General features: G+C 32.6%; 1 protein-coding gene across 1 annotated transcript; it reads left to right on the top strand.

The window, feature by feature from the left end:
* The first annotated feature begins 43,211 nt into the window (after nt 1-43,211).
* Nucleotides 43,212-49,172, top strand: LOC127846712 (uncharacterized). The gene is made up of 3 exons (XM_052378216.1): nt 43,212-43,306; nt 46,881-47,018; nt 48,781-49,172. The coding sequence occupies exons 1-3, from the start codon at nt 43,255-43,257 to the stop codon at nt 49,008-49,010; spliced, it is 420 nt and encodes a 139-aa protein (XP_052234176.1). The 5' UTR covers nt 43,212-43,254; the 3' UTR covers nt 49,011-49,172.
* Nucleotides 49,173-72,089: the final 22,917 nt, after the last annotated feature.

Here is a 72,089-nt window from a genome sequence, read left to right as displayed (position 1 = left end):
CTTATATAGTCTCAGGGGAGAAATAATCATTTACAGTTCATTTAAATTATTGCATTTTAGCATCTTTAGAAATTGCAGCGTCGACAATAAATATTCAGTAGAGCATCATAGTCGAATAATGGAATCCATCACACACGAGATGCAATAATGGAATCCATCACACACGAGATGCAATAATGGAATCCATCACTCACGAGATGCAATTTTTGTATTTCAAATTTATACTTATACAATTACGAAATCGTCGGTTTCAAATACAATATTTATAAGAAACAACAAATATGCAAAAACATATAGATGTAATAAACAATGATGTTTGTTTAACGTAAATCTTATAAGTTTAAATACAAGACATGAGTTTCGAATTGGGAAAGGTTTGAAAATGTGTCTTCTCAAAACTTTGAATTACATGTTTGCGTCAAAAGAATGGGTTATTTGTGAAATTCTCAGAAACACTATTTTTAAAATTTAGTCTTCTATATCATAATTTTTATGATAAATAAACATCAAATTTAATTTAAAAATGTGAAATGTTAGTATTATTTCAATAGGCCAACGTACATGTACGTGTAAAAAGTACCATAACATTAATTGTGTAATGTCATCTGTGCTGTTAAGATTCATTTCACCAAATATAAAGGGTATGTCTGAATAATATTTAGCTGCAAAAAATGCCATAAGTATTGGATATTCGAACGAAACCCTAGGCAGTCTACTATTTGTTTGTCTGGCTTCAAAGTGAGGAAGTCATTTGCGCGTAATTGCTTACCTAGACCTATAATTGTAATCTATTGGTAAAATATTGCTAAACAAAATATGTTTGAAGCGGTCAACATTAGAATGAAAAAAAAACATAAGCAAGTGCTAATCAAGTATAGTAACGAAAAGATCAAGAAAACTATATTCATTGTTAAATATTCATGCTCACTATGCCATTCAAAATATTTGCATATCACATATTGTGTGTATAAACTTTAAGGATTAAGTATCATCTTTATTGTCATTTATTCGCTCCTATTATAGATTTAGTAATAATTTAGTTCTGGATAACTAATTTGAACAACAATACACCTTAACGTAATGTGTGTGCTAATTGTTTAAGCATTGTTAAATATAAAGTTAACTAGCTCATGTTTTTGTATGAAGCTACCAAGTTTGAATAAAAAGACCTTTTCAAAAGTGAGCATTACCCAAACAATATCAAATCAATTTTACAAAAAATGTACAAGGTATGCAGTTATTTTAATTAATTTCCTTTTTCCATTGTTTGAAAACGGTATGTGTAACTTTTTTTAATTAACGTAAACTATGTGTCATTGTAGGAGCAATTTAGATTTGTTGAGGAAGATGAGTTTCCACAAATGTTCGAATATTTACAAAAAGGGTCCACACTTTTTAGAAATATAAATGTTAAACGTACATAAATATTAATTAAAAAATGAAATATATATATCAACCCTGTAAGACATAGAACATGTAGTCGGTAGATGAGTTACAATCCAATAAACTGTCTTAAAAAATAAAGCTCATTTGGTAGAGATATGTTTAACGTACCTACACGTTTAATCCATTTATGCTTAGCGTCTAGAAAAAAGGCCTTGGCAAAAATGTAACTTCCTGAATATTAGCTTTAACCCATTTATGCCTTGTGGACTCTCCCATCCTTCTTAATTGGATCAATTTATTTCCAAAATTAGGGATGTCTAGTACATTTATTTATATATTTAGAATAGTTCTTGCAGAAATTCCTTTAAGCAAACAGCGCAGACCCTGAAGAGACCCCGCATCATGCGGCGTCTCATCTTTGTCTACGCTGTTTGCAAATGCCTTTTTTTCTAGACGCTAGGCATAAATGGGTTAAGTCTTCACAGGAAAAAGACATAAAAAGAATTTACAGTTTTCGTTGGATTTCTGTCACTTCGTAGATTTTGGTAAGAACTCGCGTGGAGAACATTTCTCAATTAATAAATACTATTTTTGGTTGCATTTATCGCTGATTAGAATGTTAATATTCCGTTCTGCTTTTCAACCAACCACTTAGTAATACACTGATATTCAAATTAAAATGGTTTCTCTTTTTTTAGATTCTATATAAATTGCTTCGCTAGGTTTTCAGATACTTAAAAGTGGTTAAACCCTCCTCTATCCCAACCTGTTTTGCTTTGACTTTTCCAAGACGGTGATCCATTTCATTCATTTATGTCTTTGTTTTGTACTTGTATGTCGTGTCTTGAACATACATCTTGTACCTCACGGTTTGGCAATGTGCTCTTTGACTTCAATACATTATCGCCTGGTATTATAAGGTTTCTCTTCTATCGGTGCGTTCAGCTGACGTCTCGCCTTGTTTTCCAGAAGCAAATTGTGTTGGTGCGACTGCGATATATTCATCACTGAAAGATCATATAATGTATCTGAAAGCAAACGAATCTGAATTGATTGTAATAATTACATGCACAAGGTCCGAGAATAAGTTTGCAGCATTTATACCGTCTCCTGGCGACATCGCCAGAAAATACATTTGCATTATTGACATTGACGTATCATATCAAAACGCAGTATGACAAATATTCAGACAAACGCCTATATGAGATGCACTTTGGTGTTGCATTTCGTCGTCTAATGAAAATAAATTCCACACGTCTCATTCGATGATAAAAATAATTGCTTTAAAAGTGGTCATTTAGTGAATATGTTCTATATATCATATATAACTTTTCTTGATTAAATGAGCAAGATGGCAGTTACAAATAAGATGTATATAAACTAATCATTGACCAACTAAACTTACACATATAAGTGTACTTGTTGTTTTGTAATCCATTTCTGTATTAAGTGCCAGCAGGAATTGACTTAGAGACATCTATGCTTAGTAACATATTTTCTGCTAAAGTTGTTATTCCGAACCTATTAATCACTTATGTTTCGCTAATTAATATGTTGTTCAAATAAAATTGAGTTAAACGCATGGGGTTTTGTATCGTCAGTCAATTAAAATGGCATTATATTTCTTGTCAATATGATAGTATTATTGTGGAAAAAGTATTTGTTTATATATTGAAATTGTGGTATAGCCTTAAATATGCTGGTCAATGTGATCTGATAACGCCTACATATTCCGGATTTGTTTGTGAAAAAGCTCTACTGCATGTCCACGATAACCCTGAGTTGTAAAACAAAAGAGTACCACTACATAAGTTCCCTTTCGCAAGTTCAGTTGTGTCTGATCCAACCAGATGATCAGATTGAGAACCATCCTATGAAGCATGCATGGAGGTACTGTTAGGGTGCTTTATAGAAGAAGTACGGAATGGAGGTACTGTATGGTTGCTTTTTAGAAGAAGTGAGGAATCATCCTTGCATCAGGACTTCAAGTGTGTGGGCGACAGAGAAGTAAAACAAGTAATAGTGTACCTATGCCATGGTCAATGTATGATCTGCGTGTGTTGTATTTTCTGAAACTTGACATTGTCTCCTGACATTGCACAATGGAAGTTATTGTTTTATTTATTGAAAAATCATCCCAATTAGAAGTTGGTTTCTGTTTCTGTATCAGCGTTTTACCAGATAGATGTAGTAATTAACCTTACTGCCGACGTGGAAATTTGCTATACAATGCGTTTATGGCTTGTGAATCAGGAGAAAGATATGTAAGTAAATTATGCCACCTTTATGCTTAAACATTGCTTAAATATTGAAGAATATATTAAAAGATTGTTTTCCACGGGATGTGGAGCTACAGATTACTACACATTATCATTCGTTTTGTTCAGCAAATACTCGAGCTTATAATAATTAACAAATCACGTTCTGTTACAAAACATCTCTGTTACTATTTGGTGGCATCTTTTTACTTTTGCATTTCATAAACCATTAGCCAATGTGACACATTACCACCACACACCACCATTAAATAATATGTTTATTTGCATTATACATTAAGTCTTTTTGCGGATATAGAAACCTTTCATCTTACATTAGAAATAATAAAATGGAGATTAAATTCGATGTGTAAAAAGCATGGGATAAAAACATTTAGCCCCATGGGGAGCGTTTGTCAAAGGATGGATGTTTGTCATGGGACCTGTTCCGATATGGCCGGCTCGTAAGCCGCGAGCGTTAAACATGGATGGTTACCGACTTCTATCCGCCTGGCGCCTGGCATAGCGTCAGGAGTTGGAAGGTACATGGTATACACGCAAAGGTGTCTCATAAGCCAAATTGGCTGGCCCTTCAATAGGGGTAACACTATAATAAAAAAGACCTTTACCTTTACCTTTTATAGTTGTGTAGATTAGTGTCACATGTAAAAAGCGATATTCAAAAATGACGCCCGGTGTTTCAGTTACATAATTAAAGTTTATACCAGCATATAAGTATGGTCTCATATGTTCGCCTAATCGGTCTGATAGTTTGGTAGGTTGAAGAGCGACTGCAGGCCATAACTACGTTACATGTAGCTAGTAACATAGATTTAACGAAATACGAAATGCTCGTTTTCATTTTTGTTTGCGACAATATATCCCATGTTAATTTCCCCCACTAATGCTTACGAAGTTTCCAGAAGCCAACTTTGCATTCGTTCGAAAATGTTTGGATATCGTAGCCGGAATTTCACATGTAATATCTTGTGACACAAAAATAAAAAATAAAGCATTACGGATCGCGTTAAATCTATTTCCAGACCACATCTAGCGTTGACATTTTGGCTAGTGCTATAAGGAACATTGATTTTCTAAGTGTAAACTGTATTTTTCGAAATATTTTACGAATATTAGATAATTTGAGTGCTAATGGGCTTTTATACATTTTAAACACCTGAATATGGAAAGGCAACTCTAATTTAGAACGCCAGTCATTGTTTGCAGACCATTTTCACATTATGTGACAGAAAAGAAAACAGCTAAAATAACGAAGGAAGGTTTATTCAAGAACGATATTTGTCTGTTAAACGACTTGCAAGCTAATAACGTAAAACACTATTTTTGTTTCCGTTTGTTAAGTTGTATCGTATCTTGTGATATAACTGGCACACCACATGATTTATATCTGTGTATGTATGTAATATATTATATATAGCCACACAGTCTCTTTTCACTGCTCTCAATGCCTCAATTCGTACATATGAAAAGTGCGCACAGCTTCATAAGAACACAATATCTCTTGGCGACATAGCCATTCAAAAGATTCACATTATTTTATTGACGTACTCTTTGTGTTTGTATCATGAAATATATTCAGATATTCAGACGCACATAATGATCAAGCAATTTGCTAATGCATCTTTGTCATTAAATAAGAATAAATCTCTTAAGTCGCATTCACTAAAAGAAGACTCATTGATTGCGTTCAAGATGTAATAACATCGACAATGTATCATAAACCTTCTTGCACTTTTTACGTCTCAATAATGTATCAACTGAGTCAGATCAGTAGCAGGCTATAACGTCATAATTATGAACAGTTGTTATTACCAAAAATGGAATAATAAAAATACATAATGTTTCCCTACAAATACACTCACGTTTTTATGTTTCTGTTTAACAAAAAGTGTGTTTTTATAATACATTTTTCCAAGTTTAAATGGAATGTAGTTGTTACTTAAGAGATATTCGTCTAGTCTTCATGCACCATATTTTAAAAAGGTTGAAAATCTAACTTTTTAGATGATTAATATATAATTGCTTATATAAAACAGTTATTATCAACAAAAGACACATATACAAATAAACAAATATTTATTAGATGCGAAGAAGGTAAACATATTCGGTTTATAAGGCATCATCATGAGTCATGTCTCTGACAATGTCTACTGTAACAGACATCAATTCAAAACGCTGTTGAATACGTCGATAATATATTTATTTATGTGCGACTTTGTTTAAACAACATTTTAACAAAACTTAAGTCGCGATAAAATTATGTCAGCGGATTCTACAAGTTGTACGCATATTATTTAAAATAAGCATAAATGCACATATTGTTAAGAAATTCGTTTCTTTTGTTTCATAAATATCGATTCAAATTGATTTCGGTGCGTAATACATTGTGTACATATACTTTAACATGTTCAGACTTCCGATTAAATCAATTATTTTATTTCTCGAACATGTAAAACAAAATAGTTTTCTTTTGTGAGGTTTCTTAATTGTTATTATAAGCAAAATTTTTGTTTATTCAGCGAAAATATCCATTTTTAATGAAAAGCGTGTGTTTTAAGTTTATTTAGTTAACTACCTCTGATAACATATTTATTCGATAACATATTTAGTTGAATAGCGGGTGTTATATGTTGATGGTCAGGTATGACTCATATATCATTAATAAAAATCATCGAGTCGAGGTATCTCCGCTTTTCTACGATTCCGATCTCTTGAGGGCGAGCATTTTTTATTTTCTTTATCATGTTTTTAAGTTCATGGATATTTTCCCCAAAACAAATCCACGCTGGAAATAAGCCAATGTACCATGACTGCATACTACGTCAAATGTAAACGGATGATTTATATGCCAGTGATCGGGGCGGGGTTAAAGGGAAAGTCGGTGAAGATGAGCCTAATATCAAATCAGACAATAAATGCATGACTCTTTCTGTTACCCTTACATTTTTTTCGACATTTGTTTGAAAAATAAATCTCTTTAGATAAATTGGAAATATAGAACTCTGATATACTTTCTCCAATCAACACCTAAAATCAATTCTGCTGTAGGCTCCATTCCGCCAAAGGTTTCTAACCACTATGACTTTCTTGACAAGATGATGCGAAAAGAACATGTCTTTTTGAGAAAATCACTTAAACGTTTTGTGTAATAGTACGCATCTTCTGGAAATTCGGCAACGCAGTGCGTTTTATTATTCCCTAGATGTACTCAGATAATGACTTGCCATTCATGGTTGAGTAATTAACCACCAAGGTCTCATAGTATGTGTTAAGCGTGAAGAATTATAGTGTTATTATATGAGTTCATATGAGGACAACCTATTTCTCTTAAAATAGGCAAACCAATTCCTCATAGAAACATTGAGAGTCCAGAGTCCAAACTAGTGTAAATAACAGTCGGATGATTTTTCTTTTCAACCAACACCTTTGGTTTCATTTTTTTTATAATAACGTTTTCTTTTATGTCTTGTCGGCGGGATGAAATAAAGCAATTGTTTATTTCTGATACAATTTCTTGGGATATTGCTCTTTCTTTATATTGTTATACAAACATTACAACCTATGCAAATACGAATCCATTAGCAAATAACGTGTATTATATATATATATATATATATATATATATATATATATATATATATATATATAATATATATATATATATATATATATATATATATATATATATATATATATATATACTTGGATCGTGATACATATATATATATATATATATATATATATATATATATATATATATATATATATATATATATATATATATATATATATATATATATATATATATATATATATATATATATATATGTTTGTTACCACAATCCAAGTATATTACATATTATTGATTGTTCCTCGGCTATACGTGTCCTTTGTCTCTATGACCGGATAATGTCTGTAATACGGTAAAGCGATAACCAAAGCCATATGGATTGGAACTTTATATACATACATACCGCTAGAACTAAATATGGACGGATAGCGCTGATTCTGACGAATGACGTCACCGGCGTAATAATGCATAGGTAGATTAATCTAACTGAGGTGTGGTGGAGGATTGGAGGGCAGAATAGCAATAACTCTTTAAGTTAGTACCGACCAATTTAAAAAAAACAACAAGACATGTGTTTGTCGGAAACACAATACCCCCTATTGCGCCGCTTTGAAATAAAATTTAATTTTATCATTTGGCAGGTTTAGACATAATTTCCCTTTTAAACCGTATAACTTCCCTTGGATTATATTTTTTTATTTTTGCCCTTGAAGGATGACCTTGACCTTGACATTTCACCACTCAAAATGTGCAGCTCCATGAGATACGTATGCATGCCAAATATCAAGTTGCTTACTTCAATATTGCAAAGTCTGAAGTTTTCGGACGGACGGACGGACTGACGGACGGACAGACAGTTCAAATGCTATATGCAACTCTACCGGGGGCATAAAAATAAGATGTTTAAACGTGAAACTTCATAGGTTAAGAGGTAAGTCAGGTACAATGACAGTACTGGTATAATAATAATGTTTATTCGCTCAATAATAAACTGTCTTATTCAACGCAAACGCTATTTTCCTAAGGGATCGCCGACACCCAAACCCCATCCTACCCCGTCTACTGTAACACATATACTCGTCCACTAAGTACAAAACCACTGCCCGTGCAAATTGTCGGTCTTTTACTAGCTCGTCGCATCACAGGGTAGGTCGCGCTATGGTTTACAAGTTTACATTTTAAACCACGTGGTTTCATAAATTTGTCTTTAACTCTGTCTTTTAAAAGGAGGACCTATTTAATTATAGACAATTGTATCTTGTAAGGCGTATTTACATTTAGGATAAAACATTCAGTATATATTTTGGGGAAGATATTAAATATTTTGCATTTTTAGAATTCGGTTACACCGACCACGTGGTTTCATAAATTTAAATGGAGAACTTGTATAATAATGAGCAGTTGTATCACTTTAGTGATTTAGTGAAATGTATATGTATAACATAAAAATCATTATAAATTCTGGGAAAAGATATTGCATTAGTGTTTTTTTGCTGTTGTTGTATTTTTTTTTATAATTTAGAAAGACATGTGATGGTATACTTCTCAAAATTGTGCTTGTAAATTTTAATATTAAGTTATCGTGAATTATTAGACAAAGCTTTATTCTTAGATATTTTATGTTTGCATTAAATTGAGGTTATTGTCTAATCATTGTTCTCTATCCGATTGTATTAACACAACTATTTCTATTGTTTTATATTGCCACCACGGGTCGAAAGATGTCTTTTGAAGGAAGCGTTGTCGTCTAAAGCCATGGGCACGGAGAATAGACTTTAAACCGAACCGGAGGTAACGGCGTCGGTTATATAAAACGAAACGTGGAATGGTCTGAGCGGATTTTATGGTCGGTTAAACATGTTGTTTTATTTATCATTACAGACAAGACAAACATTTCAAACGGAGAATTTGTTTCCTAGGTGTCTCTTTAACAAAAATGCCTAAAAATAACACAGCAAATAGTCTGCAATTTAAGAGAAATTATTGGGTGCGCTTCCGGCGTCATTTAAAACATTGAACGTGTAGACGTTTGGTTTAACGTGTTAATGATTTATATGGCGATACAACGTACAACTTATGGAAGTAGAAACAATAATTTTATCTTTATTTTGTTTATTGGCAGTCACGCTAAGAAATAACAAGAAATATCTTCACAAAGATCAACGGAATATGACGTTGGTTTGTTTTGGTGAAAGATGATCATTTAAAACAAATTCGCATTACCCTTTCTATATGCGCAATTCCTAAATGCATCACGAAGAATGAAAATTGTGTAATGCTAAAATCACAAATAGTTGGTCAATTTAATTACCTGTTTACAATCGAATCGGCTGACAAGGTCGCGTCATCCTCGTGGAAAGCGTGGTTTTTAATACTTGATTGCTGTATAAAAACTCCGAAGTGCAGAGAACGTTGAGATCTTGAGTTTAAATATACAAAGGGCGCCGCGCGCCATTCCGCAATAGTGTCAACACATTAATTCTGTAATAAATTAATTACGGACTAGCTGAAAGAGCGCATATCAGCGTGCATAAAAAATGTTTGAGGCGTTCTTTCAAATCACGAATACGATTCCCGAATATATTATTTTATTCAATATCAGTCAATAAGATTTCCGAATATATTGCTTTTATAATCCGTCAATACGCTCATCCAACAGTAGGGCAACACAAAATAAACAACTGCCATTGCTATACGCGAACATGCATAGTGCGTACAATTTGTTAAGCAAAATTGCTTATTATACCTTGGTAAAAACGCATTTCCCGGGTCTCTATTGCAACGAAGACTAAATCAACAAACAACAAATATAATCGCAGCCTTAATTAAATCAAAGTACTGAAAGTACTGGTTTGACGATGCTTTTGAAGAGGATGGATATATAAAGGATATTTGTTGGATTCGGTGGAATATCGATTTTCCCAGAAAAACAGCGAAAAATATCGATATTTTCACTGTTATTTTTCACTGTTTAAAACAGTGAAATACCAGTTTATTTCACTGATATTTCTGTATAAATCACCGGAGAGCATAAAATAAATAAGCATCTATTTTAGTTAATCTACATCACCGCAATTGTGTAATTTTTATTGCTTGTCATTTATCCGCAGGTCAATAGTTAATGGTTGTGGTGCAATCGTTTTCGTTCTTGGACATTGCACTCCCTTCAATGAGATTTATTTACCTAAATATATATGATATTTGAACTTACAATTCTTTTGGGAGTAATGGTCCAGACAACTGGATAAAACAGCAACAATATGCTAACCCATTATTTTTCGAGGAACATAATTGAGAATTCCTAGGCTAGCCCCCAATCACAGTATGTTGGTGTATAATAATAGTCAAATTTTGTTTTTTCTTCTCAAAAGATTGTCGTAGATTATAATGTGAGGAATATATCATCCAAGACTACAACTTTTAGAAAGCCATTTTTTTCATTTATTTTTATTGATAAACAAGGTTTTGTAACAATATATACTATACATAGATAGCTTTAACAGCACAATGTGGCTCACCTGAAACTGATTGTTTCCTAGTGGTGTTAACTAATTTTTCATGAAGATCTAGAAAAAAAAGGCATTGTGAGTATGAACAAACTATTTGCGTCTATCAGATCTAGTTGAGCCTTGTTACCGAGTTCCTAATTATATTTATTTGAACATTCTGATCAACTGCCATGAAGATCAGGTAAAAAATGTAAGTGTTAACATAGATTTTAATGATTTTAGTTATTGATCAAATGCTTGGAAGCATATGACCCTCTTTGGAACGTGACCTGTTAATCACTGAGACTAGACCTTGTGACCTAAATGTTGAATATGCAACTTTCAAGCTTGACTTTAAATTCATTTAAAATAATGTTCTAACCAATTTACAAGTAGATCAGAGAGAGAATGTGACCACTAAAGTATTAACAGACCTTTTCTTATATTTGACCTAGTGCCCTAATTTTTGATAGAATATGAAACCCAAAATGACATAGAGGTGACTATTTTCATAAGAATCTGGCAAAGAGGTGACACCCAAATTTAAACATTGTTAAAATATATCTTATGTGTTCACAATAAACTTTGGATAAAATACAACAGAAAAGAGTGATAATGTGACCTTTGGAGTGTTCACTAACCTTTTCTGTGATTTGGTTTGTTGACCTAGTTTGGACCACATATGACCTACTTTCAAACTTAACCTAGAATTGACCGAGATGAACATTTACCAAAATAAGACAAACACGGGCTGTTTGTTAAACATGCATGCTCCCCATATGGGCTGTCAGTTGTAGTGGTAGCCATTGTGTGAATACAATTTTTGTCACTTCGACCTTGACCTTTGACCTAGTGACCTGAAAATCAATAGGGATCATCTGCCAGTCATGATCAATGTACCTATGAAGTTTAATGGTCCTAGGCGTAAGCATTTTTGAGTTAGCATCCGGATACTATTTTACTGTTTTTAGTCACTCTGACCTTGTCCTTTGACCTAGTGACCTCAACATCAATAGGGGTAATCTGCAAGTCATGATCAATGTACCTATGAAGTTTCATGATCCTAGACGTAAGCATTCTTGAGTTATCATCCGGAAATCATTAAACTGTTTTGACTCACTGTGACCTTGACCTTTGACCTAATGACCTGAACATCAATAGGGGTCATATGCCAGTCATGATCAATGTACCTATGTAGTTTCATGATCCTAGGTCTAAGCATTCTAGTCACTGTGACCTTACCCTTTTATCTAGTGACCTGAAAATCAATAGGGTTCATCTGCCATTCATGATCAATGTACCTATGAAGTTTCATGATCCTAGGCCTAAGCGTTCTTGAGTTATCATCCGGAAACCATCTGGTGGACGGACCGACTGACGAACTGACCGACATGTGCTAAACAATATACCCCGAACAAGCCACATAAGAAATGCAGCATAATACATTCTAAAAGTAAAAGACATCTGTGCAATGATATCTTTTCTACAAATGGTAAGCTGAACAAACAAGAGGGCCTTAAAGGCCTAAAGTCGTTCACCTGAGATAACAAGATATTATTGGGACAAATAGTGTGACCATAATTCATGAAGATCGGAAAATAAATGTGACCTCTCGAGTGTGAACAATGTTTTACTATAGCAATATAAGGAAAAATGCCCCACCCCCTGGCAGCCATGTTTTTCAACCAATTGTAACCCTTTTCGAACTTATCCAAGATATCATTGAGAGTTATATTCTGGCCAAATTTTATGAAGATTGGAATATAAACGTGGCATCCACAGAGTTAACAAGGCAAATGTTGACGGCTCACGACGGCCATAAAGCGATCACAAAAGCTAACCATGAGCACGTTGTGTGATTACACTCAATGCGTTAAAAATTTTCTCACAGGATTTGCCATTGACCTTTATAGTATGGATGGCATTGTTATTATTTATTGCTATCATGTACCTGCAATATTGTGTGTATGTTTAAAATACACAAAGCATATGACATAAATAGACTAATTGAGCTTAAAATAATCTGAGTACTATAGCCAGGTCAATTAAGGACTTAATAAACATTTTTGTTGTCCTGATTTCATGAAGACTTGAGATATTTATGCACATAGAGTTTCAAGATATGGGATTATCCACAAATAAAAAGTATTTTTGATCTGTGTTGTGCGGGCTCTTTTTCCATGACTGTCAAAGTGAAATTTCCATGTGAAAAGGATGTCATTTTTTTCATTCAACCATTGTGTATAAAGAACGGTTCTGCATATAATTTGCCATTTTGATAGGAGATGACCAGGGTGACAGAGAAAAGGGATATACATTTGAGATCTGGTCAGGACTCCATATAAAAGTGGTTATATTTAAAAATGTTTAATTACCACATGGCCACGGACTCTATCTCTGTGACATGACTTAGGTTCTAAATTAATCTAGTATGAACATTTGAACTTTATCTTTTTAAAACAATTACAAAATAATATTTGATGTACAAAGTTAATCTACCAATGTGTACAGATTCTACTTAATATATATTTGACTGTATTGAATGTAGGAACTAGTTAAAATATCCATTACAAAAAGAGATCAGGATATGAAATATTTATTGCCTGAAGCAAAGACCATGGAGCTATGTTTATATAACTTTAAACACACTGATTAAAGAAGTAAAACAATACATTGATACAACAGAGGTAAAACCATCCTCTCTGAACAATATGATACATAATTATGTATCATATCTTTTTATCTGGATCTGGATAGGTACACAGCAGGATGTTTAGGTGTGCGCGCTGCGGAGAGAGGAGTTACTTATATTTTGGATGTAATTTAATTCACTTAAATTCATCACTGAAGTTACAGTATGATCTCATTTGATTTAGATGTACATGATTGTATCAAGCAAAATACATAAAATTATTTTCAGTATTAATTCACTGTCATGATTTCAGTATCATTAAAATGATTTCAGTAAAGTCTATCATTCATATGCATCAATTTTGTAAATATCAATATAAGTATATTACATGAAAACATTTTTGAAACAAGGGTTGTTTGTAAAACATGCATGCCCCCCATATGGGCTGTCAGTTGTAGTGGCAGCCATTGTGTGAATACGTTTTTGGCACCGAGGCCTTGACCTTTGACCTAGTGACCTGAAAATCAATAGGGGTCATCTGCGAGTCATGATCAATCTACCTATGAAGTTCCATGATCATAGGCGTAAGCTTTCTTGTGTTATCATCTGGAAACGATTTTTCTGTGTCAAGTCACCGTGACCTTGACCTTTGACCTAGTGATCTTATAGTCAATAGGGGTCATCTGCGAGTCATGATCAATGTACCTAAGAAGTTTCATGATCATAGGCGTAAGCATTCTTAAGTTATCATACGGAAACCATTTTTCAAAGTTGATTCACTGTGACCTTGACCTTTGACCTAGTGACCTTAAAATCATTAGGGGTCATCTGTGAGTCATGATCAATGTACACATGAAGTTTCATGATCCTAGGCATAAGCGTTCTTGAGTTATCATCAGGAAACCATTTTACTATTTCGGGTCACCGTGACCTTGCTCTTTGACCTAGTGACCTCAAAATCAATGAAGTTTCATGATCCTAGGCATAAACGTTGTTGAGTTATCATCCGGAAACCATTTTACTATTTCGGGTCACGGTGACCTTTGACCTATTGACTTGAAATTCAATAGAAATCATCTGCGAGTCATGATCAATGTATCTATGAAGTTTCATGATCCTAGGCATAAGCGTTCTTGAGTTATCATCCGGAAACCATTAAACTATTTCGGGTCAACTTTTACCTTTGACCTAGTGACCTTAAAAGGGGTCATCTGCGAGTCATGATCAATGTATCTATGAAGTTTCATGATCCTAGGCATAAGCGTTCTTGAGATATCATCCAGAAACCATTTTACATTTTCGGGTCACCGTGACCTTGACCTCTGACCTAGTGACCTGAAAATCAATAGGGTTCATATGCGAGTCATGATCAATACCCCTATGAAGTTTCATGATCCTAGGCATAATCGTTCTTGAGTTATCATCCGGAAACCGTTTTACTATTTCGGGTCACCGTGACCTTACTCTTTGACCTAGTGACCTCAAAATCAAAAGTGGTCATCTGCGAGTCATGATCAATGTACACATGAAGTTTCATGATCCTAGGCATAAGCGTTCTTGAGTTATCATCAGGAAACCATTTTACTATTTCGGGTCACCGTGACCTTGCTCTTTGACCTAGTGACCTCAAAATCAATATGGGTCATCTGCGAGTCATGATCAATGTATCTATGAAGTTTCATGATCCTAGGCATAAGCATTCTTGAGTTATCATCCGAAAACCATCTGGTGGACGGGCATACGGACATACGGACCGACATGTGCAAAACAATATACCCTCTCTTCTTCGAAGGGGGGCATAATAATACAGTAGCATGAACCAACAAGGGAGGCAACTTGTTATGTCACATTTTGGCAGTGTATAAAAAGGGGTACTTAATTATCTCGCTAAACATGGGTCTAAATTACGTTTAAAAGCTATTTTCTGATTGGATGAAACAGTCCGAAATCATCCAATAAATAAAGTCGAGATATGTATCTTGCGGAACATGCAATGCCATGCCGCATGCAAGATATTTATAAAGTAAATATCGTAAATTAAAAAGTTTGTTATGTTGTTTTTTTTCGCGGTCATAGACAGTTTTCCTGGCTGAAAACGATGCAATATTACTTTTAAATCATTCATGCATTAGTTTTTAGCAAGAAAGAGGTAGAATATTAGTGTAAAACTTTTTTTTTATTTAAACTTGTGTCTGCTACAATTTAACGAGTGGTTACGGAAATTACCGATTGTACAGATGTATCGACAGACATATGCAAAACGAAAGAATAGCTTGCATATTTCAAGTTTATCAGCCTTGAAATTACCTATTAATCAAATGAGAATTGAAATAATTAAAATATAAACCAGTAATGTTCATTAACACCAAAATCTTTGGGCACAACTATCATATTTTTGGAAACCGTGACGTATTGTTTTTCGGAAACCGACGATCGGTAATTTCCATAACCATATGGAAAATTTTATCACTGACAAGTTTCGTTTCTAATGTTTTTCTCAAATATTCTACCACAAAATTATTGTATACCATTACACAAATCAATGACAAGTAATAATTCCTTGATTTTGGGGAAAGACACTGTCTATAAATGCTTATTAAAATGCATTAAGGCTAAACATAAGTGCATAAAATATTGAAAAATAAATCATAATTCAAATGTAGACAAGTGTTCGTTTTATCCGATATATTCATTCATCCACATTGCTCAGACACTCAATTATATTGGAAATTATTACGAATATCTGATAAAACTTGCATTATAAATTTTAATCTTTAAACTTCCATTTCATAAAAAAAAAATTATAAACGTCGTCAATTATTAATTGTATATAGATTTCTCTATAGTTTGAAAAACATTTAGGCAAATATTTCTCATGTAAGATAAAATGCAAATAATTAATAAAATATTCCCTTTTAATCAGTATGTTGGTTTATCGGTCAATAACAATATCACTTTGAACATTGAATTATTTAAAAGTTATAACAAACATTAAATGTTCTCCAAACACATGATTCATAACACATATAACAGATTGATAGGAAGATATGAACAAATCAAGGTTGCTAGGTTGCCCGCCTAGAATGGTCCTGTTAGTATGGAAGTACTTGATATATAAATGTATTAGCCTGTCGGTGTTGTAAAGACATATAATATTTTATGAATGTCTCAAAGTGTAGAATTATTTTGCATTTAGTAAAAAAGGCATATATATAACCCTTAAGTGGCTGACAAGAACTTGTGGCTGAATACAACTAAAAAGAGGCATTATGCTTCTTGAAAATAAAAGTAAACATCATTATATATGAATTTTCTGATCAAAAGTGTTATTTTTAGTGAATAGGGGAAATACATTTTTAAAAATAAACAATATAATTATAAATGTTTTGGCGAAGTGCATCATAGTATTATCATAGTACCAGTTTTGGTCTAAAAATCCAGTAACATTTTTTAAATTTCATAACCCCTTGTTGCAAAAAAAAATCATGAAAAATAGAATTTTCAGAGTAACCTATTAAAATAAAATAAAAAATACTTTATTAAACCCTAGATATATTAATTTTGCAATCATTTTTCATCAATTACAAATGTTTTAAAAATTTATTGTTTCATGCTACTCATGGTTCCAGTTTTTTGTCAGAAAATGTATTACATTTTTTAAAAATGGGTTACCCCTTGTTGCCAAAAAATTCATAAAAAATATAATTTTCAAAGATATCCTTTAAAACAAAAAGAAAATGCCTTCTTAAACCCTAAATATTATTCCTTCAAGCATTTTACATCAATTATTTATGTTTGAAAAAATCATTGGTTCATGCTAAATACTGTTTGATATACTGTAAATAATGTAACTACACATCAAAGTAGTGAGTCCATCAAACAATTGCAACCGAAACACCTGGTGTGCCAAGGCACCAGCCGAAGTCAAATGCCTTCTGACTTAGTACATTTTACTATTTATATTTTTTATGCATTTATATGTGTTTGAAAAAATGTATAATCTTAAATGACATCTTCTGACAATGCATGTCCTAGATTTCAAAATCCAGGCCCTGGTCTGACACATTGTTAACATTAACGTTAAACTGTTACCAGGCTTCTGAATTTAATTAGCCAGGTCACAGGAAAAGGGCAATCTAATCAGTATCTAATTAAACTATTTGTCTTTGTCAGAAAACGGCTCTTAAGCAAACAGCTTTCAAGCAACTGCAGGCTGAACTGGATCTTTTACTGGGATACAGTTCATTTAACTTTAAAGGGATCTTTTCACGTTTTGGTAAATTGACCAAAATTTTAAAAAGTTGTATCGGATTCGCAAATTTTCGTTTTAGTTATGTTATTTTTAGGAAACAGTATAAATATGCATTTAACATGGTCTAATATAGCCATTATATGCATCTTTTAACGATTTAAAAATTATAAAGCGTTGCAACGCGAAACGATGGAATATTTTGGAGAGTTATGTTGTTGTTGTTTAATTGTGTGAAACTACGAAGATTGCTTATATTAGGTATAAAATACGTCAACCATTTATACTTTGCAGAATAGTCGAGCAGGCTAATGCGTTTTTACTCCAGGACTAAGTGGGTCACTGGTTCGAGCCCTGCTGCGGACTACTTTTTTTTAAGAATTTTATTCTGGATTTTTAACTGGAGCTTTTAAGATCCAATGTTTACATTTATCAATATAAAGCATTTAATACCTAACTTCAAAACATGCCAAAATCTGTGAAAAGGCCCCTTTAACATAATATCTACTCCTATAAATATGAGGTCGATATACATGAACTAAACGGTAAATTACGTCTAATTATTTGGACTATATTGATATCAACTACTTAAATAGAGAGAAGAAAGAATTCATACAAACCAGTAATTTGAGTAAAGAGTTTGTAATCAATGTTGTATTTCAGGACAGCTTGGTGATATGCAAATCCCATATGACATGTTGATATCGGGTATCATAGCCATTCAATAAGTCGCAAAATGCTCGAACACAATTTATAAAGCAAAATGTTACTTAAATTGATAACAAAAAATACCAGTATCATCAGTATGCCAGTTTTGCATTGTCAAGCTGTCGAGATCCAGAAAGTGCTTCATTCACATTGAATATATCCTTCGAATTTCATTTATTGTTACATTACTAAATAGCGAAACAAGCCGATTTAAGCTGTAAGAAAGTTTTGACACGAGTGTTATCAATTCTCTCATGGGCGAAGCCATTGTTGTAGAAAGTGATCCATTCACATCGAATATATCCTTCGAATTCCATCCATTGTTATCATTAGCGGAGATTTAGTGAATAAATAATTCATATATCATAAATGACAGCTTCTAAATAGCGAAACAAGCCAATTTATGCAGTAAGAAAGTTTTAACTCGAGACTCTCATGGGGGCGGCCATTGTTGAATGTTGAAACACGAACGACAACTCTGCTAGGAGAATGTTATCAATGAAAATTAACAAGGCCGAGGTATTTCGATTAGAAAAATCGAGTTATCTCAATCGGACTGGCTCGGTCTTTTACATAGGTCGCCATTGTGAAGAATTTTTTATGGTCATGATATCTTAGACGATGCTGTTCCAGCAACGTCAAAAATCCCAGCAATCAATTGTATCTGCATACTATATTAATTGATGTGCGTTGGTGCGTATCTTGCAGCACTTGTAATATAATCCATGTAACAAAATTAATAATAATAATAAATACATATAAAAATGATAATAATAACAAAATTTAACACATCAATAACATTATATATATATATATATATATATATATATATATATATATATATATATATATATATGCGGTAATACAAATTCATATACATTCGTTTGAGGTACCCTAAATGTACGTCTTCATGAATTTTTGAACTTGCTTAAATGATAACCGATGGGCTTATGTTTAAAAGACACGCAAACAAATTTGATTCTAAGTAAAAAATAGAATGGGGCTTAGTCCTCTGAGATCAAACAATCTGGTTATATTGGTATAGGTTCGGTATATGTTTGGTTGATGGTTCGCTAAAAGCGCTTCTGTATTTTCAAAATTATTGTGATTAAACGATTGCCAATAGGCTTATGATGATCAACGTTGGCTATAAATAAACAAATATCAGGTTGTTGGTAAATAAGCAGTTCCAGTGCCTCTACTAAAACCGGGACTTAATCCCAAAAGAAAAACAATGTGGTTTATATATACAATGGTATATGGTTGGTTGGTGGTGCACTAAAATGTGCTTATGTATTTTCAAAATTATGGTGTTGAAACGATCGCCCAAATTGGCTTATGGTGAAAAGCTCGGTGATCACTTTTGGCTATAAGTAAATATTAAATAAATATCAAGTTCTTGGTAGATAACGCCGTTCCATGGTCTCTACTGGAACCGGGACTTAATCCCGGAAGAACATTGTGGTGGTTATATGTAATGGTACATGGTTGGTTGGTGGTGCACTAAAATGTGCTGATGTATTTTCAAAATTATGGTGTTGAAACGATCGCTCAAATTGGCTTATGGTGAAAAGCTCGGTGATCATTTTTGGCTATAAGTAAATATTAAATAAATATCAAGTTCTTGGTAGATAACGCCGTTCCCGGGTCTCTACCGGAACCGGGATTTAATCCCGGAAGAACTTTGTGGTGGTTATATATAATGGTACATGGTTGGTCGATGGTGCACAAAATGTGCTTATTCAATTTCAAAATCATGGTGTTGAAACGATCGCCAAATTGGCTTATGGTTAAAAGTCCGGTGATCACTTTTGGCTATAAGTAAATATTAAATAAAATATCAATATTAAGTAGTTCTTGGTAGATAACGCCGTTTCCCGGGTCTCTACTTTAACCGGGACTTAATCCCGGAAGAGCTTTGTGGTGGTTATATATAATGGTACATGGTTGGTAAATGAAGCGATGAATGGGCTTCTATATTTCCGAAATTACGGAGAATACATGATTGCCAATTGGCTTATGGTAAAATGCTTGTTGATCATCTTTGTCTGTACATAAATAAATATCCGGTTCTTGGTAGATACGCATTTCCAGTTTTCAATTTGTGGTAAAACGATCGCCATTTGGCTTATGGTGAAAAACCTGGTGATGAATTTAATGTATTAAACAAATCAATAGGTTATTCATAGATCTCTACTGAACTGGGACTTGCTCCCGGAAGAAAAAAGGTCGTTATTTAATGCTATATAGTGCTAGCAGTGTCGTTTTGTTTACATATACTTGTTTATCAAATAAATTAAATAAAAGTGGTGTATAGTAACCAAGTGGTCTACGTTGGAAAGCCCGACTTAAAATGTTTGTTTTTATCGATTCATGTACAAGTTACTTAAAAAACACGTACTTACAACCGTAACATATATATGACTCACTGTTTTGTTATACATGGTGGTCTGAACATGTATATTAATCGGGTATTTAAATGTCACGTAAGGAACGTATGAATAATCGGATAATCGATGATACAGAATTTTATATTTAAAACGAAAATGTGTTTGCACTTTTTATTTAAGTCACATTGCTTTGAACGAAAAATAATCACAACGATGTCTTTGTTCATAAATTCAATGTTATGATAAAGCTTCACGTGGGTTAAACACATGCTGTTCTAATTGAGAAGACAGGCCTCAGCATATCATAACTCAAGTGTGATTATGACATTGTTCGTTATTTCTTAACATCTGTAAGCGACGTTTCCAAAGATTTTCGTATTTTGGAAAATCTCATGTACTTAAATTACTTCTACGACTATAATGTTTGGAATAATTGTATATGCTGATGATAAAAAGGGACACCATATAACTGAGGTTACAGGTATACCCATTATCACTAGAATGCCAAATTAATATGCTAATGGCCACCAATGATCAATAATGAATATGTTGTATCAATTGACATGTAACGGAAAGCTGACAATTTCCCCCAAAAGACAATTAGATAATTGTGCATCGTTGGGCTTTCATATGGTTATGGCGTGTTTAGTGGTCTTTTTTTAATGTTCATCCATTTAGTGATATCAAATTTGTTTGGATATTTGAAAATCGGCAAAACAAATAAATATATGAAATCCGTTGACATTAATCAGATAGCAGGCACCCTCACAACATAGGGCATTAGCTCATTTATGCACTGTAGGGGTCCATTTGGTTGTAACGTTTGATATTTGTGTTGTATCTACAACAAATGCAAACACTGTAACGTCCTTGAGGATGAATTTCATTTTTTACTTGAATGCCCTACATTTATTAATTTACGTAAGAAATACATAAATAAATACTATTGGAAGAATACAAACATGATAAAGTTTATCGAACTCTTACAGACTGACAATGAAAAAAAAAGTGTACGAAATCTATCCATTTTTGTTTTTAAAGCATTTAAATTGAGAGCTGACTTATATTATCAGTAGTTTCTCTCTAAGTACCTTCATTTATTTATCTAATTTATATGTAAAAAAATACAATATACGATAAAGTGTACATGAATTTGTTGTATTAAGCACTTGATCTACGTTATGTTAACAATTCTGTACGCCATCGACCATTTGTGAATATATTGTGTTGTAATATGTGTTTACTCATGGGCTTAAACTAAAGCCTAATGTATGTTGAATAAACTCTATCTACGTGGTCGAATTCGAAAAATCGGACCAATAATAAGGTGAATAGAAAAAAAGGAATTCAACACACACGAATAACTGAACCAATAGTATACATCAAGCGCTTGTCATGGTATCGATTAAGCTTAAAATTTTGTTGACAAATGAAAGGTGAGTAATTGTAAAATAATATTTAACATTTCAAATTTCATGTGCCCACTTCTCTGGTAAAGCATACTTTCCGTTACCTGTGTTCGATCAGATTAGCGTCATGATGTGTTTATATACACCATCCGTTTGAATTTGGTTGTACTTAAGTTGAACTCATCGAATAAATAATATAAAAAAAGAAAGAACCAATTGTGGGGAACGCCCGCGAAAATGTACAACAAACCTAGAAGTAGGATATATAGCACGAACCGTTTAGAGCACAATTAAGCAGTACGCTTACCTGTGAACAAATCTAAACCGAGCGTGTCTAAAAAAACGTCTATAACCAACAAAACACAAATCCAACCAAAGAGAACGACCACAGACAAGCTTATGCATCACACAGCGTGACACAGTTAATAACAACATGCGTTAAAATGGCACAAGCACGAACGATGGAAAACGCAAGAAACCGAACATCAGTGAACTACCACAGAGGTGAATCCCAAACAAATGACACGACTAAAAATAGCTCAGGGGCATCGGCTTAAGAGAAGATCTAAATACCGGTCAATAAATAGGAAATTAATATAATGAGACGAAAAAGTTTCATTAAGTGTTTTTGCCGCTATGGGGCACTATTGAAGCATATGGATATTGATGCATGGTTGAGCAATCGTCAGATTTTGTCATTCAGCCTTTGCAACTTGCAGGGTGTCCATGCTTTATTATAGTCATTTGTGAATATATTATTTTTTGTAAATGATATGTGGAATGAAATAGTTGATACATGTATCTTACTAAATTGGCATATTATGATACTGTATGATTACTTAGGGAAGATTTTATTGTCATACGCGCTACAATGTGATGCATATTTGACGTGTTGATAATTTTTTAAATAACATACGAAAAGCTGTTATTTGCGTCCAAGCGGCTAGTACCAATTACCAGATTTGTGTTTGTTTGTTTAGTTATAAAGGCAAAGGAGGGATGAACGGGAACAGGGACTTATCTGATAACGTAATAGCAAATTATTATGGTGTGAAATGAAAAAATTATTTGCTGAAAACGAAAACATTGTCTTCTTCTTGGCATACTTTCATTTACAGAAAAACATGGTCTGGTTCTTTGTATAACTATGATGTCGAAGGTTTCCATCACAATATTCTAAGTAGAACTATACATGTTAAAGGAACTTAGCGAGCTAATGGTGGGATAATGATTTATATTGTCGATCGCTTAAAAACAGTATTGATTTTTTGAAGGGTAAACAGGATTGTAGTATGTTGATTAAACTTAACTGTCAGTTGTTTGAAAACGGGATGGATGTTTTACTTTGTTTGGCGTATAATGTGTCACATGAAAGCAGTAGGTAAATGTTTATAAATTAAAGTTTATTTGATTATATTTTTAACGATTTGATGTAGTTTGAAATACTTATAAAATAACTGCAGTTTTATAGTTTGTGGAGATTTAAATTCTATTATTGGTGTCAAGGCCTATATTGTTGAAAAAAAATATTTACAACGATTAAATGTATTTACCAGAAGAGCATACCTCATATAGTTTTTTACCAAGATCAAGTCAAGATAAAGTTGTTAATCGGCACGGTTATTGTCTAATTGAGTTTTGCAAATGGCTGGGTTAAATGTGTTAAAAGTGTTGGTAGAGTAGGTGTAGATAGTACAATTGGAAAATTCGCTTGGGTAACCAATTAATGGTCTAGCACCTTATATTCTACTTTGTAAGATATTTTTATTGATCATTGATCCAAACTCACACCTCTACCAACCCAGATGAAGACAACGTTTTATTCTAATAAGCGATATTTGAATGACGAATTACGCGTAATGTTTGAATAGTTAAATAATGAGATTACACGTAAAGACATTTTTGAAAGCATGCATATTTTTAAACCTGCTTAGTCGGCCGGTCCAGATTATGTAATTAATAAGTTTTTTAAACATGGTGTTTTCGAAAATAATTTCTTGGAGGTTTTGTTTGTATTTTTCGATAAAATGCTTAACTAAAGTTATTTTCAGATCTCTGTGGCAAAGAGTGCATTGTCCCTATCAATAAGTATGAAGTAAGAGTGCATTGTCCCTATCAATAAGTAAAGCGATTCAGAGGATACCGCAAATTACAAAGTACATTGTCAAGCACTATAGGACAATTATATATTAACATTATAAACATTTTATCACATTTCTTTGGGAAAAAGATATCAAGTTCACAAAGAAGACTAAGTCGGATTTCGGAAAAGCATGGGAACAGTTGATAATATATTCGTCTTGCAAAGTTAAATTATTCATATTATAAATCAAAATAAGAAACTGTATACGACAGTAATTTATTTTACAAAGGTACCCGGTATTTGATGTTTTGGGAAGGATATTAACACTAGGCATAAGAGGTTTAATTTTTAATATAGTAAGACCAAGAGCAGTAATGACTTTGTTTATGCAAACGTTTATATCAAATATGCATAGTTTTACAATGATGAACGAAAACAGTAATGCATCGTTAATGGCCCTATTACACTACGAAACAAGCCCACGATTCGCTACGATTTCTCACATTTATTGAATCGGGAAGAATCGGGACAGTCTGCGATTCAGTTACGACAGTGGTACGATTGAGTTACGACGAATCGTGGAGTTCGGTTGACGTCTTGCGAATAGGGTCGCGACTTCACTACGATGTGTAAGAATCTACTGCGATTGTACTACGAACGATGCAGATCGTTCACGACTAAGCTAGGACCTCACCGAACGCACCCATGAATTCGGCGCCAATATCTACTGATATTGATTCTAACACGGCACGCTTGTTTCTATAGACAAAGAAGGAAATAAAGTGTGGGTTATTCTGCAATAAATTATGGGCGGAGCTTAATGTTTCGAAAATAGTTCCGAATAAATAAAGACAATATTGCAGTAAAATGCACGTGCTTAAATCCCGCTCTTAAAGAAATGTAAACAATGTAGCACGTATATAAATGTAATGAAACAACAAATTCTATATTTGGTGATAAGTGGCATGACCACGCCTGCTAAGAATTTGTTTGTTAAGAAACGTAATTAAGAAAACATTTATAGCATGTCAGCTTTTCAGAAGAATTAACACATGTGATGTCATTTAGTTTCTATGAGTGTTGTTCTCAATGAAAGTGACGTTATTTGCAAAATATTTATCAATAAAAACGACGTCAAATGTTTGTACAATTCAAAGACGTCACTAAATAGTGAACTTTGTACTAAAAAGGGCGGAGTATTGAAAAATATAGTTAACGTCCAAAAGCTTGAAGCAAATAAATCAGAATCGTGTAAGAATAGAAATAATATTTTTCTATGATGGCTTGTTGTCGAATAACCCACAGTAAGGAGTATAGATTCGTGTTATCAAAGCACTCGTGCTCCGCATTCGTGATTTAATTCCTACGCATCTATACTCCTTACTGTGGGTTATTCGACAACAAAACATGATGGAAAAATATTATTTCTTTATCATTTTTTACAAAATCGTAACTGTTTCGCAACTAAATCGCGAGAATCTTAGCGGGCTCACAACTCAATCGGGGTGAACTCTTGAGAGTCTTGACAAAGTCGTAAATGATTCGTAGACATATTACGTGATCATCGATTCCCCGATTGAGTCACGAATTACCTAAGATTCCTTTACGACGCCCAAGAACGCACTACGACACTGTTACGAGTCAACTGCGATTAAAGTCAGTCTTGGAGGTCTTGGTCAAATTTTAAACACATTTAAAAACTGGCCGCGATTTTTTGGAAGCTCACGACTCGCCCGCAACTAGCTACGAATGAGTTAGGACCTTCGCCGATTGAGTTACGAATGTCCCCGACCTCAAAATATTGGAAATCGGGACAAATCGTGGGGAATCGGGTCGTAGTGGAATACCCCTATTACATGCTAGTTAGGGGGTAAGGCAATGTGAATTATAATCGCATTTTATTTTCAATGTATCTAAACGACATCGAGGAAAACTGTATTCTAAACATATTTGAAGGCGGCGTCGATATTTGCATGTTAACATTATTTTTATTCTTGTATTCTGACGACATTGTTCGCTTTGCTTAATCGGAAGTTAGTTTTCAAAATAGATTAGATTTGTTAGATGAGTATTGAGCGAATTGGAACTATGTATGTGTAAATATCAATACAACATAATTATTCTTCAAGCTTATGAAAAACAAAATAAGTTATGCCTGGGCAGTTTGGGAATTAAACAATAGCATAAAAAATGAAAGAACACACCTACATAATTGTAAACAGGTGCTCGGTGTCCGATTTCAATTACAAAAGTATTTAATTCATGGAAAACTTGGGCGTAAACCCCTTAAAAAACGGATTTTTTATGTTCTAAAATATTGGTAAAAATGTTACAATCTAATGATGCTTAATATATTAACATTGTTTATAATATGTTATTACATGATCTTTAATATTTTTATCCCAAAAACGATTTTCGGGTACAATCTGTTAAACATGCGTAAAAAAAATACTCTAGGTATCGGCGAGGCATATTTTTCAGGAAGTAAGAGAGGTCATTTGTTTTAAATCCATTGTAAAACAACCAATATCCGATATAAACGTTTGATAACCGAGTAACAACAGGCTACAAGGGGTAAAAGATACTGCATTTACAGAAAGTTTAGATTTCAGCCTTATCTCAATGTGAAAATCTTTCAAAATTAAATGGGAATAAATATCTTGCTCCGCATTCACTAAAAGAAGACTCGTTGCGTTAAATGAGGTTAACTTTTCGACAACTTTGCATAAAGCTTCTTGAACTCTTTACGTCAAAAAATGTATCAACAAACTCAGGTGAATAGCAGGAAATACAAATCAAATACTTCGATTTTTGTAATGGAATTTCATTTTTTATCTCAAATATGGAATAAAAAATAGATTATGTTACTCTACAAATACATTAATAAAAATTGATCATTCAATATACGTTTTTTTTCATAAATGAATGGGATGTAGTTGTTGCATAAAAGATTTTCTTCTAGACTTCATGCACCATAATAATAAAAGTTGGATGCAAAAAAGAGAGTACTATATAATTTTACTTGTACCGTTGAATAGCACGCATACTTAATGAACAAAATATGTGTGTTGTATTGACGTAGTGATTGTTTTACTTTGCTTTCAATACACGTAGGTTGCTTTAAATACACGTGAGTTGCTTTAAATACACGTGGGTTGCTTAAAATACACGTGGGTATGACTCTAAAAAGAGTATCATGGAAAGGATGCAAATCGGATGTAGTTCGCTTGGAATGTACACTTGGATTACAGATAATTATACATACGTATTTACTTATTATAATAATTCAGTGTCAAAAGCATGCTTAAATACTATTAGATCCTGTATTTAAAATTGCTTTATAAAGTAGTTTCACAGGGGTGTCAAAGAAAATCCTCAATAAGTTTGGGTTGTATCCTGTACACTTTCAAAGGGGTCATATTATTTGTTTTAGCCATTTAAGGTAAGTCTGACATTCAATTATTTCTTCATTGAATCTTTACTAATATCGTGTATTCAATTCGAATAAATACCCTATCGCCTATTCAAGATGAATTGAAGATAGCATGGAGACAAAATTAAAAGAACAGAATTGTGTTTTATAAAATGTTGACTTTGGAAAATATTATGAGTATGTATGCATTGTTAAAGCCATCACGAACATAGATGAACATGAATAATCGGTACACTTTGTACTACAAAGTCGTCAACCATACGTATCATAAGAAGTTTTGTGTATTCATATTGTCTACCAAATCTTAAAATAATTCAAAGGTGTTTAAGCAGCATGTAGTCAATGTAGTTATACATACATTTATTATCAATCAAATAATACATATGGTTCGATGAGGAGTGTTTAAATCGGTCAAAAGCTAAGGTTCGCCTCTTTACAGGCAACTCTACCGAGACGTGATTTGCCTCAAGGGCTGCCGCGAATATCTAGCCGTTTTGCATGATTGTGTGGGGAACAAAAATGATGTCAATCTAACTTTTAGACTTATTCACTCCCATTGATCCGTTCGGCTAAACAGAGTAGGGGCAGCAAATTTTATACCATCCGTATCAATCTTACTACTGAACTTCCAAACATGGACAAGTACAAGAAACAACATAAAGGCACTGTCTGAAAATAAAATGAAGTTGCCGGATTTGAGAATTTCGAATATCATATGCCTGCAGCAAAAGTTTAGTAGCCGATTTGATAGGGAGGTGCCATTTAGCACATACAAACTTAACCAAATATCTTCTATGTTTCATTTATTACGAAATTTAAGTTAATTTTTAGATGATACAGACAGATGATACTTGTTTATATTAAACAAGAAATTATCAACATTAGAAACATGTATTGTATACAAAGAACGAATATTTATAAGACGCGAAAAACGTAAACATATTCGGTTTATAAGACATCATCATGTGTCATGTCCATGACAATGTCTACATACATCGATTCAAAACGCTGATGTAAATATCGATAATATAATAAATATGTTTTACAGTCTCGATATAAGCAGATTCTTCAAACAAAAAAATGCACATATTGTTAAGATCTTTGTTTCTTTTATGCCATATATATATATCGATTAAAAATACTTGCTTTATGTAGGTACTACATAATATACACATACGCTGATATATGCTGATTTCCGATGAAATCAATTATTGTATTTCTCCAACATGTTGTACAAAATAGCTATATGTTGTTATGTTTTTGAATTGTTATAATGAGCTTTATTACTCTTTATTCAGCACAATTATATATTTTTATGAAACGAATGTAATTTAAACACCTCTGATCATATGTGTAATTATGTACTCCTTGATAACATTTTTAGTTGATTAAGCTTGTGTTATAAATTTATTGTCAGACATCAATTATATATCACTAATAACAACATCAGGTCAAGATATCGCTTTCTAACGATTCAGTACCCATGATGTCGTGCATATATATTTATTTTAATGTGTTTTAAAGTTAATGGACATTTTCTTTAAAAAGCACGCCTTTTTCTCTCAACGCCGAGAGTATAAATGGGTACATGTGATAGAAATAAGCCAATTTGTCGTGGCTGCATTCTGCGTCAATTGAAAACGGATGACTTATAAGGCAGTGATCGGGGTTGGGGGATAGAGAGGGATGGGCGGTATTAATGTAAATGTCGGCTGAAGATGAGCCATATATCAAATCAGAGAATAAACACATGACTTGATATTTTACCCTTACATTTTCTTTCAGCATGACATTGAAAAATAAATCTCAAGACAATGTCACGGCGGAATGGGAAATATAGGTACTTTCTCGTATCAAAACCCAAATTCAATTCCGCTTTGGCTTCATTTCGACAAAGGTTACTAACCGCTATTACTTTTCTGAGTAGATGATGCGAAAAGAAAATGTCTTTTTGAGGAAATCGCTTTAAATTGTGGGTAATTGCACGCATCTTCTGAAAATTAGGAATCTTAATGCGTTTTTTCTATTCCCTAGTTGTAGTCAGTTTATAATTTGTCATTCATTGTTGAGTATTAACCATCAAGGGATCATAGTAAGTGTTAACCGTGTAGAATTACAGTGTAATTATATGTGTTCATATGAGGATACTTATATATTGCGTTTTGTGTTATGTCTTATCGGCGGTATGACAATAACACAACTGTTTATTCTGATACAATTTCTGGGATATGTATCTTAATATTGTTATACAAACAGTACTAACTATTCAAATACGAATCCATTAGAAAATAACGTGCATTCTATAAATATGTTATCAGCATCAAAGTATATTATATGTAATTGAATGTTCCTCACCTATACGTTCCCTTTATTTATATGACCAGATCAGGTCTGCAATATGGTAAAGCTGTAATCAAAGCTATATGGATGGTCACATTATATATACAGACCGCACGCGCTAAATATGGACGGCTCGCGCTGATTCTGGCGAACGACGTCAGCGACGTAATACTGCATAGGTGGATAGATCCAACTGATGTGTGGTGGACGATTGGAGGGCATAAAAGCCAAAGCTCTTAAAGTTAGTATCGACCAATCTAAAAAACTGTTAGAAGTATAATTGTGGAACTCCATAGGTAAAGAGGTGAACGAAAATGGCAGTACTGGTTTAATAATATTTAAAACTTTAGTCATAAGTGGTCATTGAATGAGACAAATTATATCCAAATATTTAAAATGAATACATTTATAAAGACCAGTGAAAGGTCGACCTTTTTTGCTTACTATGTGTACCGATAAGTTGCACGAAATTATCGATTTCAACGAGCAGAACAGTAAGACAAAATATATGTAATATATATGGCGAACTAATTCTTTGCTACAAATGTAAACACTTTTATCCCAATGTCACAAGCTTTTGATTAAGATCTTAAGCATTTCCAAAATGCAACCTGGATCTTTTTATCGAAACTCATTTTCCACTTTTGACTAAATTCACATTGCTTTGAAAAAAAAGCAGTTCTTCGGGAATGCAATATTTAGTGGATTGTTGTGTGTGTGTTTTTTTCAACACATTTTATTTTAAGATTTCAAACAAGTACGTATAAATTATTAATTATAACAATAATGGTTTGCAATCAAACACAAGCAAACGTCAACAGAAAACGTGCTATGCATCCATCCAACAAATGTCTGAAGTTATATATAACGACAGACAAAGCATACAAGTTAGTGATGTATCTTGTAAACTTGACAACTTCATGTAGTTTCATAAACGATATACATAAGACAGAAAAAACCTCTCCTAGTTCGTATTTACCACAAAGCATGTTTGCATAGAACTATCAGTTGAAAAGTCATAGAAAAGCAATAGAAGATGCATATAATTATATTTTATAACACATATGTCATTTGGTTATGTATGAGTAACGGTACGTTTTAGTACTTGTAACACATACTAAAACTAAAAAAAATCATCATAAATCATCAAATTTGAATTATATGTGTATGAAACAACAACATTAAACTATTCCTATTTACTGTCAAAGGATTGTAAATTATCTTTTTAAATTGACGTTTTTCTCACGTTATTATAGTCCTACTTAGTGTATTTATTTCTGAAATCTTCACGGATTAATGGGCAACTTCCCTACAAAGTTCATGTACCTCGATACCATAATTCAATAAAACGTATGAAAAAAAACATTATTACCGTTCTTGTCGTTACATTATGCATCAAGACTAACTGTCCAGCGCCGTTTGAAACTTTTGTTTACATACATTTCAACTAACTGACATTTTAAACACACGAGTGATTTCATTGGTCCAATGCGGAGGTGTGTCTTTACAACTGGAGATTTCATTCATAAAGACTGCATGATCATTGTCAACTGGGTCATGCGAGTTGTGTATCGTGTTATTTCTTTAAAGTTGACCCAGCATTTGTAAAAATATTGCAAGACATATACATTTCCAGAAAGGAAATTCATTTCTGCGTTGAATAAGACCGAGATCGTGAAAATCGCTGCACAATTGATGAAGATATGGCTGTTTAAAGCGATGCACCCCGTTTTGGGGTGATTTTGAGTTGCATACCTTGTTATATATATATATTTGATAGTGAATTTTCTTTTTCAGAAAAGTTAAGTTTTCGTTATAATATGATTATTTATCATTCAAAATGATGTTTTCACTAATTAATATCATAGCCACACGCTAACCACCTGTGCTTCATTATATTCCTTTAATATTGTCGAAAACTTTATTTAACTTTACCCGTCCCAAATAAAACTCGGAATAGAAAATACTTTATCAAGTATAAAATGGTATCGAAAGGGTTAGGCAATAACATGAAAAAGTGATTGAGTAATGACACAATAAGTGTGTTCACATTCTTCTTTTCAAGTTTTTAAAATTATTGTCCGTTTTGACAATTTATTTCATGATAATTTATTTTAATCATTTTAGACAGGTCAACATGGAAATTTATTCCATGCAAAGTAAAGCTGTGTTGCATCCAGTTTAGCTTCCATTTTGATTGTATGGTATAACAACTATATTTGTGCCTGTCAATCCATACAACATTCGTTATATCAAAATTAACATTAGGAGCTGACATATTTGAAAAAGCCTGCATAACAGAAAGAGTTTTATCTAAAGATTGTTTAGTGCCGTCTTATAAAATTTATTATCGTTTGAAAACTGGGACAGTTTATATTCATTTCCATAAATGGTTACACTTTTAATATTATTGTTGTCCCTCAATACAATGGACAGGGTGAAAATATAACATTAGAGAGGATCTCATTGTCTACAGGCCCTTTCGATATGGAAAAGTTAGGAATGCAATGTTATTAAACAGCTTCAGGTGGGTTATACGCATTCCATGCTAATTGAGAAGACATGCCACAAAACACCATTCCCCAAGTGTACTTGTGGCAATTTTTGTTATTCCTTAACATCTTAAAGGGACGTGTCAAAAGATTTTCTTATTTTGGGGAAATCACATTTCATTAAAGTACTAATACGAGTTAAATGTTTGGAATAATTTTACATGATTATTATGAAACGGACATCCGATTTCGAGAGTTCACAATAACTTAATTTACCGGTAGACTCATTAACACGTGAATACCCAGTTGCAATTATAATCTCTACCAATGATCAATAATACATATATGGGATCTTTTGACGTGTAACGGAAAGCTGACGCTTTCACAACAAAGTCGATTAGATGACTGTGCATTGTTGGGCGCTCATATGGTTCTGGAGTGTTTTTTTGCCATTTGTGTTGAATGTACATCCAGTAAGTGATATAAATAGTGTATGGAAATTTGAAAATCGGCAAAATTATCAAAATATCTTATCAGTTGAAATTTGTCAGATAGCCGGAACCCTCGAAATAAACAGAAAATCATGTGTGCACTGTAGGGGGTTCATTAGGTTTTGACGTTGCTATTTGTGTTGCAACTACGTTCAGAGAGAGCTGTCTTCAATTTGGGCAAATGAGAAAATCGGACTAATAATTATGTCAGTAGACAAAATGAAATTCATCAAACCTGAACAAATAGTCTCTACCATGCGTTTGTAATGGTATCGGTTAAGCTTTAACTTTCGTTTACAAACAAAATGTGTTTCCTTCTGTTATCTTAAAATAATAACATATCAAATAACAGTGGTCCCATTCACGGGTTGCAGCATAATATCCTAAACCTGTGTTCGATCAGGTTAAGCATCATGTTGGGGTATCATGTTGGGGTGATGATGTGCTTATATACAAATCCCGTATTTATCCTTCTGGTTAAACTTGAAGGAATTAAATGAATCATATTGTCTTCAATCTTCCCGACAATAAAATATAAGGCTTTTAATTTTACCATGCTGGATTAAAATTTCTTTAAACATCATCCCAAAACATTTCAACAATTACTTTTACATAATTCCGAAAAAGTATTATACTTCAAATTGCGGGATAATAAGTTTTAATTTCAATTTGTATCCAGTGCAATTACATGTTTGCTTTGCATTTACTTGTAACTGAACAATTTTGATTGATTATTTTGCGCAGCAGGTGCATAAAATGACATAATCATGAAGTAAGCCTATGCATAAAAATAATAAAATTCATTACAATCATATAATGTATACAATGTTATCACTTACGTCTCATCTGCTAATGGAACGATAATAATATCAAGAAATTAAAATATCGATTACTACAGAACGTTTGCAGCCGTCTGTTAATTCATCACTCATAAAGTAACTTAGTTAAAAATGAGATAACCCTATACAAATTTGATTCTATGTTCAGCGTCCACTTAAAATATTAAAACTCTACAACCAGGCTGTACAAACACACACAATCAGCGAACTAAAACTATTGATGTCGTTGTTGTTGTTTTTTAACGTACATTGTGTATAACTGTAAAACATCATATTGTAAGTAACAAGAATAAAGTATGGTTTAACTATATAATGACCAGTATCGCTACCGACACATTAAAAGAACAAGTTAATTCCACCATTAAAAGTATGGGTGTTTCAACAGCATATAACAGAATATTGAGGTCTACATAGATTGAATATTTATAAAATTTTAGACAGAGTATGTTCTTAAGAACAAAACAAACATATACACATACAATTTGGACTCTTTTTTAAACTGGCTACATTAAATATGACAGCTGTGAATAACTACTATGTGAAAGGGAAAACTAAACGCCGTGTTTTGATATTTAAGTGTCTTTGCTTTTATACCGCAAGAGTATATAAACAATTATCAAAACATTTTTGTATCGACGCACATGGTTATTTATGGCGTAAGATTATGTTTTAAGATTTATTAACACAATTTATTAATTGCTTTTACACCTTGTTAAATATCAAATCAGTCATGCACATGAAATTTTTCAGCGGGTGTACTTTAAATAGAAGGTATTAACGCTATTATCTCGATATAAAGAAACTATTAAATATCCCAACTAGTTTTCACAAATATTACGTTACGAAACAACTTTAAAGCACTTTCTTTTTGACTACAATATGAATAATTATGATACAACAACCAGATAATGAATGTTCATATGCATAGCAGTATAGATAGAGGATATTTGTTGGATTCGTTGGAATATCGATTTTATTTCACGAGTGATCATAAAAAAAATATTTTCACGAGTGGCGCAGCGACGAGTGAAAATATATTTTTTTTATGATCACGAGTGAATTAAAATCGGTATTCCACCGAATCAAACAAATTTTCTTTTTATTTTATGCTTTTTTTCATCGTTTATTTGCATTGTCAAAGAGTTTAGCTGGAGTAGTTCGCTGGAATAATGACGTCATTTCGTCGAAAAAATGACCTCATTTCACAGTAAAATATTGAAAATTATCGATATTTGTCAATGTTATTTTTCACTGTTTGAAACAGTGAAATATCAGTGAAATCAGTTTTATTTCACTCATATTTCTCTATAAACCACCGGAAAGCATAAAATAAATAGTGTTCATCTATAATATTGACTCTGTGTTTCAAACATACAGAGCGTTGTATATAGAAATATGACATTATGTGACCACCATTGTTACATCTGCACGGTGATAGACACATAATGATTGATTGCAAAAAAATAATGTATGCTAAGAACTTGTAGGTTTACTTTAAACAGTAAATCAAGTAACCTGTATTGTATATAGATAAGTAGAAGCCTATTTGTATTTTTCATTCACAAATTTAAACCAGTATCCCCTGTTGTAGACATTTATATATTTATTGCAGTGAATCGTTGATGTGTTTTATTATGTCGTATAATAGTACCTTTTAGTTACCCATAACTAAATGATAAGCATAATACAAAATGCCATGTATAAACTTTTTTTAGCGCCACTTCACTTGCTGCTGTTTCAAATTACCAATTGGTATGTGATTCGCATTCAAAAACATGCGTAATTCTTTTCTTGAGAGACAACAGTCTTATTGAATAAAAATAACTGCAGTCTCCTTTGTACGAATGTGACTTTTCTTATGAGTTAGATCTAATTACATTTGTATAGACGAGAAGGTTATTCTCCGGAAGCTTATTGACATGGACTGGAGAACGCAATTAGTATGCACGCACTTAGAAATCTGTGCGTTAGTAAATGTATAATGCGTGTCAAATACAATGCTTATAAAATAAGTTAATTTCGATATCTTGTATCGCAGAATATGCAAATAACATCGCCGTTTCAACACCAAATGTGAGTTAAAATACTTTCCCAAAGTGCAATATAATGTTTAAATAGAGACATATATACGGTATTTCATATTATCATGGAACAATCTAGTAAAGTGCTTGCCTATTTATGCAGATTGACATCTTTCATGCAAAGTGTGTAATTCTATATAAAAAAAACTTTTGCGTGTTCTGTTCTATTGGTTTCGTCTGATGCACACTAATGCGTCCATTCATCAGAGTCATATTACTGTTAATCATATAGTGATAATCAACATAACTTAAATTAGCCATTGAATTACTTCATGATTCCTCGCTAACAAAGCAAGAACAACCCTCTGAGGATTTCAACACACAACACGATAAAATCACAATTTAGGCAAGATCAATGGTGAAATAAAAATAATATTTATACTAAATAATTAGTTTTATGATTAACAATGTTTATTCTTTGCAACGCACTACAATAAAATAGTATTAATGTTAAACAGCATACTAGGGTTATCACATAATTGTTAATATAGGTGCCAACATTCATCAAACCAACCTTTATCGAACCATACAACAACTTACATTAATATATCGACATCATCCAGTAAACATCAGAGGGAGATTTGCAATGCAATTCGCACTTAACTATACTAACGGTTTTTCTTTAAACTTTTTACCGATTCAAATGAGATGATGTCCATATCATAAAAAGTGCATATTTTAATTCATTCGACAATGTCCATAAAGGGTGAAGCAAGCGCGTTTTCCCCACCCCACCGACGTAAAGCTCACTTGCCTTGTCTTTACTCTAAAGTTGTTAACCATTATGTAAATGTATTAAACATTATATAAAACCCAAAACGTGGTAAACGTATGTTCAGATAAACATCATTCAACACAAACTGAACAAAGCTTACGACTTCATACAATAGAATATATATGTCCAAGCAATATTAATCGCCATTTCGCTGTATGGCGCTAGTTCGTCGCCCTAAAATACATAGTCTAGTACAGCAAAATAAGCAATACTATGTGGTGAACGAAATAAACGAAAGAAAATGGACGTATTAAAAATAAATGTGACTATCTGAAAAGAACGTAATTGGATCTAAGTGTTTCTTCATACAAAACACATATAAATGTAATGAGATAGGACATTGAAATTCATTTGTAGAAAAGTGTTCTTTCTGTGTGATTATTTGGATAACTTGAAAAGGGTTTTTTATCTATATACATGGTTATTTAACGTAGTTATCTAGTGCTGGATCTCACAAACAACAAAAGTTTCTCATGTTCTCAATAAATTAACAAGTTTTACGCAATTTGTTTATGTCTGGCGGTATAACGGTGATCGAATTAAAAACGTTTATACTATCGGCTAATATTTAAACTAAATCTTTTTTCAAAATTCCTAGAAATAAATTTTTGAGAATCTTCTTATTAACGGCTCGTTGGGCAACCGTTTTATTAATTGTTGTATTCTGGCCTCATAGAATACGTGTAGAAAACAAAGTCGAGGCGATACAAAACATTTAAAAAAGAACAGAACATGACAGAACAGAAATTTCATTACGTAGAGTACATATTGCATCGTTAGTCTTAACCATGTTATAATAAACATATCAAAAGTTCATGTGAAAATTAAGTGATTATACAGTAATTCAAAGTGTACATACTATTGAGCATAATACATGACAATGGTAAGTAAACAGAAAAAAGTCGCATGTTTACAAATTATTGATGTGACAGAGTGGCGGTCAGATATTAAGCTGTTATTATTTATGGCAAATGTTCTAAAGTCAAACACGATTTAAGCACATGCCATACCCTGTTTCCCATGTAATATAACCATTACGAATATTTTTATCTTACATGTGTGTAATATACTTTTTAAGCGTTTTCATTGGCTTAGTTTTTGTTCAATTGACCAATCGCATTTTGTTATTTTGCTGAAATGACGTTGCAACGTCAAATGACGTCACGAAATGTAAACAGCATTATTATTATGTTTGCGTAAATATTTATTTAGTTTGCTCATTTAAAAGCATGTGATAAAAAAGATATGACACTCGTTATCATTCCAAGCCATACTTTCTTAAACTCGTCCGGGAAAGTCGTTAGTAAGCTCGCCAAAGGCTCGCTTACTAACACAATTCCTGAACTCGTTAAATAACAAAGGTATGATATGACAACTCGTGCAAGATCCTATATATATATTACGTTTAAGACACAGCTTACATACTTTCCATGGATTAAAATGGCGCTAAAGTTAACAATCAGAGATGTCTGTTACACATCTGTACAACAACATTTTTTTTTTATTTTAAGATGTGTAAAATAAATGTGTGAAAATTGGTATCTAACAATTAACATAAGCGTCATTAACCTAATTATATAAGCAAATATTATGTACACATATATTGTCTTATTACACACATCAGATATACCTTAGTATATAAATACAATTACACAAACCAACGAATAAACTCACAATTAAACTTAAAATTCAAATAACAATGCAACAGGTTGTACTCAATGCAAAATGGTCTTCCTGCGTTAAAGAACTTCGTTTACAAATACAGATAACTTAATAACTTCTCCTTACACCATGTTCTCATAAGGTATAGAAACGTATTTACTCATGGTCGCTTGAAACATAAGCTTTTATCATTTATGTATTTTTCCCGATATTGTTAAAACAAGGGCAAACTAACATAAAATAGCATTTGTCTTTTATGTCACGTAACTTACAAAAAATGCAATACCTTTCTTCACTAGCTATTCGATTATTACTGAACCTATCCTTTTGAATTCTTAATGGATGACTGGACAGCCTTAATATACAGAAGTAAAATCTGAGACGTTTAGGTACAACGTCTAAATGGCTTTCTTATCCATACGATATTTTAAATTATTTGTACAATATTAAAACTTGACTTTCAAATGTGTCCAGCAATCTTGTTTGAAAAAATCTAGGACTCTGAATTTAAATTCTCTGAGATATGTGTTTTTGTTAACATACTGATAATGCTCAAGCGCGTACGCAAAACTGTTACCATTTAGAATTTTTTTTACATGTGTTATTCAATTGCTTTTTACATTAATACAGACTTAAAGAGTCTCGATATAAAAAAATAATCATTTTATAAGCACTTTCTTAAATTTTCAACCGGTATTTAAGTAATGTAATTTATTTAATATTAGCACTGTCTTAAATGTTTAACCAATATTTATTTTTTTATAATTTATCCGTGGATATGTAATGGATATCTGCCTAGTTCCCCATAAACTGCATTTCTCCTTACTCTTAATTATCTTGTTCACATTGACAGATTAATTCTTTCGTGTTCCTTTGATTTGATATAACCCTAAACTTCTCATGAATATTTAAGTATTGGTGTTACAAATGCATCGAATAGTTGACAAAATATTTTGAGCGAAAGATCATAGTCGTTGCATTCGCAATTTTGAACATTTTAGGATTTTAAGGAATAATCATTGAATCGTTCAATAATTTAAAAAAAATCCCAGTTTAAAACAGAAGTCAATTGACAAATAGTCCAGTAAATAGTCCATTGTTCGTTCGTTAATAACGCCCCGCGTTTTTTGAAAACAATTAAGTTTGTTTTTGTGATATTAACGGTTCTACCCCATAACTATCAATATTGAAACAAAAGATCTAAATGCTGCTGGGTTACATAAAGGGTGTGGGCTATAATAGCCATATCATCAGCACACAACAACACACAAGTATAGCGTCAATATGTAAGCCTACATTCATGTTACATTGCAAATAAATCTCTAAAGCGTCAACATATAATGAAAACAAACGATGGGACATAATCTCCCCTTGCCTTTAACCAGCAGCGTAATTGAAATATTCAAAATAAGCAGAGCGTACCTGACAACGAGATTGTACTTTTGGAGTTTTTCGTTACAATTTAAGTAGTTTTCCATCAATACCGATTTTAAACATTTTTAGTCAAAGTGCTCTTCTATACAAATAATCAAACCATTTCATCATCTCAACGGATATTACGTACAGCCCAATAACAATAATTTCATCAAGAAATTTTTAGTAAGAGAATGAGATCTACAATTTTTTTATTTATTTTTTTTAAACCTATTTATTTAAGCTCGATTGCGCAACAAGCCTAAGCTTATATGAAAAGCTCTCGAGTCCGTTTCCTTGGTGTCTATTGGGGAGATCTTAAGAACGCTCCCACAGTGGGGATCGAACCCGTGATCTCCCGATCGCTAGGCGGACACCATATCCACTACGCCACGGCGATCTTAATAATTACAAATTTTGTGTACACAATCCAAAAATCGGCTAAGTACATTAGCAATTATGTATTTTTCCTTTCCTTGGAATACCAGAAACAGTGCTAGCATGTAAGACATGAAATGATAATAAATAACATTTCAGAATAAGGATACGTCAACAAAATTATTTTTGCTTCGTCGTTTTTCACGTCACTACATGATTGCAACAATGAAAGCAGCTTTTTTAATTTTATAACACATATAATAAATAAATTTATAAGCTTGAATGAAAAATCAAACTTTGGTGTCCAATTCTAACAAATGTGCATGTGCAGCTAGACTAAAGCATACATTATATATAACCGTTGCATACACTCTCAAGACATTACACATTCCAGATTTGCTTAATATAACATCGACCGCATATTCGGAAAGGCATGTTGTGTTAATTAATTTCATATTCAGTGACAAACAATGCTTACAATGCAAAGTTTGGGTAAAGAAGGAATTTGTCTAACAATGTTTGGTTTCAGAAACTTCTTCCCATATAAAAAATTAAAAAACAGCAAGTCGTCTCTGCATGATAATATTGTTGTGGAAAAGAGCCACAAACGTCAATGCAATTTCACAGTTGTATAATCACAATCACGTTTATTGCATAATCTTAGTTTTAAGTAACAAGCTATATCATATATGTAACCAAATACATGACACAGATATAATTCAAACGTTTATATGCACGTCACGGTTGTAGCCAGATACCTCGTATTGGACAACAAGTCCGTTTAATTGGGATTAATTAGTGTCTTCTTTGTTGCATACATCCTTACAGTGAATGCATTGAAGAAAGTTCAACTTAAAAAAGACAACCGGTGAACTGAACATGCGTTGACAGTTTACCATATACAGATTTAGCTGTTGTACGTGCTGCCATGGTTCGTTTTTTCTACCATTGAAAATACCCTATGGGCTACAAGTTCCATTCCATAGATTCGCTGTCAATAGTATCTGGGGAAAATCTGCCTGGTATCGTGCTCATTCAATACCAGATTCCATATATAAATTCCATGATTTTCATAACGCTTTGTTAGAGATAACACGGTGCTAGACTTTGATGAAGGGTAATTTACGGAACTTTATAAAATCAAATTAATCCATGGACGTATATGTTAATGTCAATACTTGAAAAAGGGATTGTACGTATAATTAAGGTAAGACAATACTTTTTTAGGACATCTTAGTGTATTAATATAGTTTTTACAGATTGATAAAAATGTTAAGTGATAATTTCACATAAAACCCCACTATAATATACAAAGACGTTTGGGTCCAAGAATAAACAGGTAAATATTTCGGTCGTCTTATATATGTAAATATTTACGTACACTGTCGTTAATTTTACTAGTTTATTGTTGACTAGGCGCTGCGGCAATAACATATCGCACATACATTTAAAAACTAGCCACACACAACCTCACGTCATTGCACTCGATAACCTTGAGGCCTTATTTTATCGACGATTTTTGAAACACTGCTCTTACACAAAATGTACGTTACTAAGTATATATAAATATGTCATTTTATTATAATGTTTAAGTCTTTAACAAAAACTATACTTCGAAGTATGTGATTATTTATATGAACTTCTGGATCTTTTGTATCTTTTTGTATTGCCACATGATTAAACATGTGACACAAAAAATGTTAAATCAAAATGTTTATTCAACGGAGTGTTTTAAGTGAAACACGGAAAAATAATTTAAACGATATCTCGGTTTAAAAAAATATATATTTATGTCCAAGTTTAATATACACATGAATATCTTATTTGCTGTTGCTGTCGAAAGCACATTACCTGCTTGTTGAAAAGGATGCCATTTCCAGAATATGTTTCCCTTATGTCAAACGCTGACGAATTGTTTCAATTCACTCAGCATACAATTGTGTTACAACCATTTTTACACAGATGACCTTCTTCGTAACCTGGTGCTTAGCTCATGAAAACCGTGTGTGATAAATCTTTAACACCACTATACAGTATTCAATAAAACTAAAGAAATGATGCATGAAAAGAAATGTTAATAACTAAATAAAGACCAACGAGTTTTACAGTACAAATAGCATCGCCTACTTCATGTATTCTATATACAAGCAAAGGTCCCTTATACTTGTATTACCACTAACCAATCAATAATACATGCTCTCAGTCTATAAGGGACATATGCATATTTTATTAACACCATAATGAAATGATAGAAAAAGTCCATTATACATGTAACGTTTAATGAAGTCAGTGCGATTTTGTTGTATCTGCTTCAATTTTTACTGAAGATCCCACCATTATTATAATAATGTTATAATGTATCACTGTGGTAATACATGAAACAGTCGACGGGCGAAACATTATGAATTCTACGTTATCGTTCAAAAGAAATAAGTATAGTAAAATAGCTGTGGATAATACTTAAATATTTCCTTCATCGTTAACTGGTCCAATATTTATAATGTTGAATGTGATTACTTTGGGATAAGATATCAGAACTATGTAATCAACCTACCCATGGATAATTCTCGGAATGTGAATGTGTTTACTTTTTAAAAAACAATTAATATAATGATTATGCTTGGTTCACAAAGGTTCGATGGATCTCGTACCAAACATGGGGTAATATATATATATATATATATATATATATATATATATATATATATATATATATATATATATATATATATATATATATGTGTGTGTGTGTGTGTGTGTGTGTTTTATCTACACAAAGGTATATTTTTATGTCCCCGGTAGTGTGGCATATAGAAAAAAAAATTAACGTTGCCCATAACTTTTGCAATATTGAAGATAGCAACTTGATATTTGGCATGCATGTGTATCTCACGAAGCTGCACATTTTGAGTGGTGAAAGGTCAAGGTATTTTGCAAGGTCAAAAGTCAAAAAATACAATCTAAGGGCAGTAATAAGCTTTAAAAGGGAGATAATTTCTAAACCTGAACATGATATATTGAAATTTTATTTCAAAGCGGTGCAATAGGGGGCATTGTGTTTCTGAAAAACACATCTCTTGTTTCAGATAACTTGCGTCGACAAGCAAAGAGGGCAGGCGTGAAGGGCTGAAGACGCCCATGTTGGCTCAAGTACACGTATGATGAGGCTGTTGCTAGCAACCTCCATAGTTGTCATGTTGTCAGAATGGGGTAAGTAGGCTGTTATTAGCAACGTCTATAACCGGAATATTACGTATTTTAAACTGTACTGAAGTGTATGGTATAACGTTTGTGGCTAGCAAACGTCAAAAGTCATTATTTCGTCAGACTGAGGTATGAATGATGTTGCTACTTACGTTCATAGTCCTCGGTTTGTCAGACTATGGTATGTAGGCTGTGGCCAGCGACATGAATAAAACTAGATTTACCGAATTTCGTATTTCCTAAATGGGAAGCAACGTTCAAAGTAATCGTGTTGCCAGACAAGGGTATAATGGATATTGCAATAGAACGTCAAGATGCATTATGCGGTCATACTGTGGTGTGTAGGCAGCTGTCAGACACATGAAGGTAGACTCTGGATACAACTTCAATAGTTACCATGTTGTCAGCCTCTTATATGTATGTTATGACTAGCAACGCCTGTGGTCATTTTGGTTTTTAGTGTATGATAGATAGGCTCTGGTAAGAAACGACCATAGTTACCCTGTTACCAGATTTTTGTATATCGGCTTTTATAAGCAACGACCATAGTCACCCAATTCTCCAACTATTATACGTTAGATGTGGTAAGAAATTGCCACTGTCACGTTGTTTTCGGACAATAATAGGTAGATTGTGGTTAGTAACGAACATATTCATTATATTGTCAGTCGATGTTTGGTAGGCTGTGGTTATTTTTAGCAACGACCTTGTTGACACGCTTTGATAAGTACGCTCCGGTAAAAAACGTCCATTGTCATCATCTTGTCAGAATTAGGTAGATCTGATCTGATTTTTAAATGCTCATAGTCATCATGTTTTCATGTTGTACTAAGTAGGTTGTGGCTAGCAACGTCTTTATACTTAACTCATTGCACAACGTTCAATTTTAATAAACCTAGTTGATATTCTTTAATAATATGATTTATTATTTATTTATTTATTATTCTAGTCCAGCATGCCTCAGTAGAACAATTTAAATCAACGTGAACACAAATCATGAAGTAGGTATCTGGCTGTGAGAAACAATAACGATACATTTTATTGAAAAACGTAATAGGTTATTAAGAGACGCCAGAATTTCGATCTTGTTAGGCTAATGAAATCGAAGTGATCCGGATTGCTTCGAGACAGGCAAATAACACACAGGTTTCAGTGCTGTTAATTGATTTGACGACACAAACTTTCAATTTACCGTATCTCATTTTACATTTGCATATCGAATTCACATGGCTTATCAAATGAATATGATACATGACATATTGTATTGTAACCGTTTATGAGTGTACCTGGAAGTAAATCATTACCATGACGTGTATGAATAAGTACAAATTGTCCGTAATTTTGGAAGAATATGGACAGAAATATCATTGAACTTTTCTTCGATAATTTACCAAAATGCAACATATTTAATGAAACGAAATATTATTCGTTATCAAGTTATAATATAAAGAAGTGAAACTCCAGCTGCTGGAGCAGTATTGACTTCTTATTATAAACAATTAGTTGGTCCTTTATTTAAGGCAAGTGACCAATTGCCCAAACAGTACAAAACAGCACAATACAAAAAACCATAAACACATTTAAGAATAAACCTTCATGTTTATGTTTCGAATGACCTGTGACTCTATTTTTTTTAAATATTGTATGTGTCTTATTGTATTAATAAGTTGTATTATGAAATTCACGATAGTTAACATTTCAGTATGTTTAAAAGGAAAACATTTTTCAATACATGTTTAGGTTTGGGTTTTGTCTTTTCCTCAGCGGGGGGGGGGCTCTTTTTCTAAAACGTTTGATAGTCTGTGTGGACAATCTTTGAAAGCTTTCTTTAAATAAAGACAAAATCTGTCGAAATTTTATAACATAACAATACAGCACAGATTAGAAAGGTTTGATAAATTAATTTATCCGGTTTTAAGTTATGGGTCCGAAATATTGGGTTTACAGAGAAATTTAAAGATAGAACGAATACATTTAAATTATTGCAAATTAGTATTAGGAGTTCGAAGGCTAACACAGAATAACTTTATATATGGAGAACTAGAAAGAACGTCTTTATCTGTCAGACTTAGCATTATTACAATTAGATATTGGTTAAAGATAGTAAACACACATGATATTAAATATGTAAAACTTGTTTATAATATTATGTTCCGAGAATTAGAATTTAGAAGCATAACCAAATAACAGATCTTGGGCCTACATTGTAAAAAGTATATTAGGTAATTGTGGTTTAACCGATTTTTGGCTGAACCAAGGGGTAGGGGATGTAGAAATATTTTTGAAAATTGTTAGAGTAAGAGATATGTTTATACAAAATTGGAAAACCGAATTGAGTGAATCAACTAGAGCAAAAACATACATATTGATATCCGAATTTAAATTTAAAACCTATTTAAGTGATGTAAATATCCCAAAGTACAGAACGGCTCTCTCTAGATTAAGAGTCTCTGCACATAAGCTTAAAGTTGAAACGGGTAGATGGCAAAAACCAATAGCTATTCCATATGAAGAAAAAAAATGTACTCTATTCAATGTTTTAGAAGATGAATGCCACTTTGTTATGGATTGTACATTATATACTGATGTAAGAAAAGCTTTTTTCAAACCATGTTATTACGTAAGACCAAATATGTTAAAGTTAATAGATTTATTGACCTCTCAAAATAGCAATATTGTTAAAATTTTAGATATGTTTATTTTTAAGGCATGGGAAATAAGAAATACTTATAATACATTTTACGATTAGGGTAGGACTTTTGTATATATGTATGCACAGCCTCTCGCTGTATATTGTCTTATTTAAAATACCCAATACTTTGCTTTACATTGTACCGATATATTTTTGGTGTTAATGTTTCGAATGACCTGTGACTCTGTTTTTTTAATATTGTATGTGACAGTTCATGTATACTCATGGGCTTATTGCCTACTTTATTATCAAATAAACTTTTAAACTCTTTAAGCCCAGCGAATGTGTGGATCCACTGAACTTTATACATTAAACATTGATATTTCGGCAAACCGTTCAATATATATTGTTTATAGTAATACAAGCTTCATTTGTTTAGTGATGTCTTTAATCTAACAAAACCAAAGAAAGATATAATAGCTTTCCGTGTTTAGTTATGTATACGACAACCCAATGTTATTTCGCCACATTTCAGTAAATAACAATTACATTGTTATTGATTCTGTAATCATTAAAACATTCTTGCGAAAACAAGAAATTGGCAATTTAAGTTCATTGTTTGTTAGATTTCAGGTATATGCCACGCAACATTTTGCTTGGTCGATGGAAACTGAAATATTCCAATCCAGTTGTCTCTTCCGTTTCAAAACTTAATTCTCTTGTTGAAGGGAGTACATGCGTGGTTTGATATTAAAGCGAATATATGTCATAATTCTAGGGAAGAGTGAAGCTTAACAAATTTATGCTAAGAAAGACTTAACTCTATGTTCTTCATAATAAAAACCAGATACAACATTACTAACAGTAAGTATTAGAACAGTTAAGCTTATATTCAGCACTCAATACGTTGTTGGCATAATAAATTGCTCTTGTATTGCTGGGTTTCAGGGGAAGGGCTACGCTGTTTCATATGCGAAAATAAGGTCAATCCTGCTTGTGGACCTGAGTTCAAGTCTTACCAGTACAAAGCACACCATTGTTCAGCACCGGTGGCAAAATGTGGTCTTCAAAGGCAACCAAAAATAGGTACGGAGTTGATAACCTTCAGTGCATTCCATTTGAAGATGCATATAGGAACGGGAAAGTATTGTTTATCGGGGTTTTTACACTACTATAGAATTCACCTTCTATCTTTTAAACAAACGTCAGAGTAGATTTGTAAAATATCATTAAAACTACCAGAAAGAATGTGTGAAACTTTGTGTTTTTAATCTTAAAATATAGTGTAGAAATCGTTATTACAGATGGTCAAAATAAACAACTCCTCGTCCCTGGCTCAGGTTGTAAGCGATCAATTATGTACTCTTAATATGCTGTTTCATCTTAAATCAGTCGGTTAACCTGTTCTCATCATCAATGCTTAGTAGAAAGCTGGCATCGCAAATGTATCTACTTACATTGTGTGTTTTTATGTGATCAGAATTGTGCCCTGCTGGTTTTGGCAATGATATCTTGTAACTAGTACATGACCAAGTACAGCTTCTAACAAATTTCTATTACGGATGCAATCCGAGGTTCCTATTGTTGTTTATGGAGTGTTTGTCAAATATGGCATCCTTTAAAGGGGCCTTTTCACAGATTTTGGCATTTTTTTAACTTATGCATTAAATGCTTTATATTGATAAATGTAAACATTGGACCGTAAAAGCTCCAGTAAAAAATTTAGAAAAAAAATAAAAAAAAGGATAAGAACATTGCCCGGAGCAGGTTTCGAACCAGTGACCCCTGGAGTCCTGCCAGAGTCCTGAAGTAAAAACGCTCTAGCCTACTGAGCTATTCCGCCGACTACACATCCTTGACATATTTTATACCTTATATAAGCAATCTTCGTAGTTTCACAAAATTTAACGACAAAAACAGAACTCTCCAAATTATTCAATCCTTTCGCGTTGCAACGCTTTATAATTTTTAGGTTTTAAAATCGTCAAAAGATGCATATAATGGCTATATTAGAGCATGGTTAATGTTCAGTATTACTGTTTCCTCACAAATATCATAACTAAAACGTAAAATTACGAATCTGAGACAACTGTTTTCAATTTTGTCAATTTACCAAAGCGTGAAAAGATCCCTTTAAATACAAGTGTTATCAATTCATGTATCAGCTGAGAAAACATTTTAACTGGTCAACAGACTCACTTCTCGACCCAAACCAATTGTTTCATGTGGGTTTATTTTGTACTAGCATTATGGTTGCATGTTGTTTTACTGAAATTGTTTCCAAACTACAAAGTAATATGTTACCAGGCGTGTTGCCTTTTTAATCCTTTAAATTCAAGTATTCCAAAAATCACGTATCAACTGACTATAGATGTTATAAACGCTTAACAGACTAACTTCTGAACCCAAACAAATCGTTTCGTGTGGGCTTATTTTGTATTAGATTTTATGGTTGTTGTTTTTTTTTTAATTAACATTGTACACATTATAAAGTAATATGTTAATATGCGTTTGTTTTTTGCAGGCATTTGTGCATTATTCTAACAAAAAAGCTCTTTGTCGGAGTAATTTCTTAATTTAAATAAATTGCAGTCTATTTATAAGCCTTTACATGTTAAATGATGCATTTTACACGTTGAACATTGAATATGAAAAGGTTCGTTTTGTTTTACATTCAAAAACTTCTGATATTCAAAGTCAATTCATAATACAACAACACATTTTTTCCGAATTGGGTTTTATCTTACAATATTTATGTTGTATCAAACAAACTTATGGTATTGAAACTTAAAATTTATGAAAACACTATCACATTGTTTACAAAAAGTTAATGTTTAATATATTTCAGGCGAGTTCATCGGAATTGTAAGAGACTGCTATACTTTGGGCTCGATGCCGCAGCTAAACGAGTCTGATGGATGTCACAATGTCGTGTTTGGACACCTTTCGTTCGAGATTTGCCTTTGCAGTACAGACTATTGTAATGCCGCCACATTAACGCATGGTCGTGAGGAGTTGTATTTGTGTGCCTGCTCTATCATGACATATCTCGTGTTTCACTGGATCCGCTGGTCATAGGACTTCACATTTTGTAAAACATATAATTTATTATCGAATAATACACAATAATTAGTGCATTATGTACATTCGTTTTGTTTATTTATACATTTCATCAATTAGTTAATTACAAAGTTAACATTATGACGTTTGCAGAAAACATTTATCATGCGGTTAATTATACGCAACACGTGCACTATGTTTATTAAATATTGATGGTTTAGGACTTGTTTTAAATGTAAGTGTATATTAATGTATCAAAGTTTCTTGTCGTTATGCGATTACTTTATTCGTTCCGCTTTATTTGCTAGCCGAACTGATACCTTAATATAAAGTTAATTGTTTTGTTTTAAATAGTTTACTTTATTTTACCGTATGTGCATTAATAGTACAATCTTTAAGACAACTGTTGAATATCTTTTGTCCTTGAATTTAATGCCGAGATAAAAGGAACCACGCCTCTCCAAATAAATTGTGAAATACATAAATACTGCATTAGAAAGCACAATAAGATTTGCTTTGGCATTTTGTTTTAAGTCAGAGTTCAATGACACTTTTTTGTTTTCGTCGTATACATTGAGTTATTCCAATGCATTACACTATTTGGTGACGGTGGGGTTCTATATGAGTTCAATATGAGTTCAAAACCTTTCGATACGACTTCACAAACATCCGGTCTGGTCATGGTTCGCTCAATCATTGTTTTTTGTTATCGATCTAATTGCATTTTACCATTGACATGCGCTACGCTGTCAGGCTCCATTATCGTGCAATATTACGGTCAATAAGCGTAAATGGCTTCAGCAAAGGAAGAAACGCATGTCAAAAACGTATTGATAAGTGCATTTGCGTGTCTGTAGAAAAAATAAATTTAAGATTACTTAACCTAAACACGATTCTTGAAAAAATCGCTGTCCGATTGCATAGTATAATTTAATGCACTATTAGCACATTGAACCTTGATATTGTAAATATTTACTAAATCTCATGTAACAGACAAATCAACTTATTATGCTATGTTTTATACCAACAGGACAAAACCTGTTTATACATTGACACCTTTATTCACTAGTAGATACTATGAATTATTTATAAATGTATCAAGATGAAACCGCGACAACATAATGGTATCATAGAATAACGAATATTCGGAGTTATACTATTGATTAAAATATTTATGTTAAGGAACTAAGCGTCTTATAGACAAATTGCAAACTAATAACAAACCCTTTCCTTGACAGAGGCTTACACGTTTGACAACAAACTATTTTAGTATTCAGATCAGCAATAGACACACCGAAGAACCGGAAAAATGAGACATCATTTCCGACCAATAAGACGGTTCAGTGCTTATTGGACCGCTCACATGTCGCTTTCCATCAACTCGTATTAGAGACAGCTGATCTATGTAGTCTCTTAGAGCTTGTGGAATTGAAAAGGCAACAAAAGAATGAAAGTACAGACAAAGTGCGAGATACACAGACGCTTGAAAATGAGTGATTGCGAGTTCCTACTATAAGACATCAAAGATGTCGAAAGTGTCATGCATATACAGAGTGTGTTGAAGAAAAAAACACTATTGAAATCACTATTGCAATCGCTTGGATATTTATAGATTCTACTACTGCTATCGACATGTTAACTATCGACACAGAAGCGAAACAACTGTGGGTTATCCTGCAACAAATCATGGGCGGGTACAAATATTGCGAACGTTTTTCAAGATATTCAATTATTCTGTTCAGTCAAGTGTTTATTGTATAAAACTCTGATTTCGTTGATTGTATCGCACTTCTTGTTCTGAGCTTTTATTTTAGTGTTTATTAACCATTTATAAAGCATTCAATAAACACGTGAATTGCTATCGTCGGCGGTTTTCTCTGTTAGAATAACATTTTCTAGTTTTTACTTCTTTCAATAAAAAGTTACTAGGAAGACGTTAGGTACGGTATGGCAGTTGACATAATATACCATATATAAATATGACGTTGTTTGTCGGAGGACACGTTTCCCAAAATCATATTTTTTCAATACCCAGCTATAAGCAACTGTTTTATGCATTACACAATTATGGTTTTAGAGATTTTAAAGACAGAAACACTTAACAAACTTTTAATTACTGTTTTTCAATCGACAAGTTTATGTATAATAAATATTCTAAAGTATTGGATAACATGTTGCTTTACCTGCAAAGTTTCTTCATTACAAATCAAGCTTAAGTTAATTTCTACTGTTGAATTAATGCACTTCTTTTAAACGCGCGCTAGAAAAACATTCATTTTTGAAAGAAGATTTGGTTTTTATACCAGCAATATCATAGTCAACTAATGAATCTAACACACGACAGTAGGTTCTTTTTTAATATTCGAGTCATCTGGAGACACATTTAGTATTGTAGCTTAGAACTGGTATACAAATGATCATTTACGGCAAATACTAGGATGGCAATATATTTAAAGATGCTAAATTGAAGTCGTTCAGTATTTTACAAAACAAGTATTGCGTTAAACAAATGATTCTGCAGAAGTGTATCGGCGTACCCACAAGGCACTTTCGATCAAAAAAATGATGCAACATGCAACATATGTAAAGTCTCAAGATTTGCGTTAAATACTTGCGTTTTATGAAATGAATACATTTAATAAAATTAATGTGATAATATCATTGTATCAATATATAAACGGTTAAGAAATGTTCGTTGATAGGTGTCAAAATATGGTTATTAAATGGTATGTATCGATTGTGTGTCTATGCACTAAGATGTTTCGAGTGAATCGTTTTTATTTGTTATTTTTTAGTTTTCATTTTACATGGCTTATCTTTGAAATGCGGTCTGCTTTCATAGTCCATTATTTCCCTGTATTAACGTAAACAAAGAAGACATTATTTAAATTAAGAAAGAAACGAATGAATTGAGAAAGTTTTTGCAAGTAAACGATCTGATATAAACAAAAATGCCTATTTGTTTTGTTCACATTATGCACTCATAACAACATTTGAACTAGAAAATCAGACGTACCTCAAAGAACAATATGTTGATTAATTTTCTTATAAATAAACATAACAAAATTAATATATACTTACGATCCGAACACTTAATGGGTTACAAATATCCTGATGGCAAGTTGGGGAAATTATTGCTTGAATCAATAAAAACGTATTTGCATTTACGGGAAAACGAATTGCATATTGTTTAAGGACTGATTTTTTTCAATAAGACATTAAAAGTGAAAGTGTTTTTTGTAGCATTTGGTTGAAGATTAAATTGCAAAAATTATCAGACGCTCCTTTTTGTTGAATCAGTGCAATAAAATATGAATATATTTTCAGTATTCATGTGTTTTATGTGTTTCAACTAAATTGCGCGACTTATGTTAGCAATGTTATGTCCACTTGAAATAGACGCACTACACTTGTCGACGTCTATATAGAAATAGAGCTGGATAAATGATTACTTTATTGAAAAGTCACTCATACTCATCACATTTTAAAGTCTGGTTAAGGTGCCATTTTTAAGTGTTTAGTTTGCATCCGTGTTATGATGAATCTGTTTTAGATGCTCAGGTCCGATATTCTTAACTATGTCAATCATATGCTTCATGTTCATTCTCTTCGAGTATTCAAACTTTTTAAAATATCATAACAATATATGCATTCTGACCTCACTTTTGTTCTCTTAGTCATAATCGGAGTTTTTGTGATTTTAATTAATGCCATCATTGATTCCCTTGAAGATGGTTCTGCCTCAATGCTCAATTATGTCAATGTACTAGGGTCAAGAAGAAGAAATTACCTTCACGAGTAAATAGACGCATGCTATTAGAAAGCATTGAAACTAAATAATCAAATGTTACTGGGAAATATCTCTAAACAAATTTACATATCGCACTATACTAATAAACAATGGCACATCGTTAAAATAAAGAAATATTTAAAAACATAATAAAACTTACTCATTCAATCATGTTTCGTTAAAGGAACGATAGCACAAGCACAACAATTATGTTGCATGACTAAACTTTAAGCGTTTTATGTATCATTTTATTAAAAAAAGTAATTGAAAACAGTTCAGATATAGTAAGAATAACCTTGTAATAATAATTGTCTCTACATTCATACTGCATAATTACAAACGAAATAGCTTTTATAATTATTTTTTTAATATAAAAGGAATGTTCTACGTCTTCATATCATAATCTATTAGGTTGGATAGGTCTCATAATGAAATCGCCGTAAATCCAAATAGATGAGGAATGAATTCCAACCAATACCTAAATTAGACGCATATTACAATGAGTGTTTGTAATTTCCAACAACTTATTAGAATCAAATGATAAGATACATCTCTGAAAGAGCTAGTATAGCTCATTTCGCTTAACTGGAAAAGCAATTATAGTATAACGCACATACGAATGTGTATACATGTACTCCGATAAATAGACTGTCTGCAATGACAGTATTTTTTTCCAAATGTTTCTATCTTTATTAAAGAAATATCTTTTGAAATATTTAAACTTCAGACCAAATGCATCGATTAAAACAGCTTTTCACAGCAACATCTCGATTAGAATGCCAGTAGTCTTATGTAAACCAAAAATGAAATTTTAATTTATAAAAGTACTCGTCGTATTTTCTTCTCCAGTGCACATAAAATTTCCCGTGATATTTGTTAATGGTTTATTCAGTATTATAAAGAAAAAAGTTAACCCAGATGTGCATCATGTACTATTGTTAATTAATAACAAATATACATAATTAGATAAAAAATTATAATTGGATTGTAGAATTACCCACTTCTTCCATATAAACAAATAATGCACATAGTATAAAATCACTATAAACCTTGAACGATATTATAATTATATTTTAAATTTTAAATATTTTATTAATTATATAGTTTATCTAACTCCATGTATCATTTCACCTGAATAATATATTTCTCCCTTTTGATATTTCTTATTTTTATTAGTTTGACAAAAAAACTCTGCAATTGTTTTCTTGCTCAATATCGGATTCTTTTATTTGGAATAAAACTCAAGATTGCTAACAAAATGGCATGTGTGTGCTCGACAGAGGTATCTAATTTGAAGTGTATAGAATGAGGAAAATCAGAACAACAAATTTTGTGATAAATGAGTGATCAAATGTTTAATCAAAATGATGTTGCCGTTTTCACAATTGAATATGTAAGAACTGATAAAGGAGGTAAAATTTAGGAATGGTAATTGCTTTTAACATATGTGTTATCTTTAATGCAAAGCACAATAATTCAGTCATTGCTTTTGGAATCTCAATATTTCTATATGTCTCAATAAAAGGGAACTTGACCAAAATAAGATCAATTACGACTGACATTTAAATGACTACTCAACGTATATTATTTTGGCTTAAACTGCACCAATCCTTTGGTTAAAGACAGTTTTGATTTGTGGACACCATTTTATAACATCAACACTGTCCTCAAAGGTAACATGCATATACACACTAAATGTTTTTACTATGTTATAATGCTAAATGTACCGCATTTAATAAATCTGGGTTATGATATTTGATGCTTTTTTCGACACCTTGCGTGTACATTTAAATTTAGCAATTATACATTAAATACATTCATATGACCTATGATAAAAACTTCACCAAAATCGTTTATTCTCAGTGGAGTTCCTAAAGAGGTCGTTTGAAATGCACATCCGTTAGTGCATAACTGGAATATATCACAATATAAATGAGATCATTCATATTGTCAAATCTCTATTTTGAAAAAATTATCAGGAAAAAAACGTCGTCTTATCTATGTTTAATACTTATACAAGGCACAGTGTATTCATCTAAATTAAAGCCTAACAGCATGTATCATATTAATCTTAATTGTCTTAATCAGATCACCCGACTGTTATAAAATTTGCATGCGATGTTAGTATATGTACAAATTAAAATACAAATGCTTATACAGAATAATTACATCAGATACAATTTGGTAAACGCAAGGAAACATAATTTGACTTTTATATAATATGCTTGTCAAGTTGTTCAAGTGTCTGGTTTTTTTAAATCTGATTGCTTTACTTTTTAATACAAGGCATGATGTTGACTTGTAAAACCGTCGTGTTAACTTGTCCAAATGTGGTGTTGACTTGTCAAACCGCAGTCTTAATATATCGAACAGTCGTTCTATCTTGTCCAAATATGTTGTTGACTTGTCAAACCGTCATGTTAACTTGTCCAAATGTGGTGTTGACTTGTCCCAATACAGTCTTATTATGTCAAACAGTCATGTTATATTGTCCAAATGTGGCGATTACTTGTCAAAATACAGTCTTATTATGTCAAACATAACTCAACTCAAAATCACCCCAACACGGGGTGCATCGCTTTAAACAGCCATATCTTCATCAATTGTGCAGCGATTTTCACGATCTTGGTCTTATTCAACGCAGAAATGAATTTACTTTATGGGAATGTATATTTCTTGCAATATGTTTACAAATGCTGGATCAACTTTTAAGAAATAACACGATACACAACTCGCATGACCCAGTTGACAATGATCATGCAGTTTTTATGAATGAAATCTCCAGTTGTAAAGACACACCTCCGCATTGGACAAATGAAATCACTCGTGTCTTTAAAATGTCAGTTAGTTGAAATGTATGTAAACAAAGGTTCAAACGGCTCTGGACAGTTAGTAATGATGCATAATGTAACGACAAGAACGGTAATAATGTTTTTTTCATACGTTTTATTGAATTATGGTATCGAGGTAAATGACCTTTGTAGGGAAGATGCCCTTTACTTCGTGAAGATTTCAGTCTTAAAGACTGCATGATTTTTTTCCATAAAATTTAATTTTTCGTTATAATATGATTATTTATCATTCAAAATGATGTTTTTACTAATTAATATCATAGCCACACGCTAACCACCTGTGCATCACATATGGACAAGATAACGGTTTAACATAATAAGACTAGTTAGACAAGTCAGCACCACATTCAGACAAGAAAGCAAGACGGTTTGACATAATAAGACACCTTCTAAAGAAGACAGAAATAAATGTAACAACGTTAGACAGCTATGGCGTTCCATATGTGACCCTTCGCCTGCCATGCTTTATGGTTTCTAAATTATATATTTCCCGCTATTTTTGGACAAACAACATATTATCCAAGCGGACTCTAAGTCACTGCACGCGTTTCTGACTGAGTTGACATGTCCAATTTGCATACTATTTCTAGTACGTCATTTTGGAATGTCGCCTCTCCATTGTTTACATCTTTAATGGTTGTTTTTATGTATTAGTAAGTCAAGTTTTTTTTTAATTATAAGATTAATGACGTACCATATGGGGAAATCCTCATTGCATGTTTGCCATGAAATAAATGTCTATATGTTAACTTACTTTGTGTGTGCTTTTTATTTTTAATTATCAATTGTATTGATTTTCCTATAATACTAGTTTCTTATTTTGATTTTGTGATTTACAATATTGAGTATAATTGTTATATTTTCATTTAATTTGTTCCTTTAAAATTTCGCTACGTTACGTTACATACTGAATCCACCAGTAATTCCTTAGAAAAAAACATCCTTCCGTGCCGATTAGACGAGTCATTGCTCTTTTACTTCAACATGAAGCTATGGATAGTAATTTAATTGTTTTGTTTTTTTATTGTTTCTTTTTTTGTGTGAAAAACATCCTCCGACTCTCGAAGACAAGCGCCAATATGATTGTATCTATTTCAGCGTTCATTGTAATGTGGAACTAAATGCAAGTTGGAATAATTACTTAATGCCAGATAAACATCTAAAATTAGTGAAAGATTTATGTTTAGTAACATTTAATTTGAAATGAAACAGGCAAATTTTTAACTAAATATTGGATTGGGAAATATTACAAGGTCAAATACCTAAAAAAACAGCATTGACATAAAAGTTGCATTTTCTTATTAAACCGCCAAGTTATTATCAGAATGTCAAAATCTAGTGTATATTGCAAAACGAAAGTAGTACAAAAATGGATTTACTTTAGAGCAATTATGTACATTTTCCAAGTATAATGGGTTTTTTATTTGATGTTTTACTAAACACAGAAGCTGTCCTGAATAAAAGATATACAATACTTGTCTAGTTCTATCAAGTAAAATAAATGATTTTATAGGTTGATAATGTACGCTTGCAGCTCATTAAGCTAAAATAAATAGCTAACACACATAATAGTGACATTATTAATTATCAAATTTTGAATGTATACCCATACTTTGAAAGTCCATATCATGGTTATTGTTTGTATATTAAGTGTTTGAATTAATATTAAGGAAGCATATAACTTTACAAACAACGCATTTCTTGCTCAATTTGGTTAGGATTCAAAAGATGACATGACATCCAGACAACAAGATCCGCAAGACGTTTTATTACGTTCCCCTATATTTCAAAGAATCCAATTAAGACATCACGTAATCTGCTTTGGTAAGATGTAAACGATTCCTTACTTCGTATTCGTCAATGTCTTTTAGAAAGAAAGTATACGCATGAATCGATACGCAAACCGCTCATATTCTTTAATCTTTACCATAGACTTCACAAATCAGGATATATCACAAAAAGCTTTTCAGTTGTTTGTGTAAGTACATCCAAAAGCAGATTCTCGATCTGGCTAATCTGTGATGACACTTCACGCACATGCATTACATACCTTTTTCACATGGCGCCGCTAATATGTAGATCACGAGTTAAGAAAGTGTATATAATTCGATAACATGTCAATATTTTAAAGAATGTTCAAAAAGACAAGGACACATTTGATTATAGCGATCTTATGAGCAGAAAAACAGTAAGCATTTCCTTTTTCAGAAAATATGTATGTGTTCATATTTGTAGTAAGTCAGTAAAAACACATTTTATTCAGGTATTAAAGCCGTCCGTCCAAGAAATGCACAAATATACAAAGGTTATAATACTAAGCTGCCTTTCAAACAAGTACTCGATCATATTTGTAGAGAACAAATGAGAACTGTTTCTTGTATATAGTACATATCCATTTTTTGTGATTTTGGAGAATAAAATTCCATTTACCATATAAGTTAATCTGGGACGACACTTTACGCAAATGCATTATGCCCAGTTTTCTCAGAACGCGACTCAAGTATGTCATAAAGTATCGCATTATTTTAATCTCCAACACAATGCAGCAAAACAACAATCATTCAAATAAGAACATTTTAATAAAACAGATAATCTGAACTTCAGACACTATTAGGATATGTTGCCGATTTAACTTAATGATTTAGGTTTTATTTTTTAAAGACCGGTTATCTTGTGTTCGATTTGTCTTGCTTCAAATGAAAGTGAACCCGATATTGTGTGTTTAAGCAAACAGTACTCTTGCGACGGGAGCCGGGGTGAAGACATTTCTTTCATAAGTATTGGATAAACAAACGATAATTATATAAGAAAAACAATTTACGACATGTAAATCACAACCGCCTTATTATTTTTATGTCATGCAACGCATCTTTTTAACATATTCTTTTGTTGACATAAATATAAAAGAAAATTACTCCTCGGTCAATTGAAATACCAGTCCATACAGAAATCCTAAAAACCTTACCACATTGATCAAATGAAACGATGAAACTTGCAATATGTATCGTATTTTCAAAATTATTTTATACAGTTTAACAACTAAACAAATTCTAACAAGTGTGTCATTTTTTATGTCGTATCTAACGTGTTTAAATTTGACACTTCTTAAACTAAAATCTTCATTTAGAAGATATTATTAATTAAACAAGCAATTCAAATACAAATAAAAAAGAAGCATATCTCTTGGGTCCAGTATTATTCTAACATACAAAACAAGTCAAGTATAAAAGTAGTCACTTTTATTTTCATATATCGATGGACTGGTTCGTTAATGATCTTTCTATTTTAGCTCCTTTTAAGTGTAATTGTTTTATTTATTTTCCTTTTTTTAATTTGTATTATGGTTGTTATTGTTGTTTTTTTCTCCAACATAACGAATTATTATTAATATGTAACTGATTTCAATGCAACTTACGTCAATTATTCGAAAACGGATTTTCCTTTGGAGTGTCTTCTCACTGACCTGTATAGACCACAATGATTCTTTTTATTTATGTAGGTGCCTTTGTTTTCTTATCTTAATAATATGTGCCCTAATACACTTACTATAGGTCTCTACAAAGCAAAGAAAGTGCAACAAAGTGTCTGGAAATTAGGTTTTTGTCACGAAAAAGGAATAATAAAGTCGCTGCGCACATAAGGTTTTCTGGTCTTCTCCATTTGGTATCCATGTTTTCCCAACATGGTCATTAAAAACGCAATTTTTTCCACATGAAATAGTTTTCTGGAGAAACCCTGCTGAGATGCTATGGCAGACATGTGTAAGTTTGTATAAATCCTTTAATTATTGTAAGGGCTTGCAAATTAAAGCAGTTGTTCCCCCCCTAAATGCCTGAACATGGCCCATTTTGCCCGATCTTCTTCTTCAGGGAGCCACATTTCGCTCATTTTTAAAGAAAATGTGTCAGAATTGTTCCTACATGTAGGCCAATACCTTTGTTATCAATGTTAATTCACAGTTGTTTTAAATCGGACTTTGAATTGTTGTTTTTTTATTTTTCCAATTCACTTACCCTATGTAAGTTCATGCGAAAATACACAGCGCTGCTCGAATCGTATTACGCTGCTCACCGGGTACCGGGTTTCCTGGGGTGTTACTTGTGCTGCTTTTTTCTTGTCAAAAAAGCTTTTGTAGTGGTTTCACCAAACAATCAGTATAAGTGTATTATGTTAATGTAAATGTCTTCTATATTTTTAATAACCTTCAAACATTGTAATTATTACAATGAATCCTTCTATAATAGTTCGTTCATCACTGTTACGGATTATATTCATAAGATCACCTTTATTTCCTCACACATATATATAAAAGTTATTCTCGTACTTATTTTCCGTTGTGTAATGAAAATGTGTGTTATAAATGTGAAACACAATACAGACTTGTAATGTTCTATTCTGCCCATAGCCAAAATTAGGAATCATATTTTACAACATGAAAGTATAACTAGCAAGCAATATTTAGACGAGTGGGTTAAATTTAAGTACACAATCACACTTACATAGTATTCTATTTATCATACAATATTGTTTTATATAATTTATTTCTGATGCAATCAAAATAGAAGTCTTTAATTGATAAAATAAAAGCAAAAACACAAAGTTGACTGAATCTAACATTGCGTATCAATATTAAGTGTGATCTTTCCCGTTTACGGAACTCGAAATAGTCCTTAAGAATTCCACGCAAAGAAGAGTAACAAGACAAAATATCGCTATTCGCCTCGATTCAAATTTAATCAGCATTCCAAATGTTACACACTCAAGTAGAACACAGACGGTTTTGTTCAAACTACAATCCTTGTTTCACAGCTGTGAAAATACCAAAAACAAAAATGGCTGCCATTTTGAAATTTACAAAATGTGTAGATCTAGACACCTACGTGAAGAATGATTCAGTATTTATTTTATCCCCGCCGATATTGTTAATTTAAGTCTATAAACAACTCTTTTTACACACGTTTTACTTACTGACATAAACAAGTAAAACATCTACTGGTCATTGTTCTACTGTTATGTAATAACCATGTTTATTTTCGTAAAGTTTAATTAATTTGCTTCCATGACGAGCTAAAATTCTGAACACATTTCTTCATCGCCATCCATATTTTCAATTTTCAAGCACTGGATGTAAGCAGGCAATTCTATGTGGATAGACATTCTTTGATCAAATGACAAAGGAACGACTTATTCATCAAAGTTAATCCATCAATTGTTCAATAAAACATCGCGTAACTCGAGTACATTCGACATTTTAAGGTCACAATATACCAAAAGATTTCCTACACAAATGAATGTTAAAGCAATAACTTCAACAAAAAATAAAGTCAAACTTTTGCGCATAGAGACCCCCATAACCATACCTTTTCTTAAAGAGCATTCCAAGTCGCAATGATTTAGACAATAAAAAGGGGGGGGGGGGTAATGCGTTATGCAAGAAAGAACACGATGCGAATCAGCGGTCACTGTTTTACAGCCATCTATTTACCGGGTTCGTACCAGTGGATGAGGCTTTCCCGCCATCTGTCAAAGTCTCATGTAGTCTCCAACCTTCAAGCAAATGAGTGAATTTCTGTTATACATCAATGTTTTCCCTACCACATGCACAAAGAAACATTCTAAAATAAAGTCATGGCAAGTGCCTACACAGAGCATTGTGTCTTCTTATAAATGATATTCAGGTTTTTAAAGAGTATAGCATTGCACTCCAAAAAAGATTTAGTATATTGTAACCTAAATTTAACGAAATCGAAAATGCAGTCTCACCAGTTTCATTCCAGTTTTTTATCTTAACACTGTTATTCACATTCATAATATTATAATAATCCATCGTAAACACAGACACTTGTTTACTCGTAAAACGACTGCGTACCCAATGACCTGAATTACGCAATCAAGTGATTTCGTCAGCTGTGTAGTCTTGCGAATTCAAATAGTTACGCAATCGGGTTAGCACTTTAGCCTCGCGGTTTCAGTGCCAGGCTAGCACGCGAAAGACCCTAGTTCAATACCCCGTAGGATCCATTTTTTTTCCAAGTTAAATCGTGTACAAGTCTTAATTGCATTTGACCTTCAACTAGGGATGAAAGGCTAAAAAAGTAGTCCCTATGTACATGTTCTAAAAGTAGCTGTGGGATAAACATAGGTGTGGGATAAACCTTATCTTTTCTTTATGGGTCCTATTGTGTTCTATAAAATCATTTAGCTGTAGGATATAAAAAGTTTAAGTATTATTGTGTTCTTTTTTCACCCAAAAGTCGCATATCCACCGCAAGAAATGTTTGTTATGAAGTGCACTTATATTTAACTAAACAATGGTGCTCGTAGATTCAACTTTTACTACATGATATCCCAAAATATGTGTTCGGGTCTGCTGGCATTATGTCAAGGTCATCGAATGTGATCGTTTAATCGTTTATTCAGCCTCTGATTCAAGGCCTCCGTCCGGCCCATAACAAAATCCATATACATATGCTTGAATATAAACATAGATATACATACATTTATAATTGTTACCTGACAGAAGGAGAACAAAAATACAGTTTTATATATAACTAAACAATAGTTCGAAAAAATTGGTTAATTTTCTATATGACAGTCAGATTTCAAACTTAATAATTGGTAATTCTAAATATATAAAAGCTTTAATAAAATTTCTACGCTCAAAGTATATAAAAGGCACACTATATAACTTATCACAAAACAGATTATTTGAGTCAATCGATAGATAATCTAGAATAGTTTCTTTTAAAATGAATAAGGTATTGATGATTTGGTAATATAATAGTCAAACAGGATTTTTGTTGAAACTCCATCTGCAGGAAAAAAATAATTCATCTTGAAGAAAATATTTGTCCGATACTTAATAGCTATTGAATAGCAACACTGAGCTTCTTTTTATACTAAATTTTAATAAAACAGATGCAATCACGTCCAATATTTCAGTATTGATGTCTGAAAATTCAATTAGAAGCATCACAGTACAGTTTTGGAATTAACAGCACAATATTATATACATAATAACGGTACAAATACGGGTTTGTATTAGACACTATATTATTACCACAACAATAACAATTGTATTATTAACTATAACAAAAAGTGGTACACTTTGAACAACGAATTATAATTGTATGACTCAAATCCTAGGCGGATACATTTTCGGAAGTATTTGAATTCTTGTTGGATGATAACAGTTTGAAATTCAACAAGGAAAGTCACCTGTACTCCTGTTTAAGTCGTGTTGATCAGTTAGATCTCTATGATATGGGCATGTTGAAATATATGGGGGGTTTTCATAATGATCGTCCCTTACGAAATTGTAAAAAGTTGTGATTTCGCAACTCTATTGTTAAGACAACAACTGTTTTTAAATACGTGTGTTTATTGTTAACCTTTCTGTTGTTTTGAAGACAAGCTAAAGTCAAACTTGTAGCACACGTACATATAGGTTTTTAGCCAATTGACATTATCAAAATCCTATTTATGAACAATGTTTCATTATCTGATAACATTAATCGTATGTTATGGCTCACTCGGATGGAGGTATGACTCTAACACGAATACAGACGTTGTGCAAAACGGTTTCTGTAGAAAATATTTATTTCTCAATAAGTGTTCAAACACATGTATGGTTTTAGGAGGATATGGAAAGTTGCCTCTATGAAAAATTGTTTTTGCAAACTATCTATCTATATATAAAGATAAAACAACCAGAACGTTCTGGGCTACAAAAGTCAAATCATGCTATATATAACCGGATTTTTATATATATTTAGTGATTGAAATACTTTGATTAATTATTTTCAAACAAACAAATATGGAGTGGTATACTCATTACTGGTTCAACATTTATAACCAAAAGTTAAATTCGATGTTTCCAATACAAATATTTATTATTATAATAAATAATCGAAATAAATTTATAAATAAACACATCTTTGGGTATAAAGAGTCATTGTGTTCACTCCGATTTTTTAATAATGCATTTTAAATCAAAACGGGAAGTCATAATTAGGTTGTAAGAGAGAAGTGCATTTTGACCTTTTGCCCATGTGCATGTAGTTGCACGATGTAAGCATCTTCCCGTTTTTGTTATGCCTTTAACGTTAATGCGATTTATTTCTTTATGTTATCTTATTTAAAATCATTTGATAAAACCGATCTGAAACTCGTTGTCAGTTTATACCATGATTTGATTAAACTCGTCAAGACAATTTTAAAATGCATGCCTTCTTAAGAATTCATTAACTCATTTTAAAATATGGTAAGAAATGACAAATCGTGTCCGATCCTATTTAAACGTATCTAACTCATTTGTTTGTCAAAATGTCTGTCCTATATATATAAGAAAGTGTTATTTTAAGTCTACGTCGAGCGCATAATGGTTCACTTGAACAAGTCTTTACAATCAATGTAATTGCATGTCATGAATGATTTAGTAGGATCCTCTGTAAGGCTCGGATATCGCACTGTAATACGCTTGTAAGCGGAAATTGTTGAACGACAAACCGAACTAATTTATGGCACAATAGTCTAGGAAACTTTAGAACACCTTATTTAGAATAACAACAATCTGATTGTACTCTCTAGGTCTAGTGCAAAAATGTCAATTTTGGGATCACATTTTCTATTGTAGACGTATACTAGCACAGTATGGCAACGACGGAAAGAAGTAGAGAAAATCACCACAAGAATGGACACAATCATTTTGGAGTATAAAAACTTAATAACAAATGGACGACTTTTCACATTTGTTAGGATCCTATATTTCATATTGCAATAACTAAATGTTTTTAAATAGAGCAAATAAAACACATATTGGCAACACGATTTTCCACAAATGGGAGATTTTATTTAATGTTTACTCAAATGCAAGAATGATCAGTAAATTAAAATCCAGTAGACAAAGGTCCTTAACATTAAATCATGAATGACAAAATAAGGTCATAATATTTAATAAAACCAGATCATAAAATGAAGTTGGCAGAATTACACAAGACGTGAAACGCAATTTTCAGTAAGAAACAATCGGTTTACAAATCAAGTGATATTCTACAAATCATCAATATCGCACTAATAGAACCGTCTTCAACAAGTTTACAGCTCCAATTATAAATATACCAATGATGTCGGATTAAGTAAATAACAAAAGCAAGAATGTACATAAACCTTAAAGAGAACACATAGTATTACCCCTCTTGTGGGGTTTTTAACTTGTAAGAATGTTTCAATAGAACCTATATATTAAATGCGTGTTTCCCTGTTCGTTTCGCCTACAATGATTGGACAAACACTCATAACTTATGGGCCCATCATAAGTAATATATATAGTGATTTTCGTCTGGGGGAATCCAGACTGACCGTTGTCTGCAATTCACCGTTATTCTCAATTGACCGTTAAGTCAATTTTGAATGTATAACAATACATGCTTATAATTATACGAATGCATATGTCATAAAACAATATTAATCGTCTCAAACAACATATCAAATAACGTATACTATATGTTTGTAAACATGTAAACTATTTCAAATCAAATTAAGAATGGAAAACGACTTGTTCACGGGTTTTCGTATTGACGGCAAAGTTCATTAAATGAAATTACTTACACAACAATAGTATCTAAATAGTTGTCAGCACCTTTTACAACAAGGAAAAAGATGCAATAACAAATAAACCTGCTTTGAGGAACCCGCGATCTCATGGAGCAAAAGCTAACACAAACCACGCGTTTAGTTTAGTAGTTACACGCTTTGTGAGTAATAAACATTTCACTACATAATCAGGGTGTTTTCAGGGGCTATCTCAAGTTATTGAAATACATTTGAGAAAAAATCTTTAGTGCATAAACGACAGTTTTTCTTGCAATGTGTACCGATATCTTAAGGTATAAGAATAAATCATTGAATACGTCTCAATTCGGTGACAAAATTTTCGCGAATCTTAACCGTATACATTCATGCAGTAAAAATAGTTTTTTAAACAAAAACACATGCTTATTAAATGAAGCAATTGTGATGTTTTTGACATTTCCATAAACAGCTTTAAAAATATGTATTTTATGCACCAGTTCAAATTCTTAAGAAAAAAATTACCGGTGTGTTTACATACATTTACGTTTAATTGGGAACCCCACAAAGTCACGTTATCATGCACCGTGAAAAGCGATAAACGAAACAGTTTTAGTAAGTTTGTTAATTTACTTGTTTGAATGTAATGCATAAATTATTTTTTAATATATGGCAAATAACTTTGTTGTGTCGTTTCGACAATCTGTGAACCTCTCTTTAATAACCTGCAACGTTCCAAATGTCGGCATGCACGTAAAAAAAAGAAACAAAATTATTTTACTGATACAAAAACTCATATACAGAAAAACAAAAACTCATATACAGAAAAACATTTATTTTCTGGATGCGTGTACATAACACTCCTTAATAAAGAGAGTTATGAAGCTTAATCAGTTACATACTTAAAAAATGCAACTGCCAAAGGCATTAGGAAAGTTAAAGACTTACTTGGGTTGGAGGGATTTGTATTGTTAATTGTTAATTTTTTTAGGATTCTTTAAAATCTCATATTATAAGAAAAAGATTACAACCTTTTTCTTAAAACAAAATATGTCTACCTGTATCCACTTAAATATAAATTCAATGTAGACTAAAGTTCTTTATAACGCGCACGTGTTTACAATTTGAATATCCTGAAGAAAAATGTTTAAGTTTGGAACACTTATTTACGTGTTGATCTTTAATTGCATGGTACAGCTATTTCCTATTTATTTTTAATTATATTGCTAACCTATATCGATGGTTTTCGAGTCTTTAAACCTCGCATAAGTACACAATCGAAGCCTTTTACATTTTGGTTTAGGAACAGTGGCGCGTGACAATGACACAGAGATTTCATAATATATTGATAGATTGAATGTCTGGATTGACATTTCTGCCAGCCCTAATGTCTGATGCAGATTGATACGGTATTGTGTAATCGTAAACTTTTTGTCAATAGTCAATGGGCCACAAATAAGACTGCTAAGAGTATTTCACTTGTAGCGGTCTTGTCAACGACACCAGGCGTGAGCTATGTTGTAAAACAATATAACTTGTAACATCGGTAAACAAGTATATGCTCTTATTTGATGTTTTACAAAGCATCTTGCGAGCGCGAGTCATTAATGTTTATTGAATTAACGTTCTTTGTTACGATCTACCCGTTCAGCGAAATACACGCACGAAATTAACGTTTTGATAATTAGATATAATAGTTTTTCTATTCCATTTGTATTACGAATTACGTACAGGTTTATATTTCCGATACATGTTGTCATTTCTGATAGCGCCTGATGTTAACTTAAGCGACATTTCATGTATTTCTTAATCAAACTTATAAACAGACTGTTGTATGGTATTGTTCGTAAAGGTTTTGAGATCAATTCAATTATATCCACATTAATAAATTGCTATATGTATGTAGCCCAGCAGTAACTTTTGTTTCGTAATGATATCCTAACTTAACCAAATTTGTTTAATTTTATGCCGTTGGAATGTATGCAACATCTTTATCTAATTACATGCATATTCCTTAGAGAAAAGCAGCAAAATTTAAAATAAAGTATTACCATTATCAGTTCTATGTAATCAAATAATAAACGGTTTACATATGGCTGTTTTTTCGGCTAGTCCTTCAACGTGAGGACTGGGAATGAAAACAATTAATTGCGAATACTTTCCTAAAATTTAATACACACTTTTTTCCTGTTAAACGTACAAAATTGCTGTGGTAATTAGGAAGCTAACGTCCTCAAATGACACTGATTTACTTCAGCCCCCTAGAGATATTTTAACTAAATAGATGTACAACTCTCGGTCGATGTACTACATTAGGTGTTATTTGTCTGTCTCGTAAACTGCAGACGTGAGGTTTAATCTACAGTAACAGCGTGAGAAGTGAAAGAGGACGGCCTTTGGGGAAAAACGTATAAATATATATTTGAACGTAACCCATCCGTACTTTGAGCAGATATTCTTAAATTGTGGTTCAACTAAATGCCATGTAAAAATGTTAACTTTAAATTAATAGTTTTTTGCTTTTTGTTTGTGCAATGTTTTGTGTATGCCTTTATTAAAAATGGATATTATAGTCTTTGAGTAATAGTCTCTAATATTTCCAGATCCTAAGTAAAAAACACACACACATTATGACATATATTTTCATCATGTCATTAAACTAACAACGATTTTGCCGTCTTCATAACAACCCATATTTAATCAGTCATTAAAAATCCATGTTCAGTGCAACAAGAGTTTAAATGGATGTCACTAACATAATGTGTTCCTGGTCAAATGAATTTGATTCTCAATGTAAATGAAACGTTTTGTTTTTGCCTTTGAAGTTGAACATGATAAAAAAACAACATCGATTTCCATTTGTGAATAACTTGGCTTGGTATCGAGAACAGAACGCGCACTCTAGGACTCTTGCGACTGTCACAATGTCACATCCTAGCATGATAAATGAATCAGAATGATTCATCGACATTTGATTCGAAGAAGTACATACTAATGAATATAACATTGAACATAGTATGTGCTTCATGCATATGGGCCGTGCTCTGTGAAAAGGGGGTTTACTGCATGTGCGTTAAGTGTCGTCCCACATTATCATGTGCAGTCCGCACAGGCTAATCAGTGAGAACACTTTTCGCCTTAACTGGATTTTTGTTAACAAGATACTTTCTTTAAGCCAAAAATTAAGTAAAAGCGGCAAGTGTCATTCTGATTAGCCTGTGCGGACTGTACATGCTAATCTGGGACGACACTTCGCGCACATGCATTAAACCCACTTTTCACAGAGCACGGCGCTGGAAGCCTGCATTCTGCAGTTAATCGGCACAAATATAACTGAATAGTATCTCTCATGAGCTTTAAAGATGTTTCGTTTTTGTTAAGTCTTGATGAGTCAAAAAATCTCAATTCTGAATGGTTGCATTGATTTGTGAACTTCGTTGTATGCGCTTTTATAAGTAGCGTGCCCATTGTTAAAAAATTGTTTAACACACAACTACACATATATGTGTTTTTGTGTTTGTAGGGTTTAATGTAAGATTAATTTTGCGCGTTCATGTGTGACCGTGGATTTCCTTAATGCATTAGTAACAGTAACAGTTTAATCCGCATGCCATAGCTCACGCCAACCAACAATTTGTATCCCGACATAATCCATTACAGCTGTGTAAGAGGGTGTGAGATACGTTGATACTATTGTGTATTTGTCGACAGCCGAACCATTTTGTGGAGCATGTTAGATTGTTCATAATCTATTCTTCAAATTTTAATAAGAGCCCTATTTTTGAGCGTTTAACCTTTAATTTTCTACAGATAACATGTTAGACTAGTTGTTTTTAATCAACTGTTCAAATACAAAAGTCATATTATGGTCTAGTCCATCAATTACACCAAGCTTCTCATATAGTCCGCAATAGTATCAAATTATTTCGCACCCTCTTACGCAACTTTTCATATATATGATGTTGCTAGAATCACATGTAAAACTCGTATAATACGGTATTCAGAAGATTTCGATACAATAAGATACATACGGAATATTATGCTAGTCAATTGTTCAAGAGTGTGATGCGAAATAGCACAAGCCACGAGACTAATACAAACTCTTGGAACAATTGACTAGCGTAATATTCCTTTTATTATATACAAGTACTAACGAACACAGTTAACAATGTATTTTTTTGCTTTAACAAAACTGACAAAACGGTACGCCATAGTTTATTTAAAACGCGTATGAATACAGTTTATGTAAATTAACGTGTAAACATTTGAACCGGAAAATACAGGTTTCCGACACTATTACCTTAATGACATCGTTAATCCATTGTTTAAAACAATCATGTTGAAAACTATAACCCAATTTTTATAACAAAAACGTTCAAAACGATATGCACGTCCACTTCTATTCGTCCATGTCTTTATCAAGACTTAGTTTAAACCACACTATTTTATTGTATTCCTATCAAATTTACACTTATGCATGATAAACACACACTCCAAAATACGTTTTGCATTCGTTCGATGTTTTAAACAAATAGTTTACTGTTCAAAAACACCACGCCCAACATGTCCTTAAATTCCAGAGAGTTTAAATGAAACTATTATGTTTCGTCACAGAAATGACGTCACACGATGTACTACGTAAAATATTTCGTAATATAAAATAGGGGTTTCCTATTTTTGGTGCGCGTAATGTGACGTCATAACATGAGTCGAAGAAAGTAGTCCGGCTGGTATGGTAATACGAAATCGGAAAAAAGCGAGTAGCATTATTCGGGGTTTTTAGCTCACCTGAGAGCTCCGGTGAGCTTTTGTGACCGGTCTTTTGTCCGTCGTCTGTCCGTCCGTCCGTCCGTCGTCCACATTTGGTTTGTAAACACTCTAGAGGCCATATTAATTGTCCGATCTTCATGAAACTTGGTCAGAAGCTTTGTCCCAATAAAATCTCGGTCGAGTTCGAAACTGGGTCGTGTCGTGTCAAACCTAGGTCACTAGGTAAAAAAAATAATAAACTTGTAAACTCTGTAGAAGTCACATTTCATGCCCAATCTTCATGTAACTTTGTCAAAATGTTTGTCTTAATGATATGTTGGTTGAGTTCAAAAATGGTTCCCGTCCGTTGAAAACATTGCCGCCAGTGGGCGAGGCAGTTTTTCTTATTTGGCTATAGAGAAACGTTGTAAACACTCTAGAATTCACAATTTATGTCCAATCATCATGAACGTTGGTAAAAACATTGGGTTTTTTTGTATCTCGAACGAGTTCGAAAATGGTCCAGATAGGTGAAAAAAAACATGGCCGCCAGTGGGCGGGGCATTTTTCTCTATATGTATATAGTGAAAACATGTGAACACTCTAGAAGTCACAATTTTGGCCCAATGTTCATGAAATTTGGTCATAACATTTTTTCCTTGATATGAGAGTAGAGTTCGAAAATGGTTCTGTTCAGTTGAATAACATGACTGCCGGGGCGGGGGCAGTTTTCTTTTATTTATATTGTAAAAAAAAAGCTTGTGAACACTCTAGAAGTCACATTTTTTGCCCAATCATCATGAAACTTTGTGAAAAGATTGTTTTTTTTTATATATCTCAGATAAGTGTGCAAATGGTCCCGATCGGTCAAAAAACATGGCTGCCAGGGGGTGGGGCAGTTTTCCTTATGTGACTGGAGAGAAACCTTGTGAGCGAACTCTATATAAGTCACATTTTTTGCCTATTTAAATCATCGTGAAACTTAGTCAATACACTGGTTTTATTCATTTCTCGGACAAGTTGGAAAATGGCTCAGATCGGTGAAACACACTTCTTAGCTCAGGTGAGGTTTTAGGATTGGTCTTTGTCCGCCGTCCGCCCGTCCACATTTGGTTTGTAAACACTCTAGCATTCACATTTCTCAAGCATTCTTTATCAAAGTTGCTGAAAGATCTCAGTCAAGTTTGATAATTAGCAAACTCACATAATTAATGCCATGATTATTGCCCTTAGATTGTCCAAATTTTCATTATATTATACAAAATCCTTTTAAACACTCAAGAGGTCACAATTTTGTTTCAGATTTTATGAATCTTGGTCATAATATTTATTTTTGTAAGCAAAGTTTGATGTTTGGTAGGGGGGGGGGGGTCAACTCAAAATATAGGTCACCAGGTCAAATCTTACAAAAATAAAAACACTACGTACGCCAGAGTTTTGATTCAATAATGATGAAACTTGACCTGGATGTTTGTCTGGATAATATCTAGGTCCAGTTTGACGTTTGGTAAAGATTAAATGAACCGACTCCTCTCAGGTGAGCGAACTAGGGCCACCTTGGCCCTCTTGTTTATTTCAACGATTGATACAATCTGTATTTTGTTAAAAGCATTAAAAAGGTAAATAATAAATTGTATATTATGTATGCAAGTTCCGCAGCAACTGAATGCAATAAAATAATCACCGGTTTGGAATGTAGTTCATCGTCTTAAAATAGTATACATTTCATGTGTTTTTGTCAGTGTTCACACTGTACAAAAAGGACATACATTTTAAAAACGCATTTGTATTTTATCATGGTATGATGGCAAAAACAACATGTTTCCTTAATGCATTTTGCGACTACAGAGAGATTGCATAAGTCAGAATATGCTGTAGAGTTATTAGATACATGACTTGCTTAACATTCAAAAGAAAAAAACAACAACACTTATTTCACGTGCACACGCGGTAATTATGACGACCTGCATTCTTCTATTTAGTGCTACAGTTAGTGCCTCGTTTAACGCAGAGGAAAAACATGCCGCAACGCAGTCCGAATCAAAATTGCCCGCCCTAACAACAACCGTGCAAGACAAAATTTCGCGTCGCAATTTTATAAATGTAGGATATATGTATGGTATTAGGAGGCAATGG

This window comes from Dreissena polymorpha, chromosome 1 (assembly GCF_020536995.1).
Source record: "Dreissena polymorpha isolate Duluth1 chromosome 1, UMN_Dpol_1.0, whole genome shotgun sequence".
Classification (NCBI taxonomy): Eukaryota; Metazoa; Mollusca; class Bivalvia; order Myida; family Dreissenidae; genus Dreissena; species Dreissena polymorpha.
Note: the sequence above shows the minus strand (reverse complement) of the source record. Positions and strands in the feature narration are given on the sequence as shown.

Excerpts from the sequence above, each read along its gene's own strand:
- LOC127846712 (XM_052378216.1), top strand. The coding sequence starts at position 43,255 with ATGATGAGGCTGTTGCTAGCAACCTCCATAGTTGTCATGTTGTCAGAA. Across the intron at positions 43,307-46,880 it reads TGTCATGTTGTCAGAATGGG|GGGAAGGGCTACGCTGTTTC; the intron begins GTAAGTAGGCTG and ends GCTGGGTTTCAG. Across the intron at positions 47,019-48,780 it reads TCAAAGGCAACCAAAAATAG|GCGAGTTCATCGGAATTGTA; the intron begins GTACGGAGTTGA and ends AATATATTTCAG.